At 46.8% G+C, this 71,783-nt stretch overlaps 1 protein-coding gene and 1 non-coding gene across 2 annotated transcripts; one reads left to right on the top strand and one right to left on the bottom strand.

Moving 5' to 3' along the window:
• Nucleotides 1–36,456: 36,456 nt before the first annotated feature.
• On the bottom strand, nt 36,457–38,828 carry RHOB (ras homolog family member B). Its single transcript, XM_068161328.1, has one exon. The coding sequence runs from the start codon at nt 38,523–38,525 to the stop codon at nt 37,935–37,937; it is 591 nt and encodes a 196-aa protein (XP_068017429.1). The 5' UTR covers nt 38,526–38,828; the 3' UTR covers nt 36,457–37,934.
• Nucleotides 38,829–43,436: 4,608 nt separating this feature from the next.
• Nucleotides 43,437–43,510, top strand: TRNAK-CUU (transfer RNA lysine (anticodon CUU)). The gene has a single exon. It is a non-coding gene; the product is annotated as a tRNA-Lys (tRNA).
• Nucleotides 43,511–71,783: the final 28,273 nt, after the last annotated feature.

The following is a 71,783-nucleotide window of genomic DNA, read 5'->3' as shown; positions in this document are numbered from 1 at the left end:
GGGAGGTGGTGGAGTCACCATCCCTGGAGGTGTTCAAGAGGAGTTTGGACATGGCACTTGGTGCCATGGTCTAGTCATGAGGTCTGTGGTGACAGGTTGGACTCGATGATCTTTGAGGTCTCTTCCAACCTTAGTGATACTATAATACCGTGATACCTGAGAGGCTCCTTAAGAAGCACATCTACTCAGAGTCTCCTGAAAGCTCAACTGGGGTGCTGGTGACACAATTTGGCAACAGCCTAATCTCCAAACCAAGCACACACTATGTGACTGGCCATCACTGCACCAAGCAGCCTCCATCCTCACATCAAGCACTTGTCAAAGCGCTCATCATGTGTTACCTGTGCTTACAGACAGGGCTCAAGTAAGCACAAATAAATCAGAGTAAATTCAGCAGTTCACAGAGCTGCGGAAGGCATCTGTTGGCCCACTTGAGTGGCATGACTGTAAACAATAGCAGAAAAGTGTTCTGGCTGGGAGAAGATTGCTTCAACAGTTGGCAGAGTATCCATGGACTAGGACAGCCAGGAGTCCTCTAAAGCCTGGAGGAACCCCTGTGTAATGGTGACCTGAGTCCACCATGGCAGCATGCAAAATCATCCATTACAGGTGTACCTACAACCAGTATTGAACTCAGTGGCTGTGAATCTCCCCAAAGATGGAGATTCAGGGCTGAATGCATGAATGTAGATGTTGCCTTGAAAATGAAGCCATTCCCCCTTATTAGGAGAGATGTGAGCGTTGTTATAGGTGACAGCACTGTCTTGTCATGGGGGTACCTGCTTCTCATTTTTAGGGCTAAGAGACTCAACTCTGTCCTATTCCCTCAAATGAGTGTTCCTTGAAGGCTCATGGAGAGGTGAGCCCAGAGGCATGGATGGTTTCACCTACAGCCGAGAAATGCCAAGACTAATAGTGAGACTGACAGATCAGCAGGTAATAGAAGCATTGAAAATCAGCTCTGTGGGTTTTCAGGAGGAGGCATGAAGAAAAGGACATGTTTTAGGATTGCTGTCAGAGGGGGAAAGGCTGCTTTCATGCCACCTTAATGTCGGAGGAGCCTGACCAGGTTTCATCATTGCTTTCAACACAGCACAAAGTCTGCTGCCTTGGTGAGAGATGGTTATTCAGTCACTGAACTACAAATGCTAGAGCATTAGTTGGAGCTCCAACTGGGGAGGGATGATAAGCTAGTTGAGAGTGTATGGGTCAAAATTAAAGGCAGGACAGGGGAAGAAGATATTACTGTGGGGGTCTCCTACAGGCCACCTGACCAGCAGATCCAAGCAGATGAGGCCCTCCATAGGCAAATAGAAGCAGCTTCCAGGTCACGAGCCCAGGTCCTCATGGGTGATTTCAACCACCCGGATATCTGCTGGAGGGACAACACAGCAAGGCACCAGCAATCCAGGATGTTGCTGGACTGCATAGAAGACAACTTCCTCCTCCAAATGGTGGAGGAACCAACAAGAAATGGTGCTATGCTGGACCTTGTTCTCACCAACAGGGAAGGGCTGGTAAGCAATGTGAGGCTCATAGACGACCTTGGCTGCAGTGACCATGAAGCAGTTGAATTTAACATCCTCAGGGCAATCAGGAGGAAGTATTCCAAGCTCACGACCCTAGACTTTAGGCGTGCAGATTTTGATCGCTTCAGGGATCTGCTAGCCAAAGTGTCGTGGGACAAAGCCCTGGAGGGAAGAGGGACCCAGGACAGCTGGTCAGTATTCAAGGACCACCTGCTCTGTGTCCAGGAGCTCTGTGTACCAACAAAGAGAAAAGCAGGTAAGAATGCTAGGAGGCCTGCCTGGATGGGCAAGGAGCTACTGGACACACTATTACTTAAAAGGAAACTCTACAGGAAGTGGAGGGAAGGACAGGTAGAACAGGGGGAATACAAGGAAGCTGCCCGAGCAGCAAGAGTCCTGGTTAGGAAAGCCAAAGCAGAGTTTGAGTTGAATCTAGCCAGGGAGATTAAAGGGAATACTAAGAACTTTTACAGGTATATTAATGGGAAGAAGAAGACTAGGGAAGGTGTGGGCCCCCTCAGAAAGGAAAATGGTGACATGGTCACATGTGATGAGGAAAAGGCTGAGGTACTTAATAACTTCTTTACCTCAGTCTTCACTGCAAGGGCCTCTAGCCACACTCCTGATGTTATGGAAGTCAAAGCCAGGGACGGGGAGGAAGAACTGCCCATTGTAAGTGCAGATCAGGTTCGTGATCATCTGAAGAACCTGAAAGTGTTCAAGTCCATGGGACCCGACGGGTTACACCCACGGGTGCTGAGAGAACTGGCAGAGGAGGTTGCTAAACCCCTCTCTATTATATTTCAAAAGTCCTGGCAGTCTGGTGAAGTCCCCACAGACTGGAAAAGGGGAAACATTGCCCCCATCTTCAAAAAGGGCAAGAAGGAGGAACCAGGGAACTACAGGCCAGTCAGTCTCACCTCTGTGCCTGGAAAGATCATGGAACAGATCCTCCTGGAGTCACTACTCGCTCAAAAGAATAGTGAAGAGGTGGTTGGGAGCAGTCAGCATGGCTTTGCCAAGGGCAAATCCTGCCTGACCAACCTGGTGGCCTTCTATGAGCAGGTGACAAAATTAATAGATGAGGGGCGAGCAACTGATGTCGTTTACCTGGACCTGAGCAAAGCCTTCGACACTGTCCCGCACCACATCCTGGTCTCCAAACTGGTGACACATGGGTTTGATGGGTGGACCACTAGATGGATAAGGAACTGGCTTGATGGCCGCACCCAAAGAGTGGCTGTCAATGGCTCCATGTCCCAGTGGAGGCCAGTGACAAGTGGAGTCCCTCAGGGATCAGTCCTGGGACCTGTCTTATTCAACATCTTTGTGGGGGACATGGACAGTGGCATTGAGTGCACCCTCAGCAAGTTTGCTGATGACACCAAGCTGTGTGGTGCAGCAGACACGCTGGAGGGAAGGGAGGCCATCCAGAGGGACCTTGACAGGCTGGAGAGGTGGGCACAGGCCAACCTCATGAAGTTCAATAAGAGCAAGTGCAGGGTCCTGCATCTGGGTCGAGGCAATCCCAGGCACAAATACAGGCTGGGCAGTGACTGGCTGGAGGGTAGCCCTGAGGAGAGAGACTTGGGGGTGCTGGTGGACAAAAAGCTCAACATGAGCTCTCAGTGTGCACTTGCAGCCCGCAAAGCCAATCAGATCCTGGGCTGCATCAGGAGAAGTGTGGCTAGCTGGTCGAGGGAGGTGATCCTCCCCCTCTACTCAGCCCTGGTGAGACCCCACCTGGAGTATTGTGTCCAGTTCTGGAGCCCCTATTACAAGAGGGATGTGGAGGTGCTGGAGCGTGTCCAGAGAAGGGCCACGAGGATGATCAGAGGGCTGGAGCACCTCTCCTATGAGGACAGACTGAAGGAGTTGGGGCTGTTCAGTCTGCAGAAGAGAAGGCTCCGAGGTGACCTAATTGTGGCCTTCCAGTATCTGAAGGGGGCCTACAGGAAGGCTGGGGAAGGACTTCTCAGGATCTCAGGTAGTGATAGGACTAGGGGGAATGGAATGAAGCTGGAGGTGGGGAGATTCAGGCTGGATGTGAGGAGGAGGTTCTTCACCATGAGAGTGGTGAAACCCTGGAATGGGTTGTCCAGGGAGGTGGTCGAGACCCCGTCCCTGGGAGTGTTTAAGAGCAGGCTGGATGAGGCTCTGTCCAGCCTGATCTAGTGTGGGGTGTCCCTGCCCATGGCAGGGGGGTTGGAACTAGATGATCCTTGTGGTCCCTTCCAACCCTGAATGAAACTATGAAACTATGAAACTATGAAGGTCATTTAGCACTTGAGCACAGGCACATAAATCATCAGTCATGTCAAAGAGTCTGAAGAGTTTTAAAAGCCACCTTGCCTCCTCACACAGCCTCTCTTGTGCACTGGCACAGGCACCACCAGCCTTTGATAAGGGAAGCAAAGGAAGCAATGACTGGCCCAATCCAAATGCTAGTTTTTGGCTACCAGCTTCAGCTGCACCTCGCAACACAGCTTCCTCCTTCACCCTGTGCAAATGGACAAAAGATAAAAACAACACGTTATCCCAATTTTAATGATTAATTGCTTCAAGCCATACTTTGGGGGAATCAACAAGTCTGAAGGTAAAGTGCATGGAAAATGCAAAGTATACCTCTGGGACAAGGTCTCCAGCACATGTGTCTTTGTGAGTGTCCATTGTTGGCTCATTTGACACTTAGGTGTTAAGGCTACTCATGCCTGGTCTTCTGCATAACAAAAAATGAGGATGGTCTGGCAAAATGAAGGTCACTCCTGAGTAGCAGATATCCCTGTCACTTAAAGGCTTTATAGATGGGAGTGAGAATGGAGATACAATTTTACATTTTCCCTTATGCAACACAGAACTTATCAATTTTGCCTGCTGGGAAAAGAAGCTCTGCTAAGAAGGATCATTTTTGCAAGGGTGAGCTGCACTGGCTAGGACTGTCCCTGTGTTGGACAGCCTTGAAACAAAGAACCAAGCCAGCACCAAGAGAGGATTGTTCTATACCTACACAATCACCAAGGCACACTGCTGAAAGTTGGGAATTTCCAAAAAGTTTTCTGTTTGAAATAAGGTTTGAAATAAGGGATTTGTGAGATGGAGGAAAGGGGATGTTACATGAGCAAAAGGTAAAGTATAAATCACTGTTCATTGTACAACTGTCTCCTGGGCATGCCCTCTCTGACCAGAAAAATCAGCCCTTATGGGGCTTTGATTGGCCAGTAGTTGAGAGGAAAATAACATAGAAGCATAGTAGGATGGTGCTGCCTTACAGCAGCCCAAGGCTATTGCAGGAGATGAGGCGGTTGTGGATCAAATCAAATCATGTTCCTTCTTACTGAAGGTAACAAACCCTATGCCAAACAATGGAGAGGAAAACACCCAGATGACCAACTCGGGCTTCCTGAGGAAATCTTGCCTCTCTTTTCCCCCCACAATTAAACTTATCTACTTTTTAGTTTAGATATCATTGCCTGTAAATATTTCAGAGGACTGAAGAGGAGAGGAGATTAAAATAAAATTAATCCCTTAGGCTGAGAAGGCAGCCTTAAATTCACTCACAACCATGGCTGTGTGACCACAACTTTCTTGGCACAGCCACTTCAGTCTTGAGGAAGATCCTCTAGAGAGTAGGAAAAGAAGTACTCTAATCAGTGTACAGCTTTGGTCTCTCCAGCCACACCCTGGTGAGAGCTGAAGAGGCTGAGCTGTGTTGCATAGACACAAAGCAGAGATGCCACTGCTGCACAAGCCCCTGAAGAACAAGGAGGCTCTATCTTCTGTGCTCAGGCTGCAGTCACAGCTGGTCTGGGCTAGCCATCAGGCTCTGTGACCATAGTGTTGAATGCTCACCACAATATTTGCAGCCAGGCACCACAGTCTTGTTTCCATGACTTTCCTGTTTAATATCTAAATATCTCAGCTGAAGAGAGGTTTTTCTCCCTGTCTGGCTGCTATGTACATTAGCAAAGGAAAGCTTAACTAGGCCTTTACAGATCTTCATTTTTCTGTTACGCTTGCCATATCACAAGTTTCATCATTAAAGTGAAAACCAAGGCATGTCTTGTGGGGTCAAAGCTGCAAATTGGAATGTCAAGTAAAATGAAGACTTATAGGGTTGTAATTCCCCAGGAGAAAAGAGGGGCTGTTTCCATAAAACACTTCTGTCAGCCCCTTGGAAATCTTTCCAGCAGGTTCAGCCTCTGAAAGAGGAATTTACAAGCCAGCAATTATTAAAATCCAGGATTGTGAAAACAAGTAGCTGCCCTTGCCTTAAGGACTACTTTGTTCCAAGTTGGTAATAGCACAGCTGATGGAAGGCAGTACGTATTCAATACCTAATTTCGTCCATTGTCACAAATGCAGATAGGACTCCACGACAATTCTGGATATTCACTCTGATTGCAAGTTATAGATCTGTCACTTTGCATTACCACCTAAAACCTCTCAGATTCCATTCCAACAAACATTTGAGGTTGTGGCAGTTTAGGCTGGGTGCCTCCTGCTGCTGCCGTCACATAAGATACATCTTCCAGTCATCCCAGATGACTGGAAACTGGCCAACGTGGTCCCCATCCACAAGAAGGGTCGGATGGAGGAACCTGGAAACTACAGGCCGGTCAGCCTGACCTCAGTGCCAGGGAAAGTGATGGAGCAGATTATCCTGGCGGCAATAGCTGCACACCTGAAGGATGGCCAAGGGCTCAGGTCCAGCCAACATGGATTCAGGAAGGGCAGATCCTGCCTCTCCAACCTGATCTCTTTCTATGATCAGGTGACCCATCTGGTGGATGTGGGGAGGCCTGTGGATGTGGTCTACCTAGACTTCAGCAAGGCCTTTGACACCGTCCCCCACAGCAAACTGCTGACTAAGCTGTCAGCCCATGGATTGGACCATTACACTCTGTGCTGGGTTAGGAACTGGCTGGAGGGCCGGGCCCAGAGAGTGGTCGTGAACGGTGCCACATCCAGCTGGCGTCCAGTCACCAGTGGTGTCCCCCAGGGATCAGTGCTGGGCCCTGTCCTCTTCAACATATTCATCGATGATCTGGATGAAGGGGTAGAGTCAGTCATCAGCAAGTTTGCAGATGACACAAAGTTAGGGGCAGATGTTAGTCAGTTAGAGGGTAGAAAGGCTCTGCAGAGGGACCTCGACCGACTGGACAGATGGGCAGAGTCCAATGGGATGGCTTTCAACAAGTCCAAGTGCCGAGTGCTGCACTTTGGCTACGGCAATCCCATGCAGAGCTATAGGCTGGGGTCGGAGTGGCTGGAGAGCTCCCAAACAGAGAGGGACCTGGGTGTGCTGATCGACAGCCACCTGAATATGAGCCAGCAGTGTGCCCAGGTGGCCAGGAGGGCCAATAGCATCCTGGCCTGCATTAGGAATAGTGTGGCCAGCAGGAGCAGGGAGGTCATAGTGCCCCTGTACTCTGCTCTGGTTAGGCCGCACCTTGAGTACTGTGTCCAGTTCTGGGCTCCTCAGTTTAAGAAGGACATTGAAACACTTGAGCGTGTCCAGAGAAGGGCAACAAGGCTGGTGAGAGGCCTTGAACACATGCCCTATGAGGAGAGGCTGAGGGAGCTGGGATTGTTTAGTCTGGAGAAGAGGAGGCTCAGGGGTGACCTCATTGCCCTCTACAACTACCTGAAAGGTGGTTGTAGCCAGGAGGGGGTTGGCCTCTTCTCCCAGGCAACCAGCACCAGAACAAGGGGACACAGTCTCAAGCTGCGCCAGGGGAGGTTCAGACTCGAGGTGAGGAGGAAATTCTTCACCGAGCGAGTCATTCGGCATTGGAACCGGTTGCCCAGGGAGGTGGTTGAGTCATCGACCCTGGAGGCGTTCAAGGGGAGATTGGACGTGGCACTTGGTGCCATGGTCTAGTCATGGGGTCTGTGTTGATAGGTTGGACTCGATGATCCTCGAGGTCCTTTCCAACCTAAGCGATACTGTGATACTGTGATACTGTGATCTTCAATGCCCCGAGGGTCCAGCCCAGTGGGTGGACACGGGAAGCTGCGTATTTCATTCCTATAATGTCCTTCTCCCTATAAATCTATCAGCAAGGTCTCACACTTCCTCTTTCTTCTCTCACTACTCCTGTGGGAGATGCTCCCTATCTGGTAATGGAAGGGGAGTTATCTCAAGGCCTTTTGGGCCTGGCTAGGCATAATGCTAGGATGAGAAGGGGGAAGTGCAATCTCAGATCTGGCCAGCTGAGATTAGCCTAACAGTGGAGGGAGAGGAAGAAAGAGCCCTGGGGGTTTTGGGTGTACCCTCAGGTGGAGAGAAGGGGAGTGCTGGGAGGCTTCTGGGTATGCTTTGAGATCTCTTTTGTCACTGTGCTTATAGCTCTCTGTAAAACATTCACTGCTTTTCCATTTAAACTTTCCATCACTTCTGCAATCCATTTGTCTGAGTCTCATTTTTTCTGTCCCGGTGAGAGGCAAGAGAGGATCTGCCTCAACCTGGGACAGAGGTCTAGCACAGATCTAGTTAAATGCACAAAAATTGAGTGAAATCCAAAAGAAATGACCAGATTTTGCCTTCCTTGCACTCAGGTCAGGTTTCAGCACTAAATAGAGGGGGCAGAATCTGGTTCTGAGGTCCCAAGGATATTCTGAGTTGAGGCAGAAGAGGCTGCTCCTGCTCTGCCCACTGCCAGTTTCCTTCTCATGCGACTCCAGTCATGCAGTATTCCCTGAATAGAAGTTCATACCTTTTCACCTTCAGAGCTGGCCTATTTCTGCTCTCTGGTACTCAGAAATAAGTCTCCCTCCCAGGAAGGAGTCATGCTATAAATATCTCCATGCAAGTTTCCTGAGTTCTAATGTTTCTTATAGAATTGTGTGGCTCCTTGTCCAGGAGTGACAAGCCTGGCTGGGTTTTGCAGTGCCCTTAATGTCTTTGTGCTGGTACAGCTGCAGAGAAGAAAGAGAGACACATGCAGTAGCATTGCTGTAGTCGTGGTGGTCTAGACACCAGCAAGACAACATTAGGAAAATCTCTTCTGGCATTAATATATTAGTTCATTATAGAATTGTTTTGGATGGAAAAGACTTTTAAGATCAAGTCCAACCATTCAGGGGCAGGGTTTGACTGTGAAAAGTGCATAAACTCTGGAGTGTTTTCAATGGTGTTTTACATTGGGCACTCCCCAAAATAAAACATCCATTTTCTTAGGTACTGGTTGAATTGAGGAAAACAGTCAAGAATTGTGCAAGGGAACAGTAGGACTGAAAGGATGAAGCCCAAGGCAATCAGCAGCAAGCCCAGGAGCAGAGCAGAGGGTTCTGGACACCATGTAGCAACACATCAGCAGTCCAAGCTTTTCATGATGGAAAGAAACTTATTTTAAAAGTTAAGCAATTGTAAATGGCAGAGGATTAGATGCTTTATGATACCTACCACACAAGTTTAGTTGTTGTTTCAACACAACTTCAGCCTGGCAGTTTGCAGTGGAGCATCTCTGCAAACCCTGGCACAGCTGAATTTTGCCTGTCTGTCCCTGCCACGTAAAGGAGGGGAGCCCTACAGCATCAGGGGGCAGGGAAGTGAGGAAGAGCCTGGGATGTTGTTCTGATGGCAGAGTTCTGACCATTTTCTGCTCCCCAGCTAAATCCTTTTGACTATCTTGGGCTGGAGCTCAGGGGAGGGAGGCAGCTCACTGCGGTGGCTTTTTCTCTGCCCCAGCAGCTGCTGCTCCAGATGCCTGTGCCTGAAGGCTGCCATTGCTAGCAATCTCTGATCCCCATCAAGAGCCAGGAGCTGAACAACAGCTGTCACTGCACCCATTAAACTCTCAGGACACAAAACCAAGGGGTGCAGAAGGAATTGAAAGTGGAGGAGGAAATGCTTTCTGCATCAGTCCTTGGTATCATTACAGGCTGAGGAGTGACATAATTGAGAGCAGTCCTGTAGAAAAGGACTTGGGGGTACTGATGGATGAGAAGCTGGACATGAGCCAACAATGTGCACTTGCAGCCCAGAAGGCAAACTGTATTCTGGGCTGCACCAAAAGAAGCCTGGTCAGCAGATTGAGAGAATTGATTCTGCCACTCTGTTCTGCTCTGGTGAGACCTCATCTGGAGTACTGTGTCCGGCTGTGGGACCCCCAACACAAGAGACAGAGGAAGAGGGCAACAAAGATGATCAGTGGGCTGGAGCACTGACAGCCCAGAGCAACCTACTATGGCAGAGCCCATGACTCAGTGATGGCCCCAGAGAGCCCAAAACCAGCTGCTAGATTAAATGGACTGTGTAGTAACACATTCCCAAGAAATATAAGCTCTATGACTAAAAAAATATTCTGTCAGACTGTTAAATATTAAACTTCCATATGGGACTACTACAGAGAGAGATGGTTCTGTATGTGTTGTGTGCAGTAAGAAATACCAAGGGCAAGATTTAAAGAGCCTGAAAGGAGGAAAAGAAGCCAAGACAACAGTGCATGTAAGTATAGGATGGACAACACCTATTCACCTGATGTATGTGGTGGTATCCCCTTTGTCTCACATTTTCAGGGTCCTATAAACAGTAGGCACTTGTTTATCAAAATCAGAAGAAGAAACACTGAGAGTGGAAAAAAATTTCTTTTGTGAGTCAGCTATAAATGAACATGAGGAGACGGAAGAGAGTCAGATGTCTCCGGGACCTCCTTAGCCTCATTTACAATGGAGAAAACATGAAGAGGGAGAGATGAGAGTTTCCCCAGCTGTCCAAACATGACATAAGTGGAAGGCAAGAACAATGCAGTTAATGTCTGTGCAAAAGATGCAGATAAAGTTGACATCCCTTATTCAGTTATTAGGCAGTTTGGGAATTTGTCAGGTGTGCCACATGTTTGATGTGAAAGAAGGGGATTCCCCAAAACCTCTCTGCAGTGCCTGGCTGATAATCTTCTCCAACCTGGGAGGAATACTCTCTGGGAGGTCATGGGCATTTTTCTTTGCTTAAAAAAAAAAAAAACAAACCACAAACACCAACAAAAAGAAACAAGCAAACAACAATTAAACATCATAGTTATAATGATAAATTCATACAAACTGCTTCTAGAGACAGTTGAACTGTTGAGCAAGCTTGAAAAGCAAGGAGAGTCCTGCACACACTTAATCCATGAACTCACCTAGAAAGCACCCCTTCATTAGGTTAGTGACTACAACCTGAGTGGGGAAAGAACATGCACCTCAGGCTTGACAGTGCAGTTTTGTAAGAGGAACTTGTTGATCTCACAATGTGAAGCTGAGCCACTCAGGGTGTAGGAGGAATAAATGTTCTGCAGGCACAGTCTAGTTCCATGAGCCCTAATCAGTAATAGGTGGTTGCAGGCTTGCACCACAGTTTTTCCTTCCTCATTTAAAACAGAAAAACAAAGCTGTGTTCCATTACTGAGACAGCTATGGAAAATAAGTTGGTTTGGCCACAAAATCAGGCCAAGCATGAGAATTGGCAGTGACTCAGCTCCCTCTCACTTTCCCCTCTTCTGCTTTGGCCTTGCTGATGGTAAGAAGTATTCACTTAGGAGGTGGCAAAGAAGGAGGCTCAGGAGCTTGGTAACAACCTCAGGTACAAATGATGCCACTCAGAGGAGCCCCTGGAACTGCACTCACTGCTGCTGCATCCTCATCTGCACATGTCCCTGTATATGGTAGAAGGACAATCTGCAGCTCCCTGTGCTTCAGCTGCCTCAATTGTCCCTCAAAACCATGTCTAAGTTTAGTTACCTTCACTGGTAGCAGAGGAGTGTGCTATATTTGTGTCTGTACTGTGCACGCATGACAAAGGCTTCATCAAATGATGGTAAGATTGTTCCACCTGAAGAAAAAAAGAAAGGCTGGAGGTGATACAATTAATGGTCCTTGCCTGCGTATCTTACACTGGGAAATGTTGCTCACATGCTGCTGCATCAGAGGGATGAGGAATCTCTCCTAGAGATGCTCAAGAGGAAAAACAAGGAGAAAGTCAAGCTGAATATTTTCCACCTGTGAAAGTGGAAGCATACATCAGGCTCCAGTTCTTCCAAAAGCATTTAGGAAAGCACCAAAACTCAGGTGCTTTCCAAACAAAGAATATTTACCTTCTTTCTAAAAGCATCAGATTCCTAACTTCTTTCTAAAAGCATCAGATTTCTATACAAAGAGTGACATAAGGGACAATAGTCAGAGAGGAAAGACTGAGAAGTGCACAAGACAGATATGAATCACTGTGACAAGCACAGACTTATTGAGCACAGACTTAAATGCTTCCCACTTAAAAACTGTTTTGACCCAACAGCTCCTCCCTGTATAGACAGAAAATACATATATTTGGCAATTTAGTAATATGGTCTTCTTATGCCTGGAAAAAGATGAATTAATCTTGGCTATTAGTAACAAATAGGCTGGCAATCAGATTCAAGTGCAAGGAGATGATGCTCAGAACAGCTTTCTGATGGCAGAAATAGGGGTCAGGGGAGGAAGAAAAAAAAATTAAATCTTACTGACTTCCAAAGAGATTTTGATATTATGGGAAAATCACAGGGGATTAGCATTCCTGGAGTGGAAAGAGCATAGATACCTCAGTTGGGATCTAGCCAGGGTCTGCAAACAGGAATAAAGCTTTCAGGTGCAGCACTGGCTGTGAGTGCCCATGCAAAGGGGCAGTGCCTGGGACACCAGGGTCATCTGTAGCTAGATGGGAATGGGCTCCCGAGCTGGCATGTGTCCACTGGTATGGTGGGTGGGCTGGACTGTCTGCTGAATGGCTGATATCTTGTGTGGTTCTGTCCTGCTGAGGGGCAGCACAAGAGCAGGAGACACAGCTCAAACATGTGGATACATGTCCAGATACAGATGACAGCTGGGATACTGTCAGCCCTGAATGCTGCATGGGAGAATGTGAGGAAAACAGCACTACATGAGATTTCACTGGGAGCTCAGCTGCCATCCAGAAGACAAAATCATCGTGCAGCACATCTCAGTTTGGCAGCAACCTAAGCTGTATTTATGCATTGGCAACAAATAGTCACTCAGGCTCTGCTTACACCAGAAATCAGCATGCTGCTTGTGGCTGAGAGGGGCCTGAGCAGCTCAGTGGGTTCCGGACTGCTGGCAGGGCACTGTCAGCTGCCTGGGCTGTGGAAGAGGCTCTGGCCACAGGTATGGACCTTCCTGCTTGACCTCTCCTGCAAACACCTGGAAACTTCTCCTGGAAGTCATGTCTGCCTAATGTGATAGTTTTCTACAAGGGCATGACTGGATGGATAGATGAGGGGAGGGCAGTGGACATTGTCTAGCTTGTCTTCACTGAGGCTTTCAAAAACATCTCCTGCAGGAAGTAACAGGTGAAAGTTGAGGTTGACTCTCTTCTAACTTTGTGAGTGACAACTAACACTTGATGTACAGAACTAGCATAGTTTAGGTTGGAAGGTACCTCAGGAGGTCACCTGGTCCAAGGATGGGCTAACATTGACATTAATTCAGGTGAAGCACTGGCATAAATTACTTCTAAATTCACAGACAGCTTCTGGTTGATTAGGCCTCTCCTTGGTGGAAAACAACACACCCAGCAAATGCAAAGAAAAAAAAAACAACAGCCCTGGCCTTCACCATGGTCTGAACATTGCCATTCAGTGTTCTGCTCCCCAGAGACACAATCTCAATGAAAGAGTTTCAGAGCTTCAAAGGAAATATCATTAGAAAAGGCAGGACTGATACTTTCTAGGATCTACAGCACTTAACCAGGGGACTCTACTTGCTAGAATCAGTCCCAGAGCACTGTGGTAGTCCAGACAGTGCAGCTGAGTGCTAGCATGACACCTTTCACACTGGGAGATTTTTGCTGAAAACATCTAACAGCTTCTTGAGAGCTTCTGGTTTTTGTCAGTTGGTTTGTGGTGGTTTTTGTGTTTTTTTTGCTTTGTAGGGCTATTATTTTCATAACACCATTTTCAAGCACAACAGAGTTGTCTAATCAAGCTTGTTTAAAACAAAACAAACAAAAAAGGCTGAAGAATTTTATGAGAGGTATCAGGAAATGTTGCAGAACAGTTCTGAGAGTCACAAATCATGGAAAATTTAAATCCTGTCGATATTATGGATGAGACCCCATTAAATTCTTCACTGTGAGGATGTTGAGACACTAGAACAGGTTGCCCAGAAAAGCTGTGGATGCCCAATCCCTGGAAATGTTCAAGGCCATGTTAGGTCGGGCTATGAGTAAACTCTTCTACTGGAAGGTGTCCCTGTCCACAGCAGTGGGGGGTGGAAGTAGATTATTTTTAAGGTTCCTTCCAACCCCAAATATTCTATGATTCAATATAAACAGATATTTCAGCAGGGCTTTGTAGACCTACCTGTTGTCCAAAACAATACCCAGTTGTGATGCTACAAAAATAACCACCTGGGAATTCCTAATAAACAATTTCTTTTGATTTTAAACATCTGTATCTTCAATAATAAAAGCAGCTGATGTGGCCCTCCATCAGTCCTGGGCTTTAGTTAAAGAACTGGCTGCAGCCTGAAACCTATCTTGTCTTGCCCTGCTTCTTTGCATACCAGTAATTCAAGCCCTCTGTGGCTTGTCCTGGCTGATTTTCCCCTGAAACTTGATGCTTTTTCAAGGGATCAAAGGAGCAAAAGGAGAAACAAGAAACTTTTGCAGTGAAATTTCAGCCACAGTGGTTTAAGCCGTGTCTCCAATCTTATGTGTCACTACCAGCCAGCTGACTGCTGCTGCCTGCAGAGGAGCATGCTGGTATTTCTATTCTCATGTCCTCAGCCTGTTGGCACAGTTTGCCACACTGACACTTGTTATCCCTTGATCAGAGATTAGGTTTGTGCCCAGTGCACAGGAACCAATGAGCACATAGAGCTGAGATCCACCTTCTAACCTTTAATGCAGTTCTATGCACAAAGACATGCCAGACTGTAGTTTGCAAAGCTAGCACATCTCTTCAGAGGAGTCATAGGGCTTTATGCAGTTTACAACAAAGAAAAGTTGCCCAATACTTGTTCCATGGCCACCATTTGCTTATAAAAATAATGCTCTTCTGCACATGCTCCGATTAGTTTATTATGCAGAGGTGGTCTCACATATACATGGAGGTTCTCCTTCCAGGGGTGGGATTTTCACCATGCTAATTAGTTTTAGTTTACTTTAGGCTACAGTCAGGAGATCTCACTCCTCCCTTTCCTATCCCCCTGGTCAGGAGGTGATTCATCTAATTGGTATTAGCCCATCCCTGTGTTATCATGAAGCATTACTTTGAACACCACAATTTCCATAGTAATTCCTATTTGAAGGAGGCTAACCTGCAAAAAGGCAGCTTTGCTCCTAATTGCATGAGGAGTTTTACCAGTGCAAAAACATAGAATCACAGAATCATGTAAGTTGGAAAAGACATTTTAAGATCATCAAGTCCAACCATTAACCTAGCACTTTCAAGTCCATCACTAAAGCATGTCCCTAAATGCCACATCTACACATCTTTTAAACACCTTCTGGGATGGTGACTCAACCACTTCTGTGGGCAGCCTGTTTCAGTGCTTGACAAGCCTTTTTGGTGAAGAAATTTTTTCCAATCTAAACCTTCCCTGGGTGCACAATTATGCTGATAATGGGAATATTATGCTGCTAAACTGACTTTCTGAGATAAACCAATAATAACCCCAGAGTTTAACCAAGAGTTCGTGAGTTTAGTATCATCAGCAGAGTGAATCAATACATTATTTATACTTCATCTGCTCTGCCTCCCTACAAGGTGCTTGTGCACCAGCCCCCTGAGCCCTGCATGACTGTGCCCTCCAAGAAGGGACAGGGGCTGGCACCAAATGCACCCACCACCAGCTGCCCAGAGGCAAAAGCATGTCAGCTACCCCAGCCTCCCTTAGCACTTGCACAGCCTCCAGTACAGTGCAGGTAGAAGTCAGTTAGGGGACAAGCAAGGGAAGAAACCTTCAATGGGTATTTCTTCAGGGATATGAAAAGAAATGGGGGTACTAACGTTGGAAGAGGTTGTTTTCAGATAACTTTGGAAGGCTATAGGGAAGATTTGCCGCTGCCCCTCATACCCTAAAGCTCAAGGAACTCCTTTAAATAACTGCAGACACCAGTTTCTCATGATCAGATGGCAGAAATATATCCAGCTACTTCTTTTTTCCTATTATGTGGCATGTAAAATATCAGAAGTTTACATTTCAAGCACATGCTTATGCTAAGTGGCTGAAACTGATGTCATAATCCATAGTAGTCCTTCTATAGATATGTTGGTTTACACATGCAAGTGAAGCATCCTGTCCTCCTTAGCTTCATCCCTGGCACAAAGAATTGAGAGTATTCTTAGATAAAGAATGTGCAGAGGAAGAATGTCTTTTTATTAAACCCAGGTGTACAACTGCGTGATGGGTTAACGTGCTCAAACCACCGCAAACTGGAAAGACACAGAAGCCTTCAGGCACCAAAGCCCTTCTTCCAGACTGAAATATTCCCAGATAAGTAAAGGCTGAGAACAGTTGCTCTGAATTTCACACAACAGTGATAAATCAGTGAGCCCACCCACAAGGAGAGGCCACCAGGGTGTGGGAGCAGAGGTGGGCTGTTAGCGAAGAGTCCAGGCATTAGACACACCTTTGCTAAATTCCTATCTGCAAGGTAATCATGACAATTTGCTTCTGTTTTTAGCATTTTATTAGTATATGTGTGTGACCGTTTGAGGCTGTCCCCTTAAGAAAAGGAATATGGTGGTCGGATGTTTGTAAACGAAAGACGGATCTAAACTAATTTCATTGGTAGAGTGGGAGGAAGCACCTTCTGAACTGGGAGTGCAGCAGAGTATCCTGGGCATTCCTGCAGTTTTCTGGTCAGTCTGTCTTCCCCCGCCTTCGGTGGCAGCAGCTCGCTGCTTCTGGGCTTTCGGCCAGACTCAACCTTGGGAAGAGATAAGAACTTTCTAACACGTAACGGCCTAACTGCTTCTAATTAATCACTGCTCTTTTTTCTCTTTTCTCTCTTTCTAACCCTCTCTGGGGAAAGGGGGAGAGAAGGGGGAGCAGCGGTGGGGAACCCCCTCAGCAGAGGGGGGGAACTCTCATTTCTGTGCTTCTTTATTGTATATTTTTGAATATATTGTAAATATTGTAAATTCTGTATATATTTCCCTGCGTTTCCCTGCTTTGTAAATATACAGCACCCACTGCTTTGCTAATTCAGCTGTGAGTTTTTTTTTCCTTTCACTTTTTCCGGGGGGAGGAGAAGGCACAGCCTTTCCCTTCCAACCCTACGACATTCTTTTTTTTTCTTGGCGCCCAACGTGGGGCAGATAATTAGCTTAATTTATTAATTGATTGATTTAGTGTTTTCTAGCTGAATTAGCAAACATGAAGGTTTTGTGGTTTGTAGAGTGATTATTCTTTTCAATTTTGGGGGCTCTGGTTTACAGATATTGTTTGGGTTTGATTTTGGATTACCTGGGTAAATATTTGGTGCGGACAATATATCTGTGGGTTATGTATAGAGTTAGATTATGGTATGGAAAATGCGTGGATTTCTTATGGCCAGTGAGATACATAAATGCTACCTCCACCACCCTCCCAATTGAGATAAAGGGTTTTAAGATTCCGCCGGAGGAGAGAGTAACTTTAAATGATGGCTGGGATCCACAGGTGATTTATTTCATGTGTATAATTCTGCTGCTGGTGATAACTAATGTGTATTCAATGTATTCTCTGTGGAGAGAGAGGAAGCTATCCAGGCCATGTTTTGTTATTAAAACTAGAGCAAAGAGAAAACGCCGTGGTTCTGGATCAGGCCCAGAGACATCTAGTGATGAAGAATGTGGAGAATCTGTGTCAGTAAAAAAGAAAGCTAAGAAGTTAATTGGAAAGGCTGCTCTAAATGACTTTGCTGCTGATTCTGGCAAGCTGCTAAGGGCGGCGGCTGGTGTCAACATGGCGCCTACTCCTTCTCCTCCTTCTTCTTCTCCGTCGGCCATGAACGGAGCAACGTCATTTCCGCCCACTCTCTCGATGGGACCGGAAGTCACTGCCCCAGCAGCTGATTTATCTCAGGACCTGTCAGCTTCTATTAAGGTGACTGTAAATTCAAACACAGCTCCGGTTAAGGTGGCTGTTTTAAAGACTAGAGGTGGAAAGATCAAATCTGATGGGGAAGAAGAGCAGGAGACTGATCCTGGTGAGGGGCCCTCTACTCTAAGAAATCCTGCTGAGGAGGAAGAGAAGATTTGTTTTAAAGATCTAGCTAACCTAGTGAGAGTAAAGCAGGATAGAGATGAAGGTAGGAAAGGAGCTGGCAAAGGTGGTTCTCAGGTTAAAGAGATCCTTGAGAGAATGGCAGGAGGATTATTAGGGAAACCAGTTGAGGGGGAGGAGCTACAAGATGACATAACTGACTGTTCTGCTCCGAGGGAGGAGCTAAGAAATGTCCGTAAAGACTACACCAGGGCAGATAAGGAGCCAGTTCTAGCTTGGCTTAGTAGGTGTTATGATCCAGGTGCTCCAGCTCTAACAGTTGGAGACAAGTCAGCAGCTCAGTTAGGAACTCTCTCGAGGGATAATGGAATAGATAGACATCTAGGCAGGGTTCTCGGTAAGGTTCATCTGTGGATACGCCTTTTAATGGCGGTTGCCCTGAGATACCCTTCCCAAGATGATCGTCCATGGAATCCTAAACCCTGGACTACCATAGATGAGGGAATTAAGCTCCTGAGAGAATTTGCTGTTAGAGAGCTACTCTATGGTGAACATGAAACTCTGAATCCTGATGACATTCCTGTGGGTATTGGTCTTGCTAAAAAGATCATCAAGCTTGCTCCTTCGAATTATGCAAACATTCTGGCAAGCAGAATTGTGTCAAGAAATTATGGTGGAGCTTCTCCTACGGTTGGCCAATTCAGTGCTCAAATGAGGCAATTGGAGGATAGCATGACACGTGTCTCCTTGGTTTCAGCCATTGAAACTCTATCTGGAAAAATTGAGAATTGCATGAGAGAGCTCAAAGATTCCATATCCCAATTGGCACAAAGGGATAATTCCAATTCTTCCTCCAGGTGGATACAAGTTTCATCTGTGAGGAATACATGTCCTCCAAGGAGGTCATTCCAAAATAGATCAAATCAAAACAGACCACCAAGGCAATCACGTAGAACTATTTGGATAACTCTGCGTGATCAGTTTGGTGAGAACATGAACTGCTGGGATGGCCAACCAAGTTCTCATCTTTTCAGGAGACTGAGGGAACTGCAAAGTGGCAGAACCCGAGGTAGCAATACCAGAGGGGTAGCTGTTACTTCCGCAGTTCCCCAGAGCAACTCTTGTGGCTCCAACAGTGGCTCCAGTTGTAACATGCAAAGTTATAACACTGCACACTGTGCGCAATGCACATGTGGGCATGTTCCCCATAACTAGGGGTGCCCTGCCTCCTGACAGGGGGAGGAGAGGGATAACAGAGATAATAGAATCTATTGGGACGTGTACATCCAGTGGCCTGGTGTGATGAATATACTGGTGATTTGTGTTAAAATTATAAGACTTAGAGTGCACTGGGATTAAGGGTCAGGATCGTGTGAGGCCTGTTTAGAGGGTAAAGGGAAAGAAATATATCTTGCAGACTTGCAAGGATACTGTCTGGTTAATTGGAGACATCACGGCTGAGAAGGAGCTGTCTTAAGATAAACATTCAGAACTAGGAATTTGTTTTGTTCAGATAAGAAGCCTGCACAATTGGGCATGCGTGAAAGTGGATGCTTTGACCCTTACCACACTGAATGTATGGAGAAGGGATTTGACCACCTATTCTAAGACTAATTATCATATGCCTGCCTTCTATTTAGCATAAGTTTGCTTATGTAGATGATGTAACTATATAAGATGAAGAAAACTATTGCGAGGTTGCTTTTTGGGTGAAGTTTTGTACCCTCACATGCGCAACCGGTTGCTTTGCTTGCTTTTATTGCTTTTATTGCCTTTTTACGATCTTTTAGTGCCAATAAATCTGTTACCAAAAACTTTAACCTTGAGTCATCTATAACACCTGGCACTTCACAATTTCGGAAGTACAGGGCCTTGGTTGACACAGGAGCTCAGTGCACCATAATGCCATCGAATTATCAGGGATCAGAGTCTATAACCATTCTGGGAGTCACTGGTGGCACTCAAGAGTTAAGTAAGGTAGAGGTTAATATAAGTTTAACTGGTAAACAGTGGAGGAAGCATACAGTTGTGACCGGACCTGACGCACCTTGTATTTTGGGAATTGATTTTCTGAGAGAAGGGCGTTTCAAAGACCCTAGAGGTTACAAATGGGCTTTTGGAGTAGCTTCGATAGAAATTGATGGACAAAAATTAAAGCTGTCTCCCAGACCTGAGCTTTCTGACGAATCTGCAATTGTGGGACAACATAAGATACAGGACATTCAATTGCCGGTTGCTTCTCAGACTGTGCATCACAGACAATACAGAACCAACCGTGACTCTTTGTTGCCCATTCAGAATCTGATTCGTCAGTTGGAGAGTCAGAAAGTCATCAGCAAAATTCATTCACCTTTCAACAGTCCAGTGTGGCCTGTGCGGAAGCAGAATGGAGACTGACGGTTGACTACCGAGCCCTGAATGAAGGGACACCACCTATGAGTGCAGCAGTACCAGACATGATGGAGCTACAGTATGAGCTGGAATCCAAAGAGGCCAAATGGTATGCTACCATAGACATTGCTAATGCATTTTTCTCTATTCCCATAGCAGAGGAATGCAGGCCTCAGTTTGCTTTCACCTGGAGAGGAATCCAGTACACTTTCAACAGACTGCCAATGGGCTGGATCCACAGCTCAAGCATCTGTCATGCAGTAATCCACGATGCTCTGGAGAAAGTGGGTGCTCCAGAACACATCCAGTTCATCGATGATATCATCGTCTGGGGTAAAACTGCTGAGGAAGTCTTCAAGAAAGGTAACAAAATCATTGACATTCTTCTGAATGCAGGTTTTGCCATCAAGCGAGACAAGGTGAAAGGACCTACCACAGAGATTCAGTTTCTGGGAGTGCGGTGGCAGGATGGACGCCGACACATTCCAGTGGATGTGGTAAATAGAGTCTCCACCATGGCAATTCCCACAAACAAGCAAGAGACCCTATTTTTCTTGGGGATTGTGGGATTTTGGAGACTGCACATTCCTGGATACAGTCAGATTGTGAAACCTCTGTATGATGTGACTCGAAAGAGAAACCATTTCCACTGGGGACCTGAACAACAAGCAGCCTTTGACCAGATAAAGCAAGAGGTAGTTCAAGCAATGAGTCTGGGACCTGTCCGAGATGGTCCAGACATTAAGAACATTTTGTACATGGCTGCAAGTGACAATGGTCCAACCTGGTGCTTGTGGCAAAAAGCTCCAGGTGAGACACGTGGACGACCTCTTGGTTTCTGGAGTCGGGGTTACAGAGGTTCAGAGGCTAATTATACTCCAACAGAGAAAGAAATTTTAGCTGCCTATGAAGGAGTAAAAGCATCTTCTGAAGTAATTGGAACTGAATCACAACTTCTCTTAGCTCCCAGATTACCAGTTTTGAATTGGATGTTCAAAGGCAAAGGCTCCACACCACACCATGCCACAGACTCAACATGGTCTAAGTGGATGGCTCTGATAGCACAGAGAGCTCGAATGGGAAATCTTGAAAGGCCTGGTCTAGTGGAGGTGATCTCAAGTTGGCCTGAAGGTACCAACTGTGCTAAACCCCAGAGGAGAAAGTAACTCGTGCTGAGCAAGCTACTCATTACAATGACCTTTCTGATGATGAAAAGAAACATGCTTTGTTCACAGACGGTTCCTGTCATCTTGTTGGAAAGAAGCGAAGGTGGAAGTCTGCAGTGTGGAGTCCAACACGCCGAGTTGCAGAGGCGAAGGATGGAGAAGGAGAATCCAGTCAGTTTGCAGAGATAAAAGCTGTCCAGCTAGCTCTCGACGTAGCTGAACCTGAGAGATGGCCAAAGCTTTAACTCTACACCGACTCATGGATGGTAGCCAATGCTCTATGGGGTTGGCTAAAGAACTGGAAGAAGAGTGGTTGGCAGAGGAAAGGAAAAACCATTTGGGCAGCAGACCTGTGGCAGGACATTGCTGATCGAATCAAGAGAATTCCAGTGAAAGTGAGACACGTTGATGCTCACATTCCTAAGAGCAAAGCTACTGAAGACCAGCAACACAACCATCAGGCAGACCTAGCTGCAAGGGTTTCTCAAGTCGACATGGACTCTAATCTTGATCTCGACTGGAAACACCGAGGGGAGATATTCTTAGCTCGGTGGGCTCATGATTCGTCAGGTCATCAAGGCAGAGATGCAACATACCAATGGGATCATGACAGATCCATAGACATTTCCATGGATGCTATCACACAAGTCATCCATGACTGTGACATTTGTGCTGCTATTAAGCAGGCAAAACGACTTAAGCCCTTGTGGTATGGTGACAGATGGTCCAAGTACAAGTATGATGAAGCTTGGCAGATTGACTACATCACTCTACCACGTTCTCGTTCTGGTAAGCAATACGTGCTTACTATGGTAGAGGCAAACACTGGATGGTTGGAAACTTATCCAGTTCCACATGCAACTGCACGCAACACCATTCTCGGTCTGGAGAGACTAATCCTGTGGAGACACGGAACTCCAGAGAGGATTGAGTCAGACAACGGAACTCATTTCAAGAACAACCTTGTCAAGAACTGGGCAAAAGAGCACGGTATTGAGTGGATATTCCATATTCCCTACTATGCACCAGCTGCAGGGAAGATTGAATGCTACAACGGTTTGTTGAAGACCACTCTTAAAGCCATGGGGGGTGGATCTTTGAAAAACTGGGAAAGACATTTAGCACAAGCAACCTGGCTGGTAAATAGTAGAGGTTCAGTGAACCGAGCTGGACCTGCACATTCAGATTTGCTACAGAAAGTAGCAGGTGATAGAGTTCCTGTTGTTAGAGAAAAGAATCTGTTAGGTAAAACTGTTTGGGTATTTTCACCCTCAGGAGAGGCTAAACCTGTCCGAGGGGTGGTTTCAGCTGAAGGTCCGGGTCACACTTATTGGGTAATGCAAGAGAATGGTGAATTTCAGTGTATACCTCAAAGAAATTTAACTTTAGCTGAAAGAGTTTGATTTCAAACTGTTGTACAGCTACATCATGTCCAAAGGAAGAATCAACAAGGAATATACGGTGCACGAACCCTGAGATCCCTAAGAGCCCTGAGTCAGCTAAGAGATCCTGAGAATCCCTGATTCCCTTTTCTTCGCTTCGTCGGCGAAGAAATGAACTGTTTTCCATTTTTCTCATTTTCTAATTTTCTTGGAGTTTTGAATCATCTACATCTGAGCATAGCTGGAATGGACTATGAACTTTACTCACGAACTGTAAATATCGTTTTGTATTGGATGGACAGTATGAACAGCCAATGAAATTGTTTAGAAGGGGTGGACTGTGACCATTTGAGGCTGTCCCCTTAAGAAAAGGAGTATGGTGGTCGGATGTTTGTAAACGAAAGACGGATCTAAACTAATTTCATTGGTAGAGTGGGAGGAAGCACCTTCTGAAATGGGAGTTCAGCAGAGTATCCTGGGCATTCCTGCAGTTTTCTGGTCAGTCTGTCTTCCCCCACCTTCGGTGGCAGCAGCTCGCTGCTTCTGGGCTTTCGGCCAGACTCAGGCTTGGGAAGAGATAAGAACTTTCTAACACGTAACGGCCTAACTGCTTCTAATTAATCACTGCTCTTTTTTCTCTTTTCTCTCTTTCTAACCCTCTCTGGGGAAAGGGGGAGAGAAGGGGGAGCAGCGGTGGGGAACCCCCTCAGCAGAGGGGGGGAACTCTCATTTCTGTGCTTCTTTATTGTATATTTTTGTATATATTGTAAATATTGTAAATTCTGTATATATTTCCCTGCGTTTCCCTGCTTTGTAAATATACAGCACCCACTGCTTTGCTAATTCAGCTGTGAGTTTTTTTTTCCTTTCACTTTTTCCGGGGGGAGGAGAAGGCACGGCCTTTCCCTTCCAACCCTACGACAATGTGTGTCTTTGTCATTCCAGTGCCTCATTCTGTTTAATGCTTAGGCATGTTTTGAGTGAAACACAGCAATTGCCATCACTGCCAAGTGTTCTATTACCATCATGAGGGGCTGAGCTCATTTCTGTCCCCAGCTGAAGGACACCTTCTTTTGGAACATTTTTACAGAGAGCAAACATGGGAGCAGTGACATGCATTTTCATACCCATCCCCCCACCATGGGAAGGCAGGTTGATACAACACTATTTTGACACAAGTTCTCTCCCATTTGGTTTCCTTGGTCCTCTATATAGATGCTGGTGGCTCCCACCTGTCTGCCTGAGAAAATGAAAATTAATTATAAGTACTTTAGAGTAGCCTGAAATTTGGAGTTTCATAGTGCTTATGAAGACATGGTTGGTTTAAGCATGTAACACAGATTAATTTCTCCTCAGAAAAAAAAAAAAAGAGTAGACAAAATCCCCATCTTTTCATCCCTGATGTTGAGTTGCTCTTGCACACTATGCCGTGATGTTCCTCAGGCCCAGCCAGCATGGGTTTATGAAGGGCAGGTCCTGCCTGATCAACCTGATGTCCTTCTATAGCAAGATGACCTGACTATTGGATGAGGGAAAGGCTGTGGATATTGTCTGTCTAGACTTTTGAAAAGCGTTTGACACTGTTTCACACAGAATTCTCATGGACAAACTGCCTGCTTGTGGCTTGGATGAGCACCACTCTGCTGGATGAAGCACTGGTTGGGCCCAACGAGTCGTGTCAGTGGAGTTAAATCCGGCTGGTCACCGGTCACAAGCAGTGTTCCTCAGGGCTCAGTGTTGGGCCCACTTCAGTTTAACATCTTTATTGATGACCTTGATGAAGACATAGATGTGTCATCAGTAAGTTTGCAGATGACACCAAGTTAGGTAGAGTGTTGATCTGCACAAGGGAGGGACTTGGATAGATTGGATCAATGGGCCAACGTTAACAGGATGAGCTTCAACAAGGCTGTGACCGTTTGAGGCAGTGCCTTTAACAAAGGGATACTATGGCCGAATGTTTGTAAACGAAAGACGGATCTAAACTAATTTCATTGGTGGAGAGGCAGAAGCACTGCCTTAAGTTTGATTCCCAGTGGGACTAGTCTCAGTCTATCTTCCCCTCCTTTGGTGGCTTGCAGCTCACAGCTTTCTGGGCTTTCGGCCGGACTTGCCCTTGAAGCCGATAAGAGCGTGAGGCCTCTTCTAACATTCTAACACATAACTGCTTTTTAATTAACAGTTTCTCTTTTTCTCCCTTTCAACCCTCTTTTGGGGAAAGGGGGAGAGAAGGGGGAGCAGGGGTGGGGACCCCCCCCTCAGTAGAGGAGGGAACTCTCATTCCCGTGTTACTTTGTTGTATATTTCTGTATATATTGTAAATAATGTAAATTCTGTATATATTTCCCTGCGTTCCCGAAACTGCTTTGTAAATATACAGCACCCACTCCTTTGCTAATCCGGCTGTGCATTTTTTTTTCCCTTCAATTTTCTTCCCTCTATTCACAGCGGGGGGAAAGGGCCCGGCCTTTCCCCCAACCCTACGACATTCTTTCTTGCCTTACCCAATGTGCGGCAGATAATTAGCTTAATTTATTACTTTATTGCTTTAGTGTTTTATAGCCGGATTAGCAAACATGAAGGTCCTGTGGTTCTTAGAACAATTATTCTTTTCAATTTTTGGGGCTCTGGTTTACAGACATTGTTTGGGTTTGATTTTGGATTATCTGGGTAAATATTTGGTGCGGACAATTTATCTGTGGTTTATGTATAGAGTTAGATTATGGTATGGAAAATGTATTGATTTCTTATGGTCGGCGAGATACAGAAATGTTACCTCTACCACTCTCCCAATTGAGATAAAAGGCTTTAAGATTCTGCCGGAGGAGAAAGTAACTTTAGGTGATGGCTGGGATCCAAAGGTAATTTATTTGGTGTCTGTAATTCTGCTGCTGGTGATAATTATCGTGTATCTGCTGATTTCTCTGCGGCGAGAGAGGAAGGTGTCCAGACCGTGTTTTGTTATTAAAACTAGCCCTGAATGAAGTAACACCACCTATGAGTGCAGCAGTACCAGACATGATGGAGCTGCAGTATGAGCTGGAATCCAAAGAGGCCAAATGGTATGCTACCATAGACATTGCTAATGCATTTTTCTCTATTCCCATAGCAGAGGAATGCAGGCCTCAGTTTGCTTTCACCTGGAGAGGAATCCAGTACACTTTCAACAGACTGCCAATGGGCTGGATCCACAGCTCAAGCATCTGTCATGCAGTGATCCACGATGCTCTGGAGAAAGGTGGTGCTCCAGAACACATCCAGTTCATCGATGATATCATCGTCTGGGGTAAAACTGCTGAGGAAGTCTTCGAGAAAGGTAACAAAATCATTGACATTCTTCTGAATGCAGGTTTTGCCATCAAACGAGACAAGGTGAAAGGACCTACCACAGAGATTCAGTTTCTGGGAGTGCGGTGGCAGGATGGACGCCGACACATTCCAGTGGATGTGGTAAATAGAGTCTCCACCATAGCAAATCCCACAAACAAGCAAGAGACCTTACGTTTCTTGAGGATAGTGGGATTTTGGAGACTGCACATTCCTGGATACAGTCAGATTGTGAAACCTCTGCATGATGTGACTCGAAAGAGAAACAATTTGGAGGTGTTCCCGAGGAGACTTGACAGGGTGCTTGGTTACATGGGTTAGTTGATTAGGTGGTGTTGGGTGATAAGTTGGACGCAATGATCTTAAAGGTCTCTTCCAACCTGGTTTATTCTATTCTATTCTATTCTATTCTATTCTATTCTATTCTATTCTATTCTATTCTATTCTATTCTATTCTATTCTATTCTATTCTATTCTAATTTCCACTGGGGACCTGAACAACAAGCAGCCTTTGACCAGATAAAGCAAGAAGTGATTCAAGCCATGGGTCTGGGACCTGTCCGAGATGGTCCAGACATTAAGAACATTTTGTACACGGCTGCAAGTGACAATGGTCCAACCTGGTGCTTGTGGCAAAAAGCTCCAGGTGAGACACGTGGACGACCTCTTGGTTTCTGGAGTCGAGGTTACAGAGGTTCAGAGGCTAATTATACTCCAACAGAGAAAGAAATTTTAGCGGTGTGGTGAAGGATGCTTATGGTCAGGATTGTGCCCCAAACATTTGGGTAGGATATATTTCTCTGTGTGTTAACCCTCCTTTGTTCCCCCTCCGTTCTGAAGGCAGCAGGGGGGATCCTGGTGCCACTGAGTCCAGGTAAACAGCCTACCTGGGCGTGGTCTCAGCCCTTGTAGTGAAGGATGCTTATGATCAGAATATATTTCTGTATGTGTTAACCCTCCTTTGTCCCCCCCCCTCCTTTCTGTAGGCAGCAGGGGGGATCCTGGTGCCACTGAGTCCAGGTAAACAGCCTACCTGGGCGTGGTCTCACCCCTGCAGTACTAGAGGCAGGCTATATGTTTGTTTCCCCGAGTATAGCATATACTCAGGCCACATTTGGTAGCTGGTAGTTCATTGGTTAATGTTTGCGTTGGCAACAGATGCTTATTGGGCCAGTATTCACTGGGGCAAATGGTAAATAGGGGTCGTTTGGCAAATGAGCCCTCCACCTCGGTGTTGGAGCCTGTGTGTGCGTGCGTGCCAGCCAGTGCTTCGGGAAGCCTCGTGGTCCTTTTGCCACCGTCCCAGCTGTGTGCGGTGCCGTGGACAGCACTCCGTGGGATCAACCGCTGCGTGATCCATTGTAGGAGAAAACCTGGTAGACTGTGTGAACCAGCGTTGCTGACCTGCCACTACCCCCCCTCTGAGCGAGGAATTTTGTATCCTGGGAGAGAACAGCAGAGCCACGCGGTGCGGCCACGCGGCCAGCACCATTTCCTGCCTCCTTATTACGGCATATCCGTGCCACGTTGTCTGGATTATAAACATTACTGAGGAAAGACTCCATGAAGTTCTCAGCTTGTGAGTAAGCCAAGCCCTTTGTAGAGCTTCGTTTAGGATAGCGTTTATATTGCTCCGGGTGGAGGGTTGCCGGTCACTGACCAACCCCTCCCCCGCCACTCTCTGACTCAGTTTAGGTTCTAAGTTCTGTGAATCATTTTGGTTTAAATGCCCATACATAACATTCTGTAAAGATAGTTCCACTAACCGAATATTGATACCTGTGAAGGGCGATTGTAAATACCCCGTTACAGAGTTTGTATATATATAAATAAACTTATTATTTTTCGTTGATGGATCTGCCGTGCATTTCTGAGGGCATATCCACGACAGCCCTGTAGTACAAGAGGCAGACTATATGTTTGTTTCCCTGGGTATAGCATATAATTAGGCCATATTTGGTAGGTGTCAGTTTATTAGTTAATGTTTGCATATTCACTTGGGCAAATGGTAAATAAAATGGTGGGACAAAGCCCTGGAGGGAAGAGGGACCCAGGACAGCTCTGTGTCCAGGAGCTCTGTATACCAACAAAGAGAAAAGCAGGTAAGAATGCTAGGAGGCCTGCCTGGATGGGCAAGGAGCTACTGGACACATTATTACTTAAAAGGAAACTCTACAGGAAGTGGAGAGAAGGACAGGTAGAACAGGGGGTATATAAGGAAGCTGCCCGAGCAGCAAGAGTCCTGGTTAGGAAAGCCAAAGCAGAGTTTGAATTGAATCTAGCCAGGGAGATTAAAGGGAATACTAAGAACTTCTACAGGTATATTAATGGGAAGAAGAAGACTAGGGAAGGTGTGGGCCCCCTCAGAAAGGAAAACGGTGAAATGGTCACAAGTGATGAGGAAAAGGCTGAGGTACTTAATAACTTCTTTACCTCAGTCTTCACTGCAAGGGCCTCTAGCCACACTCCTGATGTTATGGAAGACAATGCCAGGGACGGGGAGGAAGAACTGCCCATTGTAAGTGCAGATCAGGTTCGTGATCATCTGAAGAACCTGAAAGTGTTCAAGTCCATGGGACACGATGGGATACACCCACGGGTGCTGAGAGAACTGGCAGATGAGGTTGCTAAACCCCTCTCTATTATATTTCAAAAGTCCTGGCAGTCTGGTGAAGTCCCCACAGACTGGAAAAGGGGAAACATTGCCCCCATCTTCAAAAAGGGTAAGAAGGAGGAACCAGGGAACTACAGGCCAGTCAGTCTCACCTCTGTGCCTGGAAAGATCATGGAGCAGATCCTCCTGGAGTCACTACTCACTCAAAAGAATAGTGAAGAGGTGATTGGGAACAGTCAGCATGGCTTTGCCAAGGGCAAATCCTGCCTGACCAACCTGGTTGCCTTCTATGAGCAGGTGACAAAATTAATAGATGAGGGGCGAGCAACTGATGTCGTTTACCTGGACCTGAGCAAAGCCTTCGACACTGTCCCGCACCACATCCTGGTGCTGTTGGACAAAAAGCTCAACATGAGCTCTCAATGTGCACTTGCAGCCCGCAAAGCCAATCAGATCCTGGGCTGTGTCAGGAGAAGTGTGGCTAGCAGGTCGAGGGAGGTGATCCTCCCCCTCTACTCAGCCCTGGTGAGACCCCACCTGGAGTACTGTGTCCAGTTCTGGAGCCCCTATTACAAGAGGGATGTGGAGGTGCTGGAACGTGTCCAGAGAAGGGCCACGAGGATGATCAGAGGGCTGGAGCACCTCTCCTATGAGGACAGACTGAAGGAGTTGGGGCTGTTCAGTCTGCAGAAGAGAAGGCTCCGAGGTGACCTAATTGTGGCCTTCCAGTATCTGAAGGGGGCCTACAGGAAGGCTGGGGAAGGACTTCTCAGGATCTCAGGTAGTGATAGGACTAGGGGGAATGGAATGAAGCTGGAGGTGGGGAGATTCAGGCTGGATGTGAGGAGGAGGTTCTTCACCCTGAGAGTGGTGAAACCCTGGAATGGGTTGTCCAGGGAGGTGGTCGAGACCCCGTCCCTGGGAGTGTTTAAGAGCAGGCTGGATGAGGCTCTGGCCAGCCTGATCTAGTGTAGGTCACAGCTTTCTGGGCTTTCGGCAGGACTTGACCTTGAGGCCGGGAAGAGCGTGAGGCCTCTTCTGACATTCTAACACATAACTGCTTTTTAATTATCAGTTTCTCTTTTTCTCCCTTTTTAACCCTCTTTTGGGGAACGGGGGAGAGAAGGGGGAGCTGGGGTGGGGAACCCCCCCTCAGTAGAGGAGGGAACTCTCATTCCTGTGTTACTTTATTGTATATTTCTGTATATATTGTAAATAATGTAAATTCTGTATATATTTCCCTGCGTTCCCTAAACTGCTTTGTAAATATACAGCACCCACTCCTTTGCTAATCCGGCTGTGTGGTTTTTTTTTCCCTTCAATTTTCTTCCCTCTACTCACAGGGGGGGGAAGGGCCCGGCCTTTCCCCCAACTCTACGAGAAAGGCCAAATGCCAGGTCCTGAACTTGGGTCACAACAACCCAAAGCAATGCTACAGGCTTGGGGAAGTGTGGCTGGAAAGCTGTCTGGCAGAAAGGGACCTGGGGGTTCTAATTGACAAGCAGCTGAATATGAGCAAGCAGTGTGCCCAGGTGGCCAAGAAAGCCAATGGCATCTTGGCTTCTATCAGAAATGCTGTATCCAGCAGGAGTAGGGAGGTGATTGTCCCTTGTACTTCAATCTGGTGAGGCCACACCTTGAGTATTGTGTTCAGTTTTGGGCACCTCAATATAGGAGAGATGTGGAGGTGCTGGAGCGAGTACAGAGGAGGGCAACAAAGCTGTGAAGGGCCTGGAGAATCTTGTGAAGATTGACCGAAGGAGCTGGGGCTGTTTAGTTTGAAAAAGAGGAGGCTGAGGGGAGACCTCTTTGCTGTCTACAACTGCCTGAAAGGACATTGTATAGAGGCTGGTGCAGGTCTTTTCTCCAAGGTTATTAGTGATAGCACAAGAGAGAATGGCCTCAAGCAGTGACTGGGTAGGTTTAGACTGTACATTAGGAAAAAAAATTTCACAGGAAGAGTGGTCAGGCATTGGAATGGGCTGCCCAGGGAGGTGGTTGAATCACCAACCCTGGATGTGTTTAAAGGTCATTTGGACATGGTGCCTGGGGATATGGTTTAGGGTGAACCTTGTAGAGCAGGGTTATCGGTTGGACTTGGTGATCCTGAGGGTCTTTTTCAACCTGAATGTTTCTGTGATTCTGTGATTCAATATCTTCTGGGCTGAAAATGCAAGATGTCTATTTACTTCTATAAGAATCTTGAATGCAGAAGTTTGATTTTTGCACAGACAGTGGTGACTGCATCTAGCTATGCACAAACCTTATAAACAGCCCTGGTCTGAAACTCACTCAGCTGGCTCCAGAAAAGGTCAGACTGCCAGTCATCAAACCCCAGATAGCCCTGCAAAGCAGGACCCAATTCTGCAGTCCTGGCTTGTTCATCTGTAGTCAGAGGAAGGAGCCCCATAGAGCAATGACTATAGGGTCAAACCTCATTGTATAAAAAACCCCAATGAACAAAAGCTTAGGAGCAGGAGAAAAGGCTCTTCCAGGGCTATCCCCTGCCAGTGCCTCCTTCCCCATCTCCTGGGAGTCCAAAGCTGACACAACCCTCCCTTTCTGTGGAGTCAGGAAGGGACATTATCATGCAAATGAGCCCACCAGGAAATCCAGTTTGTTTCCAAATTCCTATATCCTGTCCTGCCACATAAAGCTTTGAATGCAGAAGAGGATGAATGGCCTAAAAGCAACAGAATTATACATTTAGTGCAAAATCCCACTCACTGGTCCCTTTTACTTGGAAGCAAGATTTAGTACACACACAAAACCCACACAGACTAGCAGGCTAGGGGGAAAATGTAGACATGCTGTAGACACTAATTTAATATTCCTCCTGCTATGCATCTCCAGTTCAGTGTATGTACAGCATCAGTGCCTCCAGTTTTAAACTCCACTCTTACAGCCCCACCTTTTAGTGTGAATTTGATATTTCAACCATGTAAGAGAAGCAGATATGCCCTTAGTTATTATTATACCAAATGGTACATCCTGCTGACTTATGGATGGATAATACACTGTTGACACATATAGACATCTCTTACCAGTAACCACAAAACCTCTCACTTCATGAACCCCCTTGATGAATCAGAGAGAGGTGTGTCCTTCAGCACAGAGCATGCAGTTTGGGTGCCAGGCCACCAAACTTCATCTCTCTGGCTGCTGCTTACCACTCTCACTGGAAGCAAACTCCTGACTCTCAACATGAACTTGGAAAAAATCGGGGGGGGGAGGAGAAAAGGAGGAAGAGTAACTCATTCCCTTCCTCTAGTGGTACTGAAAAAATGGTTACTCATTGCACCAGGCTACCAAAATCAATTTGGTGCAGAGAAAAACGAGTTATGGCTTTGATTCCATCATGTGACCCTGATGGGTGGACTCCCACATAGTGATCTCACATTGCAGGCTTACTCAGAGCTTCACAAGCAGCAGAAAAAGGTCACACTGAGTTAAAACTGAAATGTATGTTCTTGCAGTTTTCCCCCCTAGGGCCAGATGCTCTAGCCCTGACTTGGGCAAAGATCCAATTGGAAATAAAGAATGTAATTACCTTGTAAGCACCTTAGTGGAAAATATTAGTATAGTTAATTATGCAGGGATGCAATGCTAACCCATTTCCCACTGTTTAACATACAGATATTAATGCTTTCTCCTTCGGGGTTTGGAGAAGATCACCTATTGCTGTAGAATTTATGCTTTTTGCAGCTATTGCAATCAGTTCAAACACTCCATAATTTTCCAGCAGTCCTGGCTCACTGGCGAGGTCCCAGAGGACTGGAAGCTGGCCAACGTTGTGCCCATCCATAAGAAGGGCCGGTTGGATGAGCCAGGGAATTACAGGCCTATCAGCCTGACCTCAGTGCCAGGCAAGATCATGGAACAGGTCATCCTGAGTTCAATAACACAACACTTAGAGGATGGCCAAGGGATCAGGCCTAGCCAGCATGGATTTAGGAAGGGCAGGTCCTGCCTGACCAACTTGATCTCCTTCTATGATCAGGTGACCCGCCTGGTGGATGTGGGGAGGCCTGTGGATGTAGTCTACCTGGACCTCAGCAAGGCCTTTGACACCGTCCCCCATAGCAAACTGCTGGCCAAGCTGTCAGCCCATGGCTTGGACGGGAGCACACTGCGATGGGTTAGGAACTGGCTGGGGGGCCGAGCCCAGAGAGTGGTGGTGAATGGTGCCACATCCAGCTGGCAGCCAGTCACTAGTGGTGTGCCCCAAGGATCAGTGCTGGGCCCTGTGCTCTTTAACATCTTTATTGATGATCTGGATGAGGGCATTGAGTCCATCATCAGTAAATTTGCTGACGACACCAAGCTGGGGGCAAGAGTTGATCTGCTGGAGGGTAGAGAGGCTCTGCAGAGGGACCTCGACAGGCTGGACAGATGGGCAGAATCCAACAGCATGAGATTTAACACATCCAAGTGCCGGGTTCTGCACATTGGCCACAACAACCCCATGCAGTGCTACAGGCTGGGGTCAGAGTGGCTAGAGAGCAGCCAGGCAGAGAGGGACCTGGGGGTGCTGGTTGATGGTAGGCTTAACATGAGCCTGCAGTGTGCCCAGGCAGCCAAGAGGGCCAATGGCATCCTGGCCTGCATCAAGAACAGTGTGGCCAGCAGGAGCAGGGAGGACATTCTGCCCCTGTACACTGCACTGGTTAGGCCACACCTCGAGTACTGTGTCCAGTTCTGGGCCCCTCAGTTTAGGAAGGATGTTGACTTGCTGGAACAAGTCCAGAGAAGAGCAACAAAGTTGGTGAGGGGTTTGGAACACAAGCCCTATGAGGAGAGGCTGAGGGAGCTGGGGCTGCTTAGCCTGGAGAAGAGGAGGCTCAGGGGTGACCTTATCACTCTCTACAACTACCTGAAGGGAGGTTGTAGACAGGCTGATGATGGTCTCTTCTCCCAGGCACCCAGTACCAGAACAAGAGGACACAGTCTCAGGCTGCGCCAGGGGAGGTTCAGGTTGGATGTTAGGAAGAAGTTCTATACAGAAAGAGTGATTGCGCTATGGAATGGGTTGCCCGGGGAGGTGGTGGAGTCGCCGTCATTGAGGGTGTTCAGAAGGAGACTTGATGGGGTGCTTGGTGCCATGGGTTAGCTGTTTGGGTGGGTTGGATTGGTTGATGGGTTGGACACGATGATCTTGAAGGTCTCTTCCAACCTGGTTTGGTTTATTCTAATAAAGGTTTATTCTAATAAGGGTTGCAATGATGATTTTACCATCTCTGGCTGATACTGCAACAACAGGGGTTTTGAGAGCCTTTGTAAGATTGAGATCTTACAATGTCCATGTCTTACAATGTCCATGTCCCTTTAAACATCCAAACACGGTCTTTATTTTTGTTCAGGATGTTTTAGGACCAAAAAGTGATTTCAGGGTTCTCAAGCTGAAGATAACTCACCACTGGAGTATCAGGAGAATTTAAATCCTTGGAGTTGCATACCCAAAACCTGGGACTTTTAAGAACTCATGGGTAAATTATCTAAGTGAAAATGCCATTACGTTTAATTAAGGATCAGGTGAAACAGCACAGTAAACACATGGACTGAGCCTGTACTTTAGCCTTTGAATTTTCAAAATGCAAAGCCAGGTGCTTCCACACTATTTCTGATTGGCTTTCCAGTTTTCAAATAAGGAGCCTGCTTGCTCTGTGTTAGTCTTTCAAATAATCCCCACTGCTTTCACTCCTCAGCTGGCAAAGCCCTCTGAACAAATGAGCAAAAGCCACTCAATATTTTTTGCCTGCCCTGGTATTTGCTAACATCTCTGAACAATCCAGTGCACCCTGGCAGATTTTCATAGTCTAGAAAAACAAAAGGGTCAAATTCTTTCTCACATCTATAAAAAAGGTGTTGAGAGGGTTTACAAAAATATAAAACTGTCCTGAGATTTCTCTTATAGGCACCTAAGGGAGGGTTTTTTTTTGGGGGGGGGGAATAAAAAAGGTGAGGAAAACATCAGCACTTTGGGAATATGCCTTCTTGTTCAGTGAAAATCATGTAATGCATATTCACATAATCATGTTTTGGGTTGGAAGGGACCTTTAAAGATGATCTAGTCCAACACTGTGACCGTTTGAGGCTGTGCCTTTAAGAAAGGGAATATGGTGGATGGAAGTTGGTGAATGAAAAGAACAATCTAAACTAATTTCATTGGTAAAGTGGGAGGAAGCACCTTCTCAACTGGGAGTGCAGGAGGGTATACTGGGCATTCCAGCACTTTATCTTCAGTCTTGCTTCTGCTCCTCCACAGGGCAGCAGCTCTCTGTCCTGGGCTTTCGGCCAAGGCTTTGGCCTTGAAACCGATAAGCTACCAAGGCCTGTATTAACTCCTTTCCAATTAACACAAACTGCTTCTAATTTTTTTTTTTCTTTCTCTCTCTTTCTAACCCACTCTGGGGAAAAGGGGGAGAGAGGGGGAGAGCGGAGGTGGGGAGCCCCCTCAGCAGGGGGGGGGGGGGAACTCTTGTTTCTGTGCTACTTTATTGTATATCTTTGTATATATTGTAAATATTGTAAATTTGTATATATTCCCCTGCATATCCTACATTGCTTTGTAAATATACAGCTCCACTGCTTTGCTAATTCAGCTGTGAGTTTTTTTTCCCTTTCCCTTCAATTTTCTTTCCCTTTACTTTACAGGGGGGAGGGAGGAGGCTTTTGGGCCTTACCCTTCCAACCCTACGACAAACACCCCTGCAACGAACATCTTTAATAAGGTCAAGTTGCTCAGAGCCCCACCCAACCTGACCTTGAATGCTTCCTGGGATGCGGCTTCTACTACATCTCTGGGGAGCCTGTGCCAGTGTTTCACACCCCTCACTGTACAAAATTTCTTCCTTATATCTCATCTTAAACTCCCCCTTTTTATTAGTTTAAAACTATCACCCCTTGACCTGTCACAGCAGGCCCTATTAAAAAGTTTGTCCTCCTCTTTCTTGTAGGCTCCCTTTATGTACTGAAAGGTCACTATAAGGTCTTGCTGGGGCCTTCTCACCTCCAGGCTGAAAAACCTCAATCCCCTCAGCCTTTCTTCATAGGAGAGATGTTCCACACATTTTTCACCATACCACCTCTTCTGCCAGGAGCTGTGGCTGCAGGCAGCACCACCCAGGCTTCCTGCTGCTGCCTGCACTTGCCCCAGCAGTGGAGTGGCAGCAGGGATCACACCTCAAAGCTCAGACAGTGAGGGCTGCAGCAGGCATGACACCCTCCTGTGGATCCCTGACACAGAAAGACCTAGACTTTGTACATTGCTTTGGGAATTAATGAGGCCAGCAATTAGAAAATCCAGCTGGGCAGCTTAGGAGACTGATGTAGCACAAGCATACCATCCTGCTTTTGATTCAAGCCTGTTCACATGCTCTGCTGTAGCAAGCAAAGGGGAGGTCAGTAATAAAAACTGCTTTTATTGAAATATGTTCTTTGAAAAATAACCCTATCACCCCTGCTGCTTTTTTCTGCCTGTTTTCTTGCTATACAAGTCCAAATCTCACCCCAGCCACCAATAGGCAGCAGGAGCATAAGGTGAAGGAGCACCAGGAACCTGAGCCCAAGCTCACCCTGCACAAGGCACAGAGCCTTCTTGTGCTCTGCAGGAACAAGGATGGATTACTCAACCACCTTGAATTTTGAGTACACTTCCCTATGCCACCTATAGAGAAGACTTAAGGAAGGAGATCCCTAGCAAAGGAAAATTGTCTGAAAGCTGCCAGACAGGTATTTTGGCCAGTGGGGAAAATACAAACAGAAGCATTTGCAGGCAGGGGGCAAACTCTGGTCTACTTCAACAGCATCCAGGTTTATTTTTGCAAACCAAGGACAGTACCCATAAACCAAACACTGCTCTCAAGTGTCAGCATAGACTCTTTTAATACTTTACATAGAAAACCTGCATACACGGTCCATAATCTTATGTAAACATCATATACATCTCAGGTTTTGCCATGTCAGTTTATTAAAAACAAAACCAGTCTCAGTACCACTGTTGAGGGAAGAGGGAGAAAAGTAAACATAATGGATACATTTGTTCTCTGAACCAGAGAAACATAAGATTCTTTTCACCTGGGTTGGCCACCCTGTGAAAGTAAGTTTTAAATAAACCTAGTTTCTTTAAACTGCCCTTTAGTACTGAAGTCTGATGTAATCACTGCATAAGGAACAATGCTTTCACTCATTTTTTCCATGGCAAAACGATACAGTGGGTTTATTTTGTCTTGTGTTGAAATCAGTTTAGAACAAGACCCAGATGAGGTTGAATAAAAATGTTTCCAATGCTACAGTGTTGTACGCAGATGGCAAGTGCATTGAGTATTTAAAAACAAACCCCAAAAAAATCCACCAAGTTGTGCAAAGTAATTTCTTCTGAAAATAAACTTTTAAATAAAGCCAAATCAACATACTTGCAGAAAACAACACTAAAGGAAGAAGCAGGCACCAAGATCATAATATAGCATATCATCCCCTTCCCCCTTGCTCATCCTGCCTCATCCATCAGCAAGAAGGACAGAGCAGTTCAGCTTTACTTTCCAGCCTGGTGGCTTCTGCAGCTGGAGGCAGTTCAAGGCTCGCATTATCAGCAGGCATGTCACTCAGGTCAAGTTCCTTTGCACAACAAGTCTCAGATGGGTGCCCACTCCCCATGTCACTTGAAATAAGCACTCCCTGTACCACCCCAGTTTGCACAAGATAAAAAAAGTAAGATATATACAAGTTTCACTTGGGATGACCCTCTTCTCCCAGTCTCAGTCTTCAGGACACTGACTTCCACAGCAAGTCAGGCTCAGGCCGAAACATCTGCAGGAGAGGCAAGGATGCTGCAGGCAGCCCAGGAGATGCAGCTCCTTCCCCAGCCTGCCTGAAGGGGAGGCACATGCAGGCAGGGGGCAGAAGTCCCTTTGAGCATCTCAGCTCCACAACTCTCCTCTTGCAAAAGAGAGGAAGATGTCTGGAAGCTGGATGCAGCAGGTGGTAGGCAGGTAGGAAGGGCTGGGTGCAATGTTTGGTCAGTCCAGTCTCAGCAGCTTTTTGTCACTGACAATCTACAATTAACTCACAGGGGTCAGTGGTAGGAGAAGGCTTCTCCCCACTTTATTCCTAAGACTCAGGGCATGCAATCCCCCCCCTCCCTCTGTCCCCACGGCTGAGCCAGCACAACCCTTTTCAGCCAAGGCTAAGGGAGCGTGCACCCTCCCTTAGCCCCCACCCCGATTCATCACCAGCCTCCAGCTGAGGGGACAGGCTGATGCCATGTGCGTTCATAACCCAGCTCCTCTCCACCTGCCAACAGGTGACCCAGGCGCTGTGCCCAGCACCACACTCCAGCCACATCCTATAGGACCTTGCAGCAGTTGATGCAGCCATTCTGGGTGCCGTAGCGCTTCTGCAAGGCTGCCCGGGTGGCAGTCTCAAAGACTTCCCGGACACCCTCCTTGGTCTTGGCTGAGCACTCCAGGTAGTCGTAGGCCTGGATGCGAATGGCCATGGCGCGGCCATCCTCAGTGCGCACTGGCTCCTGTTTCATGCGGGCCAGCTCGTTGCGCACATGCTCATCATTACGCAGGTCTTTCTTGTTGGCCACCAGGATGATGGGGACGTTGGGGCAGAAGTGCTTGACTTCAGGCACCCATTTCTCTGGGATGTTCTCCAGTGAGTCCGGGCTGTCTACAGAGAAGCACATGAGAATCACGTCGGTGTCTGGGTAGGAAAGGGGGCGTAGGCGGTCATAGTCCTCCTGGCCAGCCGTGTCCCACAGGGCCAGCTCTACCTGCTTGCCATCCACCTCGATGTCAGCCACGTAGTTCTCGAAGACAGTAGGCACGTAGACTTCGGGGAACTCATCCTTACTGAAGACGATAAGGAGGCAAGTCTTGCCACAGGCACCGTCCCCCACCACCACCAACTTCTTGCGGATGGCTGCCATGGCCAGGCTCGCCAAGCTGGCCTTGCCGTGCAGCAGGACGATGGCAGCGCCCTCCTCCCCGCGGCTACTGCCTCCCCCTTCTTCTCGCTTCTCACAGGGCACCGCGGCGAGCCGGGCCCGCGCAGAGAGGCGGGCGGGCGCGCGCTCCTCTCTCTTCGCACCGGCACCACGCCCTCGACCCCTGCCTCAGGGGAACACCACGGCTTCAGGGCAGCGCCGCCGGTGACACCGAGCTCGGTTCTTCGAGGGCAAACGCTGCTGCTGCCACTGCTCGCCACTCCGCACCAGACTGCCGCCACTCCGCGTTGCCACTGCCGCAAGCTGCTGGCCGGCGCCGCTATTTAAAGGCGCTCGCGACTTTCTTAATATAGCCGGCCAATGGCAAGGCAAGGAGTGAGGTCATCCCTGGCGGAGAGCGTCGTGATTGGAGGGAGGCAGCGAACGGGAGGCGGGACGAGAGGAGGATGGGGGACGAGCGGGGCGCGAGCGGTGCTCGGCTTGCGGCGGGGCTGTGCTGTGTTGTGCTGGGGCGGGTGGGGATGACCGGGCGTGACTGCGCTGGGCTGGGCTGGGCTGGAGCAGGGGGGCTGGTGGTTATGGGGAGGCTGGGAGCAGCAGGGCGGGTGGTTGTCGGGCGGAAGGGGAGAGCGAGGCGAACGAGACCGGGCTGTAAGGCGAGCACCGCAGAGGTCTCACGGCGCACGGCCGGCAGCGGTGCTGCACCTCCGGAGAAGCCCGAAGCCGGTCCCCCGCCTGCGCTGTGCTGTTGGTGCGCCACCTCCTGGCCCCGGGGTGGGGGTTTTGCGGCAGGGCAGCCCTGCCGCCCAGGATGGCCGGTCTTCAGAGGCTGGGCGAGCACGGGAAAAACAGGGGAAAGCGCTGCGTCTCAGATGCGGTCTTTAAAGCCCAAACAAAGTGGAGCTAAGATTATTACAGGCAGTTAAAACAAAACCTTCACATATTGGTGGATAAACGCAGGACACGACCACTTCCCTTCCTTAAAGGAAAAAATTAATCATGTTTGAGTCTCTCTCTTGCAAGCTCTTGGCCAAAAAGCAATGGAACTAGAAGTAGCAGACTTGAACTGAAATGTCCTTTTGGTCTCAATCTGCACAGCCATCAGGAGCCACAGTAATGAAAAAATTAACGTGGAAAATAAATGAGGGCAAGACTGGAGTTTCAGATTGCTTGGGGGATAGGGTGTAAGTACCTTAATATAAACAGATGGCTCACGCTGGGTGCATTAATAAAGCCATACATTGTGAAGGCTCACACTGTGAAACTGCTGGTAGCAATTCACTGTGTCACTATCACTCTTCAGCTAGGTGTTGTCTCAAGCTTTTTTGTTGCAAGCACTTTGACCTAAACAGTGTCCTGTGGGTTGGATAGGGCTGGATCTAAAGTATCCTCTTTTGCTAACCAGCACTCGCACTAGTGAATAGAACAAAAACGAGTGACTTGGAACAAGATGGTTGTTATTTAAAATTGTACTGAAAAATATCCACTTGAAGACCAAATGCATCACTGAGTCTGTTGATCTGTCTGACAAGATACTTGCAGCAGAGTGCTACAGAAGTGTGAGTCAATAGGGCAAATCGTTCACTTATGGTTCACTTAATCCTAAACATTGAAATATAATTAATCTTCTGTGAGACTTCTGTAATTCCCATTTCTCCCTGTCAAAAGACTGTGTCCCTGGATGGTGATGACTGGATTTGTACCTTGGTCTTACATGGTTTATACAGTATATATTTACAGGATGTTAGCACAATACATTCAAACTGATGTTGGGGGGTGGGGGGGAATGTAGTCATAGGCATCAATATTCTACAGTCCCCGTGGCCTTTTGTCAGGCTAAGTTTCTAATTTGCCTTGTCTCCTTATAGTTGTTGTCACTACTCAGTTTTAAATTCTTCATTAAATGAAAAAAAGTTGTCCATGTGCAAGTGTTCCCCATGCTGGCATGTCCTTCAGGCAACGGAGCATTGGCAGCTTGTAGCTATTTTCTCTATAAATGTAATCACAAGCATGCAGAGCCGTTCTGATAGGCAGATAGAGCTAATTTGCTGCATAATGTAAGTCGTCTAAATGCATTCGCTGTTGTAAACCTCGCGAAGCTCCTCAGCGGAATTAAACCAATGGTGTATTTTTCACTGGGGCTCAGTGCCACCTTGTGGCGGCCTGGCCGACGTGGGTGCCCGCCTTCCTTACGGCTCCCACGCTGGAAAACTGCACCTCAGGAATGGCAGCAGGAAGAGCCGCGAGTGCTTGACAGATCGTGAGAAGTGCTGCTTAAGCATGCTTTTGAATCCCTTTTCATTTGGCTTTTGGGTAGCACAAAGAATCGTGCTTGGAGCTAGGTGTAAAAAGGGATAAAGCAGAGCTCCTGTGAATCAAAGGTAGATTGTGTCAGATTAAACCAGTATCTTCAGAGGACACAGTCTCAAACTGTGCCGGGGAAGTTTAGGCTGGAGGTGAGAGGAAAGTTCTTCACAGAGAGAGTTGTTAGCCATTGGAATGTGCTGCCCAGGGAGGTGGTGGAGTCCCCATCCCTGGAGGTGTTTGGGAGGGGATTGGATGTGGCACTTGGTGCCATGGTTTAGTAGTCATGAGGTGTTGGGTGACAGGTTGGACTTGATGATCTTTGAGGTCTTTTCCAACCTTATTGATTCTATGCTTCTGGATGTTTCATTTTGTCCTTTCATGCACAAAACAAACAGAAAAAAGAATCACCCGAATGAGAAGCTATGCTGATCATCTCATCTGTGCTGTGCCATGAAAGGTAGGGAAATATGCAGATTGCTCATTTCAAAGCACACAATTCAGAGTTCTGCTAGTAGTTGTCTGTGGTTCTCGGTGTAGAGAAAGCAAACCAAGCATTCAGCATCCAAACTAACACTTTCAGACTTCAAAGCAGGGTGGTCCCATCCAAGCAGTCTACGGGTCCCTACTTCTAAACTATGCTAAGGAAATATTCTAAAAGATTTGGTTAACCCAAGTCAAACCCACAGCAGACACTCTTCATGTAACTAGAACATCACAGACATAGTTTGAACACCCAGTTAGGTTCTAAGCCATAGCTCCCTAATTTTCTGGTGAAGTCTTACATTTGTGGTCTTCCACAAAATTACACTGAAGGCAGAGGCCCTGATGTTTCATATCTCATCTTGGAAGAAAAACTGCAGCAAAATGTGTGTAATTCCTTGGACTGGGCTTTCAAATCCTTTTTTTTTTTTCCAGAGGCTTTGTATCAGGGGACCCAGCCTTGTGACTCACTCAGGCTGAAACTACACTCATTTCACTGTCCTAGGGTACACTCTGGCAATGGTCTCTATAGGGGACATTTATTCTTATATGTGTAAAACTTGGGACTTGATCATGGTCTGAGTGTCATACTTAGTGTAAAATTGCCACACACCACCTTCCTTCTGCAGTGGATTTAGCCCATAAATATCAGTGCACTGTGGGGTACCTGCCCTGAGCTGTGTGAGTGCAAGTGAGGAGGCCCTTAGTTTATATTGTCTTTTTCAGTTATATATTATTACTTCTCTGGAGCATTCTTTCTTCAGCCCATACATGAAAGCAAGAACTGAGCCAGTTTCAGGAACAGTGGAAATCCAGAGTAGAGTTGTGCATAGGAATCCTTTTCTTCCTGCTTGGATCAATGCATCAGGAATGGTGGGAATCTGAGCACCATGGCAGTGCTGCCAGTGCAGCAGAAACAGACATGGCCATGGCACTGTAAATGAGCACAGTGAAAGTGCTTCCTTCTTGGGGTGGTGTCTGAGAGCAGAGGCAGAAAACTTGAAAACAAAACAATGAAGAGTCTTAGCAATGAGTCGGCTTTTCCCTCTCCTTAGGGAATTTTGTACAGGAACAGTTCTATATTGAAGCATGGCCATGGTCTGGATGACACTGGGGAGTGTAGCCAGCTCACACGCTTTAGGGCTGAAGCTGAAATTTCTGTTCTAACTTTTATGTTTTCTGGTCAAATCTGCATGGTAAGCCAAACTATACTTCTTTAAGTAAACTGAAACTTCACTCTCAGTAATCCCTAAATGTGTGTGCTCTAAGAGTATTTGTTCTGCTGTACCACATACAGATGTATGATCAATGAAAAAAGTATGAAGTAGAAAAGAAGGCACCGCTTCTTTGCTTTCATTGCTTGTGCTGGTGGTTTTGAGATTAAAACCTGGCCTTTTGTTTTTCACTTGATTTAATCTAATTTGCATTTTTTGTTGCTGAGAAGACAGTTCTGGTCAATTACTAGAGATTGTTTCCAGATTATATTCCCCCCTCCCTGGCCCTGTTCTTTTTGCTAAACAGATTTTCTAAAGGGCATGTCTGTAACTCAGATAATTTATGCTCAAGCATAAATCTGTACCAAAAGCATGAAGGCTCAGTAGGGAAGGTAATCTTTCTTCTTTTTGTCACTAAGTAGGCAAGTAAGTACATCGCCTGCTGTGGCATAATGTGCTGAGGGAGCCATATGTGCCAGTAACAGCATACTGAGTCCTGCATGCTAACTTGTACTATAACACTAGCAACAAGCATTCTGCAGCCCTCATGCAGGCAAAGATTCTCAGTGAAGTAAGGAAAGCAAGAGCTAGCTAAATATGAGCAGCTTAGAGGCTAGTGTGAAAAATCTCTGAGTAGATGTGGGAGGACAGACAGAAATGGTAAGTATCTGTCTCTCTAATATGCTAATATTCTCTGGCATATATAGGAACCAGACCACTTGCTCTGTGTCACAGCAAGTCTGTTGCCTTCCAGTGTCCCTGAAGAAAATTGGAATTTAACTCTCAGATCCCCTTGTGATCATGGTCTCAGCACAGAAGCCAGACTAAGCTACCTAGAAACCAGAATGGCAAGGCACAAAAAGACAAGGTGAAAAAGACCTCTATATTGGTAGTCCACTGTGGCTCAGTCGGTAGAGCATGAGACTCTTAATCTCAAGGCTGTGGGTTCGTGCCCCACGTTGGGCGCCATAAAGAAATGTGGTGGGTTGGACAGAAAAGGCTTAGCCTCCTCTCCCCCACAAAGAGGAAGAAAAAAACCACAGCTAGCCAGCCAGAAAAGCAAAGGGAAAATGCTATATTACAAGCAATTTTCCCCATGCAATGCTACAGGCTGGGGTCAGAGTGGCTGGAAAGCAGCCAGGCAGAGAGGGACCTGGGGGTGCTGGTTGATGGTAGGATGAACATGAGCCTGCAGTGTGCCCAGGCAGCCAAGAGGGCCAATGGCATCCTGGCCTGCATTAAGAACAGTGTGGCCAGCAGGAGCAGGGAGGTCATTCTGCCCCTGTACACAGCACTGGTTAGGCCACACCTCGAGTACTGTGTCCAGTTCTGGGCCCCTCAGTTTAGGAAGGATGTTGACTTGCTGGAACGAGTCCAGAGAAGGGCAACGAAGTTGGTGAGGGGCTTGGAACACAAGCCCTATGAGGAGAGGCTGAGGGAGCTGGGGCTGCTCAGCCTGGAGAAGAGGAGACTCGGGGGTGACCTTATCACTCTCTACAACTACCTGAAGGGGGGTTGTAAACAGGCAGAGGTTGGTCTCTTCTCCCAGGCAGCCAGCACCAGAACAAGAGGACACAGTCTCAGGCTGCGCCAGGGGAAGTTCAGGCTGGAGGTCAGGAGGAAGTTTTACACAGAGAGAGTGATTGCCCATTGGAATGGGCTGCCTGGGGAGGTGGTGGAGTCGCCGTCACTGGAGGTGTTCAGGAGGAGACTTGACAGGGTGCTTGGTTACATGGGTTAGTTGATTAGGTGGTGTTGGGTGATAGGTTGGATGTGATGATCTTGAAGGTCTCTTCCAACCTGGTCTATTCTATTCTATTCTATTCTATTCTATTCTATTCTATTCTATTCTATTTTCATATAGAGGTTTAGGCTAAGTACAGCACAAGTGAAAGTACGTTGTGCCAAACAAGAAATGCCTTCATGACCCTAAAGAGAAGTTGTACTGGGTTGAGAGAGAAGGCCTAGCTTTCTCTCCCCGACAAAGAGGAAAAAAACCACAGCTAACTCAGCCGGAGAAGCAAAGAGATGTAGCTATATTTACAAGCAATGGGAAAATGCAAGATATGTACACAATATATACAGTATTTACAATATATATACAGAAATATACAGCAAAGAAAGATACAGGAACAAGACCCCCACCTCCGGACAGAGGAGGGTTCCCTCCGTACCCCTTCTCTCCCCCTACCTCCCTTTTTTCCCAAAGAGGGTTAGAGAGAGAAAAAGGCAGTTATTAAGGAAAGATGAATTTTAGTAGGCCTCACACAAATTAATTGCAGGATTAGTGCTTATCTGGTATCCAAGGTCAAACTCCGACTGCTCAGAAGCAGACAGGCTGGAAAAGCAGGAGAGAGAGAAACTGAGAAAAAATCCAACTGAACTCAAAACTTAGAGTTGCATTCTACCAATCTACCAATGAAATTAGTTTGGAATATCTGATTGTTTTTGTTATTATTCCAAAACATTCATCCAGAGTGTCCCAGCACTGTCCCTTTCTTAAAGGCACAGCCTCAAACGGTCACAGTCCACCCCTTCTAAACAATTTCATTGGTTGTTCATACTGTCCATCCAATCCAAAACAACATTTACAATTCGTAAGTAAAGTCCATAGTCCGTTCCAGCTATGCTCAGATGTAGATGATTCAAAACTCCAAGAAAATCAGAAAATGAGAAAAATGGAAAACAGTTCATTTCTTCGCCGACGAAGCGAAGAAAAGGGAAACAGGGATTCTCAGGGTCTCTTAGTTGACTCAGGGCTCTCAGGGATCTCAGGGTTCGTGCACCGTAGATTCCTCGTTGATTCTTCCTCTGGACGCGATGTAGCTGTACAACAGTTTGAAATTAACCTATTTCAGCTAAAGTTAAATTTCTTTGTGGTATACACTGAAATTCACCATTCTCTTGCATTACCCAATAAGTGTGACCCGGACCTTCAGCTGATACCACCCCTTGGATAGGTTTAGCCTCTCCTGAGAGTGAAAATACCCAAACAGTTTTACCTAACAGATTCTTTTCTCTAACAACAGGAACTCTATCACCTTCTACTTTCTGTAGCAAATCTGAATGTGCAGGTCCAGCTCGGTTCACCGAACCTCTACTATTTACCAGCCAGGTTGCTTGTGCTAAATGTCTTTCCCAGTTTTTCAAAGATCCACCTCCCATGGCTTTAAGAGTGGTCTTCAACAAACCGTTGTAGTGTTCAATCTTCCCTGAAGCTGGTGCATAGTAGGGAATATGGAAAATCCACTCAATACCGTGCTCTTTGGCCCAGTTCTTTACAAGGTTGTTTTTGAAATGAGTTCCTTTGTCTGACTGACTCAATCCTCTCTGGAGTTCCGTGTCTCCACAGGATATGTCTCTCCAGACCGAGAATGGTGTTGCGTGCAGTTGCATGTGGAACTGGATAAGTTTCCAACCATCCAGTGTTTGCCTCTACCATAGTAAGCACGTATTGCTTACCAGAAAGAGAACGTGGTAGAGTGATGTAGTTAATCTGCCAAGCTTCACCATACTTGTACTTGGACCATCTGTCACCATACCACAAGGGCTTAAGTCGTTTTGCCTGCTTAATAGCAGCACAAATGTCACAGTCATGGATGACTTGTGTGATAGCATCCATGGAAATGTCTATGGATCTGTCACGAGCCCACTGGTATTTTGCGTCTCTGCCTTGATGTCCTTATGAATCATAAGCCCAGTGAGCTAAGAATATCTCACCTCGGTGTTTCCAGTCGAGATCAAGATTAGAGTCCATGTCTACCTGAGAAACTCTTGCAGCTAGATCTGCCTGATGGTTGTGTTCCTGTTCCTCAGTAGCTTTACTCTTAGGAATTTGAGCATCAATGTGTCTCACCTTCACTGAAATTCTCTTGACTCGATCAGCAATGTACTGCCACAGTTCAGCTGCCCAAATGGGTTTTCCTTTCCTCTGCCAACCATTATCACAGTATCATAGTATCAGTCAGGGTTGGAAGGGACCACAAGGATAATCTAGTTCCAATCCCCCTGCCATGGGCAAGGACACCCCACACTAGATCAGGCTGGCCAGTGCCTCATCCAGCCTGGTCTTAAACACCTCCAGGGTCGGGGCCTCAACCACGTCCCTGGACAACCCATTCCAGTGCTTCACAAAGTCCTTCTATAAATATATTAATAGCAAGAGGAAGGGCAAGGACAACCTCCACTCCTTGGTTGACATGGAGGGGAATGTTATATCAAAGGATGAGGAAAAGGCAGAGGTACTTAACACCTTCCTTGCTGTCATTGGAGGTTATCAGTAGGAGACTTGATGGGGTGCTTGGTGCCATGGGTTAGTTGTTTAGGTGGGTTGGATTGGTTGATGGGTTGGACGTGATGATCTTGAAGGTCTCTTCCAACTTGGTTTATTCTATGTATTAATTCTATGTAATTCACCACTCTCGTGGTGAAGAACCTCCTCCTCACATCCAGCCTGAATCTCCCTACCTCCAGCTTCATTCCATTCCCCCTAGTCCTATCACTACCTGAGATCCTGAGAAGTCCCTCCATAGCCTTCCTGTAGGCCCCCTTCAGATACTGGAAGGCCACAATTAGGTCACCTCAGAGCCTTCTCTTCTCCAGACTGAACAGCCCCAACTCCTTCAGTCTGTCCTCGTAGGAGAGATGCTCCAGCCCTCTGATCATCCTCGTGGCCCTTCGCTGGACACGTTCCAGTACCTCCATATACCTCTTGTAATAGGGGCTCCAGAACTGGACACAGTACTCCAGGTGGGGTCTCACCAGAGCTGAGAAGAGGGGGAGAATCACCTCCCTCGACCTGCTGGCCACACTTCTCCTGATGCAGCCCAGGATCTGATTGGCTTTCTGGGCTGCAAGTGCACACTGAGAGCTCATGTTGAGCTTCTTGTCCACCAGCACCCCCAAGTCTCTCTCCTCAGGGCTACTTTCCAGCCAGTCACTGCCCAGCCTGTATTTGTGCCTGGGATTGCCTTGACCCAGATGCAGGACCCTGCACTTGCTCTTATTGAACTTCATGAGGTTGGCTTGTGCCCACCTCTCCAGCCTGTCAAGGACCCTCTGGATGGCCTCCCTTCCCTCCAGCGTGTCTGCTGCACCACACAGCTTGGTGTCATCAGCAAACTTGCTGAGGGTGCACTCAATGCCACTGTCCATGTCCCCCACAAAGATGTTGAACAAGACAGGTCCCAGGACTGATCCCTGAGGGACTCCGCTTGTCACTGGCCTCCACTGGGACATGGACCCATTGACAGCCACTCTTTGGGTGCGGCCATCAAGCCAGTTCCTTAATCATCTAGTGGTCCACCCATCAAACCCCTGTGTCACCAGTTTGGAGACCAGGATGTGGTGCGGGACAGTGTCGAAGGCTTTGCTCAGGTCCAGGTAAATGACATCAGTTGCTCGCCCCTCATCTATTAATTTTGTCACCTGCTCATAGAAGGCCACCAGGTTGGTCAGGCAGGATTTGCCCTTGGCAAAGCCATGCTGACTGTTCCCAATCACCTCTTCACTATTCTTTTGAGCCAGTAGTGACTCCAGGAGGATCTGCTCCATGATCTTTCCAGGCACAGAAGTGAGACTGACTGGTCTGCAGTTCCCTGGTTCCACTTTCTTACCCTTTTTGAAGATGGGGGCAATGTTTCCCCTTTTCCAGTCCATGGGGACTTCACCAGATTGCCATGACTTTTGAAATATAATAGAGAGGGGTTCAGCAACCTCATCTGCCAGTTCTCTCAGCACCCGTGGGTGTATCCTGTCGGGTCCTATGGACTTGAACACTTTCAGGTTCTTCAGATGATCACGAACCTGATCTGCACTTACAATGGGCAGTTCTTCCTCCCCGTCCCTGGCATTGTCTTCCATAACATCAGGAGTGTGGCTAGAGGCCCTTGCAGTGAAGACTGAGGTAAAGAAGTTATTAAGTACCTCAGCCTTTTCCTCATCACTTGTGACCATTTCACCGTTTTCCTTTCTGAGGGGGCCCACACCTTCCCTAGTCTTCTTCTTCCCATTAATATACCTGTAGAAGTTCTTAGTATTCCCTTTAATCTCCCTGGCTAGATTCAATTCGAACTCTGCTTTGGCTTTCCTAACCAGGACTCTTGCTGCTCAGGCAGCTTCCTTATATACCCCCTGTTCTAGCTGTCCTTCTCTCCACTTCCTGTAGAGTTTCCTTTTAAGTAATAGTGTGTCCAGTAGCTCCTTGCCCATCCAGGCAGGCCTCCTAGCATTCTTACCTGCTTTTCTCTTTGTTGGTACACAGAGCTCCTGGACACAGAGCAGGTGGTCCTTGAATACTGACCAGCTGTCCTGGGTCCCTCTTCCCTCCAGGGCTTTGTCCCACGACACTTTGGCTATCAGATCCCTGAAGTGATCAAAATCTGCATGCCTAAAGTCTAGGGTCGTAAGCTTGGAATACTTTCTTCTGATTTCCCTGAGGATTTTAAATTCAACTGCTTCATGGTCACTGCAGCCAAGGCCATCTCTGAGCCTCACATTGCTTACCAGCCCTTCCCTGTTGGTGAGAACAAGGTCCAGCATCGCACCATTTCTTGTTGGTTCCTCTACCATTTGGAGGAGGAAGTTGTCTTCTATGCAGTCCAGGAACATCCTGGATTGCTGGTGCCTTGCTGTGTTGTCCCTCCAGCATGCTCAGTGCTGCAGAGGAAGGCAAAAAACCCTTGGGGACCAGTGCCAATTTGCCCCAGGGGAAAAAATTCCTTCCTGACCCCAGTGCTGGTGATCAGCTACTCCCTGAGCATGTGAGCAAGACCTGCTTCCTCCTCCCACAAGCTTGTCATGCTTCCCAGGAGATGCCCAAGCCCTGTTATCCCTCAGCCTGGAGCTATTATCTCAGTGGCTTCACAGAGTAGCTAAATGCCCCTGGCCTGATAGACCTTGAGAACAAGAATCCTTCCTGTGCCTGGGGTGCTCCAAAGCACTGGAACCCCTGGCAACATCTCTGCTTCCCATTTCTTGCAGCTGCTGCAGCTGCTGCCATTGCCTCTGCAGGAGATGAAGATGGTGAACTCTGCAGGGTTCCCAAAAAACATGTTCCCTTGATCTTTCTATTGCTATCCAGGTGACTAAGCCTCGGGTACCTCCTGGAATTGGTGATCGTTCTCATCTTCATCAGCTTGGTCTAGCCTCTGGTTTTCCTCTCTCAGCCCTCACCAAATAATTCCATTGGCTCCTCAAGGACCTACTCTGGGATGTCTTCACACTGCCCCTAAGCCAGGCACAGGAGGATGCTCCCTTTTATACTGTGGAGGGGTATGTGACCTCTGTTGCTAGGTGGTGGCCTTCCATGTGCAGCCCTGCCCACTGCCCCTCCGCCCAGCATCCTTCACAGAGAGGCTTTTGGGTTTTGATGAACTGTAATTAACATCACTTGAAATGCAGCTCTTGACTGATGGTATTATAAACCTTTATGTTCCAACTTTCCCTCTGAGCTCCAACACACCTTAGGAAGAATGTAATGTCAAAGAGGAGAAATTAATGTTTTGTAACTGTTGGGAAGACTAAGCCACTGTAAAGCACTCTACCAGGACTTTGAAGAGATTCAGTTGCTGTTATTCTACCCCAGATTTAAAAATACAAATATTAGAAGTTTATCAAACTGGTGGTAATCTTTCTACCTGCATATCCATATCCTAGGCTGCATCAAGAGGACTGTGGTCAGCAGGGCAAGAGAGGTTAGCCTCCTGCTTTACTCTGCTTTCAAACACTCTCCAGTTCTGATGTCCCCATCATAAAAAGGACATTGAAATGTGGGATTGAGCCCAGGAGAGGGCCACAAAGATGATCCAAGGGCTGGAGCACCTCTGCTGTGAGGACAGGCTGAGGGAACTGGGATTGTTCAGCCTGGAGAAGAGTCTGGGGCAACCTTATAGCTCACCTTCCAATGCCTGAAAGGAGCCTACAGAAAGGCTGGAAAGGGACTTTCCATATGAGTATCTAGAAACAGGACAAGGGGGAATGGTTTTAACCTGAGGGAGAGTAGTTTTAGACTAGATATTAGGAAGAAGTTCTTCAATACAAGGGTGGTGAGACTCTGGAATAGGTTGCCCAGAGTAATAGTGGATGCCCGCTCCCTGGAGGTGTTCAAGGCCAGGCCTTGAGCAATGAAGTCTAGTTGAGAGGTGTCTCTGCCCATGGCAGGGAGATAGGACTAGATGACCTTTAAAGGTCCTTTCCAACCTAAAACATTCTATGATTCTGTGTTCCTTGGGAGTCCCCTGCACACAGGCTGCCTGTGGTAAAGCCAACAGGGCACTGAAGTCTTACTTTATTGACCTGAAATAATGCTTCAGAGCACACAGGGAGTGGAGAGTAGAGCCTGGGATTCTTACAGCATCTTGCCCTGTGCCAGAAATGATGATGAAATGTTTATTGATTGCAGTGAAGTATTGTTGCACTGAGAGAGCTGAGGCAGGAGTCCATGTAGCTCAGCATTTCAAATATTTTGCCCCAATATTTTTCCAACTACCAAAATGTATTTTTTTACCTGAGATTCTGTGATTCTCCCAGGCAGACATTCAGCAGCAGAGTTAAATGAACCCCAAGGGCTGTTATAACTTAGACCCATCTTTGGGAGCCCAGTGATGCACAAGAAAGAGCTCCAACTTCACAAACTCCTGAAAGCACATATGACTACTGCATCCCGCTTTCCCACTGAGACTTCCAGACATCATCTAGCAGAATCGCTGGGTGGATTGTGGGCAACCTAATATCAGCACTGTGTCATCTTGTCTGTTTGGTGAATTTATATTTTCATACATTAGTGAGTAAAGAAATTAATCAGATAATCCACTTGGGGAAACAAAAAATATACATAGGATTCTGAGGTTAAGGAATTTAAATGAAACTCTCTTTCAATAAATGCAACCCGTAAAGAGCCTCTTGATTCTTTATTTGAATATTTGAATTTAAAATGCTGCTTAGAGTAAATAAAACATGTTTCAGTTCTGCAAATTAAATTTGTTTTCAGTTAAAGTCCAATGAGAGATACCTCCAGGACAAATTCATCCTACATCTCATTTCTGCCCTGAGGTGTTTTCATAGCAGGCTGAATCATCCAAAGCTCCCAAGCTGAATTAATTTCTGAATATCATAGTTGGCATCCCACAGATGAAGCCAAGTCTATGATTCAGAAAAGCACTGATTAATTCCAAGCGGGAGGAAGCCAGGCACCACTGTTTGCTGCTGCCCTTTCCCCCTTAGCTCTTTGGAGTCAGCCTGGCTTTCTGCAGGTCCTGCATGATGATGGCAAGTGCTGGGGGAAGGCACAGACCCAGCAGATTAGAATAAGGAAGCAACATTTTACTATGAATGTCCTTTCCCCATCTCAGCAGCTGGCAGCAGGGGCTCTAAAACACATCTCCAGAGGCCACAGCCAGGACTTCTTCTGCAGCTATAGCCCCCTTAAGACTGGCCTGTTGTCGTGGGGTTGGAAGGGTAAGGCCCAAAAGCCTCCTCCCTCCCCCCTGTAAAGTAAAAGGAAAGAAAATTGAAGGGAAGGGAAAAAAAAAACCCAACTCACAGCTGAATTAGCAAAGCAGTGGAGCTGTATATTTACAAAGCAATGTAGGATATGCAGGGGAATATATACAAATTTACAATATTTACAATATATACAAAGATATACAATAGAGTAGCCCAGAAATGAGAGTTCCCCCCTCTACTGAGGGGGGTTTCCCACCTCCGCTCTCCCCTCTTTCCCCCTTTCCCCAGAGTGGGATAGAAAGAGAAAGAAAAGAGAGAAAAAAAGTTAGAAGCAGTTTGTGTTAATTGGAAGGGAGTTAATACAGGCCTTTATCAGTTTCAAGGCCAAAGCCTTGGCAGAAAGCCCAGGAGCTGCAAGCTGCTGCCCGAAGGAGAAGCGGAAGCAAGACTGATAGAAGAGTGCTGGAATGCCCAGTATACCTTCCTGCACTCCCAGTTCAGAAGGTGCTTCCTCCCACTTTACCAATGAAATTAGTTTAGATTATTCTTTTCATTTACCAACTTCCATCCACCATATTCCCTTTCTTAAGGGGACAGCCCCAACCGGTGACAGTCCACCCCTTCTAAACAATTTCATTGGCCGTTCATACTGTCCATCCAATCCAAGACAATATTTACAGTTCGTGAGTAAAGTTCATAATCCATTCCGGCTATGCTCAGATGTAGATGATTCAAAAGTCCAAGAAAATCAGAAAATGAGAAAAATGGAAAACAGTTCATTTCTTCGCCGATGAAGCAAAGAAAAGGGAAACAGGCATTCTCAGGGTGGCTTAGTTGACTCAGGGCTCTTAGGGATCTCAGGGTACGTGCACCGCAGATTCCTCGTTGATTCTTCCTCTGGACGCGATGTAGCTGTACAGCAGTTCGAAATTAACCTCTTTCAGCTAAAGTTAAATTTCTTTGTGGAATACACTGAATTTCACCATTCTCTTGCATTACCCAATTAGTGTGACCCGGACCTTCAGCTGAAACCACCCCTCGGACAGGTTTAGCCTCTCCTGAGGGTGAAAATGCCCAAACAGTTTTACTTTTATTTTTTGTGAAGGACAACAAAAAGTCCTTCTATAAATACATTAATAGCAAGGGGAAGGGCAGAGACAACCTCCACTCCTTGGTGGACACGGAGGGGAACGTTGTGATAAAGGATGAGGAAAAGGCAGAGATACTTAACACCTTCTTTGCCTCAATTTTTACTAGCAGGACAGAATGTCTTCCAGACAGCTGGCCTGCGGAGCTGGCAGAAGGAGCCAGGGAGCAGCATAGTTTTCCACTGTTCCAAAATGTGGTAGTTGGTGATCTGCTCAGCCGCCTGCATCCCCACAAGTCCATGGGACCAGATGGGATCCATCCTAGGGTGCTGAGGGAGCTGTCAGAGGAGCTGGCCAAGCCGCTCTCCATCATTTTTCAGCAGCCCTGGCTCACTGCAGAGGTCCCAGAGGACTGGAAGCTGGCCAACGTGGTGCCCATCCATAAGAAGGGCCGGTTGGATGAGCCAGGGAATTATAGGCCTGTCAGCCTGACCTCAGTGCCAGGCAAGATCATGGAACAGGTCATCCTGAGTGCATTAAAACAGCACTTAGAGGATGGCCAAGGGATCAGGCTCAGCCAACATGGATTTAGGAAGGGCAGGTCCTGCCTGACCAACCTGATCTCCTTCTATGATCAGGTGACCCGCCTGGTGGATGTGGGGAGGCCTGTGGATGTAGTCTACCTGGACCTCAGCAAGGCCTTTGACACCGCCCCCCATAGCAAACTCCTGGCCAAGCTGTCAGCCCATGGCTTGGACAGCAGCACTCTGAGCTGGGTTAGGAACTGGCTGGAGGGCCGAACCCAGAGAGTGGTGGTGAATGGTGTCACATCCAGCTGGCGGCCAGTGAGTAGTGGAGTCCCCCAGGGATCAGTGCTGGGCCCCATGCTCTTTAACATCTTTATTGATGATCTGGATGAGGGCATTGAGTCTATCATCAGTAAATTTGCTGATGACACCAAGCTGGGGACAGGAGTTGATCTGCTAGAGGGTTGAGAGGCTTTGCAGAGAGACCTCGACAGGCTGGACAGATGGGCAGAGTCCAACGGCATGAGATTTAACGCATCCAAGTGCCGGGTTCTGCACATTGGCCACAACAACCCCATGCAGTGCTACAGGCTGGGGTCAGAGTGGCTGGAGAGCAGCCAGGCCAAGACGGACCTGGGGGTGCTGGTTGATGGTAGGCTGAACATGAGCCTGCAGTGTGCCCAGGCAGCCAAGAGGGCCAATGGCATCCTGGCCTGCATTAAGAACAGTGTGGCCAGCAGGAGCAGGGAGGTCATTCTGCCCCTGTACACAGCACTGGTTAGGCCACACCTCGAGTACTGTGTCCAGTTCTGGGCCCCTCAGTTTAGGAAGGATGTTGACTTGCTCGAACGAGTCCAGAGAAGGGCAACGAAGTTAGTGAGGGGCTTGGAACACAAGCCCTATGAGGAGAGGCTGAGGGAGCTGGGGCTGCTTAGCCTGGAGAGGAGGAGACTCAGGGGTGACCTTATTGCTCTCTACAACTACCTGAAGGGGGGTTGTAAACAGGCAGAGGTTGGTCTCTTCTCCCAGGCAGCCAGCACCAGAACAAGAGGACACAGTCTCAGGCTGTGCCAGGGGAAGTTCAGGCTGGAGGTCAGGAGGCAGTTTTACACAGAGAGAGTGATTGCCCATTGGAATGGGCTGCCTGGGGAGGTGGTGGAGTCACCGTCACTGGAGGTGTTCAGGAGGAGACTTGACAGGGTGCTTGGTTACATGGGTTAGTTGATTGGGTGGTGTTGGGTGATAGGTTGGACGTGATGATCTTGAAGGTCTCTTCCAACCTGGTCTATTCTATTCTATTCTATTCTATTCTATTCTACATTCTATTCTATTCTATTCTATTCTATTCTAAATGGATAAGGAACTGGCTTGATGGCCGCACCCAAAGAGTGGCTGTCAATGGGTCCATGTCCCAGTGGAGGCCAGTGACAAGTGGAGTCCCTCAGGGATCAGTCCTGGGACCTGTCTTATTCAACATCTTTGTGGGGGACATGGACAGTGGCATTGAGTGCACCCTCAGCAAGTTTGCTGATGACACCAAGCTGTGTGGTGCAGCAGACACGCTGGAGGGAAGGGAGGCCATCCAGAGGGACCTTGACAGGCTGGAGAGGTGGGCACAGGCCAACCTCATGAAGTTCAATAAGAGCAAGTGCAGGGTCCTGCATCTGGGTCGAGGCAATCCCAGGCACAAATACAGGCTGGACAGTGACTGGCTGGAAAGTAGCCCTGAAGAGAGAGACTTGGGGGTGCTGGTGGACAAAAAGCTCAACATGAGCTCTCAGTGTGCACTTGCAGCCCGCAAAGCCAATCAGATCCTGGGCTGCATCAGGAGAAGTGTGGCTAGCTGGTCGAGGGAGGTGATCCTCCCCCTCTACTCAGCCCTGGTGAGACCCCACCTGGAGTACTGTGTCCAGTTCTGGAGCCCCTATTACAAGAGGGATGTGGAGGTGCTGGAACGTGTCCAGAGAAGGGCCACGAGGATGATCAGAGGGCTGGAGCACCTCTCCTATGAGGATAGACTGAAGGAGTTGGGGCTGTACAGTCTGCAGAAGAGAAGGCTCCGAGGAGACCTAATTGTGGCCTTCCAGTATCTGAAGGGGGCCTACAGGAAGGCTGGGGAAGGACTTCTCAGGATCTCAGGTAGTGATAGGACTAGGGGGAATGGAATGAAGCTGGAGGTGGGGAGATTCAGGCTGGATGTGAGGAGGAGGTTCTTCACCATGAGAGTGGTGAAACCCTGGAATGGGTTGTCCAGGGAGGTGGTCGAGGCCCCGTCCCTGGGGGTGTTTAAGAGCAGGCTGGATGAGGCTCTGTCCAGCATGATCTAGTGTGGGGTGTCCCTGACCATGGCAGGGGGGTTGGAACTAGATGATCCTTGTGGTCCCTTCCAACCCTGAATGAAACTATGAAACTATGAAACTACCTAACAGATTCTTTTCTCTAACAACGGGAACTCTGTCACCTTCTACTTTCTGTAGCAAATCTGAATGTGCAGGTCCAGCTCGGTTCACTGAACCTCTACTATTTACCAGCCAGGTTGCTTGTGCTAAATGTTTTTCCCATTTTTTCAAAGATCCACCCCCCATGGCTTTAAGAGTGGTCTTCAACAAACCGTTGTAGCGTTCAATCCTCCCTGAAGCTGGTGCATAGTAGGGAATGTGGAATATCCACCCAACACCGTGCTCTTTTGCCCAGCTCTTTACAAGGTTATTCTTGAAATGAGTTCCGTTGTCTGACTCAATCCTCTCTGGAGTTCCGTGTCTCCACAGGATATGTCTCTCCAGACCGAGAATGGTGTTGCGTGCAGTTGCATGTGGAACTGGATAAGTTTCCAACCATCCAGTGTTTGCCTCTACCATAGTAAGCACGTATTGCTTACCAGAACGAGAACGTAGTAGAGTGATGTAGTCAATCTGCCAAGCTTCACCATACTTGTACTTGGACCATCTGTCACCATACCACAAGGGCTTATGTCGTTTTCCCTTCTTAATAGCAGCACAAATGTCACAGTCATGGATGACTTGTGTGATAGCATCCATGGAAATGTCTATGGATCTGTCACAAGCCCATTGGTATGTTGCATCTCTGCCTTGATGTCCTGACGAATCATGAGCCCACCGAGCTAAGAATATCTCGCCTCGGTGTTTCCAGTCGAGATCAAGATTAGAGTCCATGTCTACTTGAGAAACTCTTGCAGCTAGATCTGCCTGATGGTTGTGTTGCTGTTCCTCAGTAGCTTTGCTCTTAGGAATGTGAGCATCGATGTGTCTCACTTTCACTGGAATTCTCTCGATTCGATCAGCAATGTCCTGCCATAGGTTGGCTGCCCAAATGGGTTTTCCTTTCCTCTGCCAACCACTCTTCTTCCAGTTCTTTAGCCAACCCCGTAGAGCATTGGCTAGCATCCATGAGTCGGTGTAGAGATAAAGATTTGGCCATCTCTCACGTTCAGCTACGTCGAGAGCTAGCTGGACGGCTTTTATCTCTGCGAACTGACTGGATTCTCCTTCTCCATCCTTCGCCTCTGCAACTCGGCGTGTTGGACTCCACACTGCAGACTTCCACCTTTGCTTGTTTCCAACAAGACGACAGGAACCGTCTGTGAACAAAGCATATTTCTTTTCATCATCAGACAGGTCATTGTAAGGAGGAGCTTCCTCAGCACGAGTTACTTTCTCCTCTGGAGGTTTAGCACAGTTAATACCTTCAGGCCAACTTGAGATCACCTCCACTAGACTAGGTCTTTCAAGATTTCCCATTCGAGCTCTCTGTGTTATCAGAGCCATCCACTTAGACCATGTTGAGTCTGTGGCATGATGTGGTGTGGAGCCTTTGCCTTTGAACATCCAATTCAAAACTGGCAATCTGGGAGCTAAGAGAAGTTGTGATTCAGTTCCAATTACTTCAGAAGACGCGTTTACTCCTTCATAGGCAGCTAAAATTTCTTTCTCTGTTGGAGTATAATTAGCCTCTGAACCTCTGTAACCTCGACTCCAGAAACCAAGAGGTCGTCCACGTGTCTCACCTGGAGCTTTTTGCCACAAGCACCAGGTTGGACCATTGTCACTTGCAGCCGTGTACAAAATCTTCCTAATGTCTGGACCATCTTGTAGAGGTCCCAGACCCACAGCTTGAACTGCCTCTTGCTTTATCTGGTCAAAAGCTGCTTGTTGTGCAGGTCCCCAGTGGAAACTGTTTCTCTTTCGAGTCACATCATACAGAGGTTTCACAATTTGACTGTATCCAGGAATGTGCAGTCTCCAAAATCCCACAATCGACAAGAAACGTAGGGTTTTGTGCTTCTTCATGGGTTTTGCCATGGAAGAAACTCTATTTACCACATCCACTGGAATGTGTCAGCGTCCATCTTGCCACCGCACTCCCAGAAACTGAATCTCTGTGGTAGGTCCTTTCACCTTGTCTCGCTTGATGGCAAAACCTGCATTCAGAAGAATGTCAATGATTTTGTTACCTTTCTCAAAAACTTCCTCAGCAGTTTTACCCGAGACGATGATATCATCGATGAACTGGATGTGTTCTGGAGCACCGCCTTTCTCCAGAGCATCGTGGATCACTGCATGACAAATGCTTGAGCTGTGGATCCAGCCCATTGGCAATCTGTTGAAAATGTACAGGATTCCTCTCCAGGTGAAAGCAAACTGAGGCCTGCATTCCTCTGCTATGGGAATAGAGAAAAATGCATTAGCAATGTCTATGGTAGCATACCATTTGGCCTCTTTGGATTCCAGCTCATACTGTAGCTCCATCATGTCTGGTACTGCTGCACTCATAGGTGGTGTTACTTCATTTAGGGCTCGGTAGTCGACCGTCAGACGCCAGTCTCCATTCTGCTTTTGCACAGGCCGCACTGGACTGTTGAAAGGTGAATGAGTTTTGCTGACGACTTTCTGACTCTCCAACTGACGAATCAGATTCTGAATGGGCAACAAAGAGTCACGGTTGGTTCTGTATTGTCTGTGATGCACAGTCTGAGAAGCAACCGGCAATTTAATGTCCTGTATCTTATGTTGTCCCACAACTGCAGATTCATCAGAAAGCTCAGGTCTAGCAGACAGCAGATAGCTTCAATTTTTGTCCATCAATTTCTAAAGAAGCTACTCCAAAAGCCCATTTGTAACCTCTAGGGTCTTTGAAACGCCCTTCTCTCAGAAAATCAATTCCCAAAATACAAGGTGCGTCAGGTCCGGTCACAACTGTATGCTTCCTCCACTGTTTGCCAGTTAAACTTATATTAACCTCTACCTTACTTAACTCTTGAGATCCACCAGTGACTCCCAGAATAGTTATAGACTCTGATCCCTGATAATTCGATGGCATTATGGTGCACTGAGCTGCTGTGTCAACCAAGGCCCTGTACTTCCGAAATTGTGAAGTGCCAGGCCACTGGATGTACACATCCCAATAGATTCTATTATCTCTGTTATCCCTATCCTCCCCCTGGTGGGAGGCAGGGCACCCCTAGTTATGGGGAACATGCCCACATGTGCTTTGCACATAGTTTGCAGGGTTATAACTTTGCATGTTATAACTGGAGCCACTGTTGGAGCCACAAGGGTCATTCTGGGGAACTGTGGTAGTAACAGCTACCCTTCTGGTATTGCTACCTCGGGTTCTGCCACTTTGCAGTTCTCTCAGTCTCCTGAAAAGATTAGAAGTTGGTTGGCCATCCCAGCAGTTCATGTTCTCATCAAACTGATCACGCAGAGTTATCCAAATAGTCCTATGTGATTGCCTTGGTGGTCTGTTTTGGAATGACTTGTTTTGGAATGACCTCCTTGGAGGATGTGTGTTCCTCACAGATGAAACTTGTATCCACCTGGAGGGAGAATTGAAATTATCCTTCTGTGCCAATTGGTATATGGAATCTGTCAGATCCTTCATGCAACTCTCAATTTTTCCAGACAGAGTTTCAATGGCTGAAACCAAAGAAACACGTGTCATGCTATCCTCCAATTGTCTCATTTGATCACTGAATTGGCCAACCGTAGGAGAAGCTCCACCATAATTTCTTGGCACAATTCTGCTTGCCAGAATGTTTGCATAATTAGAAGGAGCAATCTTGATGAGCTTTTTAGCAAGACCAGTTCCCACAGGAATGTCATCAGGATTCAGAGTTTCATGTTCACCATAGAGTAGCTCTCTAACAGCAAATTCTCTCAAGCGCTTAATTCCCTCATCTATGGTAGTCCAGGGTTTAGGATTCCATGGAAGATCATCTCGGGAAGGGTATCTCAGGGCAACCGCCATTAAAAGGCGTATCCACAGATTAACCTTACCGAGAGCTCTGCCTAGATTTCTATCTATTCCATTGTCCCTTGAGAGAGTTCCTAACTGAGCTGCTGACTTGTATCCAACTGTTAGAGCTGGGGCACCTGTATCATAACATCTACTAAGCCAAGCTAGAACTGGCTCCTTATCTGCCCTGGTGAAATCTTTACGGACATTTCGCAATTCCTCGCGGGGTGACGAACACTCTGAAATATCATCTTCCTCCTCGTCTCCCTGAACTTTTTGTCCATATAATCCTGCTGTCATTCTCCCAAGGATCTCTTTAAGCTGAGAACCACCTTTGCCAGCTGCTTTCCTAACTTCATCTCCATCCTGCTTTGATCTCACTAGGTTATCTAGATCTTTAAAACAAACCTTCTCTTCCTCCTCAGCAGGATTTCTTAGAGGAGAGGGCCCCTCACCAGGATCAGTCTCCAGCTCTTCTTCTCCATCATCTTTGGTCTTTGTACTTCTAGTCTTTCAAACAGCCACCTTAACTGGAGCTGTGTTTGAATTTACAGCCCCCTTAATAGAAGCTGATAGGTCCTGAGATAAATCAGCTGCTGGGGCAGTGACTTCCGGTCCCACCGAGGGAGTGGGCGGAAATGATGTTGCTCCATTAATGGCCGACGGAGAAGAAGAAGGAGGAGAAGGAGTAGGCGCCATGTTGATACTGGCTGACGCCCTTGGCAGCTTGCCAGAATCAGCAAAGTCATTTAGAGCTCCTTTGCCAATTAACTTTTTAGCCCTCTTTTTAACTGACAGAGAGTCTCCACCTTCCTCATCACTAGATGATTCTGGGACTGATCCAGAGCCACGGCATTTTCTTTTTGATCTAGTTTTAATAACAAAACACACCCTGGACAACTTCTTCTCCCGACGCCAGGAATACAGAGAATACACATTAGTTATCACCAGCAGCAGAATTATACACATGAAATAAATCACCTTTGGATCCCAGGCATCACCTAAAGTTACTCTCTCCTCAGGCGGAATCTTAAAACCCTTTATCTCAATTGGGAGAGCGGTGGAGGTAACATTTCTGTATCTCACTGGCCATAAGAAATCCGCGCATTTTCCATACCATAATCTAACTCTATACATAACCCACATATAAATTGTCCGCACCAAATATTTACCCAGGTAATCCAAAATCAAACCCAGACAATATCTGTAAACCAGAGCCCCAAAAATTGAAAAGAATAATCGCTCCACAAACCACAACACCTTCATGTTTGCTAATTCAGCTAGAAAACACTAAATCAATCAAGTAATAAATTAAACTAATTATCTGCCCCACGTTGGGTAAGCCAAGAAAAAAAAAATGTCGTGGGGTTGGAAGGGTAAGGCCCAAAAGCCTCCTCCCTCCCCCCTGTAAAGTAAAGGGGAAGAAAATTGAAAGGAACGGAAAAAAAAAACAAACTCACGGCTGAATTAGCAAAGCAGTGGATCTGTATATTTACAAAGCAATGTAGGATATGCAGGGGAATATATACAAATTTACAATATTTACAATATATGCAAAGATATACAATAGAGTAGCCCAGAAATGAGAGTTCCCCCCTCTACTGAGGGGGGTTTCCCACCTCCGCTCTCCCCTCTTTCCCCTTTTCCCCAGAGTGTGATAGAAAGAGAAAGAAAAGAGAGAAAAAAAGTTAGAAGCAGTTTGTGTTAATTGGAAGGGAGTTAATACAGGCATTTATCAGTTTCAAGGCCGAAGCCTTGGCAGAAAGCCCAGGAGCTGCAAGCTGCTGCCCGAAGGAGAAGCGGAAGCAAGACTGATGGAAGTGTGCTGGAAAGCTTAGTATACCTTCCTGCACTCCCAGTTCAGAAGGTGCTTCCTCCCACTTTACCAATGAAATTAGTTTAGATTGTTCTTTTCATTTACCAACTTCCATCCACCATATTCCCTTTCTTAAGGGGACAGCCCCAACCGGTGACACCTGTTTGTTTGCTCATGCTACATCATGTCAACAGCTTCATCCACCTCTGGGGTTCAGCTGCATCCTCTCCAGCCCTTTCTGGACCTGCAGGAAAGATCCTTCTGCAGGGTTTTTTTGCCTTTGTCTTCTGGAGAAGCACTGAACTTCTTTAGGAGGGAGAAGACCTTGCCCCAATGGACACACCTCATGCCAGAGCCTCATATGGTGACAAGCCATGATCCACAGCTAGTGAGCTCTGCAGCAGGATTTTTCACGTCTTCCACATACTGGTGAGGTGTTGAGAAGCTGCATGCAGCTGCAGCAATGCCTCAGGCAGATGGATTTTTTTTTTTTGGTATTTTTAACTCTGCTGCATTTCCTGAGTATTCATCCACTTTTTGGTCACCACATAGAGGCACTGCCCTGTTCATGGAGCAGAAGTCCTGGTGGGGGCATGGCAGAGTACTCTACAAGTTCTGAACTCCCCACATCTTCCTGCAACTTCAGCTGGGCTTGGAAGTGTTTCAGCTGCAGCAAGAGGTGCAAGCCACTTTGCAGCCACTGAGTAGGTCCCTGTGCAGCTGCCTATGGCAGAGCCTTCTGATAAGCAGTAAGGTGTTTCTCCTGCTGTGCTTTGTACATAGGCAGATGGTGCCATCAAGATGATTAACAGCACCAAACTCAGTTTGCCAAGCATCCATTGATTTTCCAGAAGGGTAACAAATTTTCTCCTTGTGTACCAGCACCAAGCCTGAAGTAATCTGCTATATAGCAGGAGGGAAATCAGCCTTCAGTGTGATTTAAGGAAGGCCATGTTACATCCAGACATACACCAATATGATCTTTCTTGAGTGCTGTTAGATACTGCCTTAATAATTAATTAGAAATAAATAACATTTATGTTTAACACTAATTTAGAGCAGCAGACTAAGTGCCAAGATGAGATCCTGTGCTGGGTAAGCAGCTTCCCAATGAGTCACAGTGAGTAAGGACTGATCCTAGGCTCTTCCTCTCCTCAGGGGTCTTTGAGATTGAATGGATGATCATGTAGAGAAGTGACTGGGGTGCTGGCACTGTATTAGCCTTTTTATTTCACAGATTGAGAATCTGGAAAGATCTCTGATAATCAGTTAACCAGACACAATGGTTTGCTCTTGTCTTAAAGCATTTGTGTTGTGGCTTAATAGCAGCAAGGGACCTCATGAGCCCCCACCTCTGATGGATGCTCCTCCTTCTCTTCTGGTGTGGTTTAGGCACTGTACAAATACATAACAAAAAGATGATTCTGAGTTTGCAATCTCATCTTTTGATCCATATGGCTATTGTCATAGAAATGTGTCAGAAAAGCTTGATAGATGTTGCCATGAGAGTCTTCCATATCCATCTAATCATAAATCCAAGGTTGTCTTGTAATGGGAATCCATCTGTCTGGGTAGTAGCAGAGGCAAATAATGATTTTGGTTTTGAGATGTTGGGTGTTGCTCATTCCCAAGCCCTCAGCTTTCCCTCTGTGGCTTCTGCTGCCTCTGCTCAAGGCTGAAGCAGTGAAAGGCACCATGACAATGTTCTGACAACCGGAGGATGGGCTGACCATGTCCAGTGGCCCTTGAGCCCCAATTGTTGGGGAAGAAGCCAGTGTGCCCTTCCCTACAAAACTGGGATGAAGAGAAGCAAATTCTGAGCTGCCTCCATCATATTTCTGAAGACTGTCATGTTGGTAATTTACTCCTAATGCAGCATATACTGTGTTTACAGCAGGTCACTGGAAATGTACCTAGACCCACTCATTTTTCTTAGCTGCAAAGCAGTACTTCAGTGCAACATGAATTTAAATTTACCTTCCTGCACAAAACTGGTGGAGAGGGAGCCTTCCAAAACATGCATTTTTATTAGCTCTCTCTTCTGCATTTGGCTGCTGATAAACATTTATTTAGATTTGCTCTGCCAAAGGCTTTAAACACAGCCACATTTCATCTCCTTACAGGCATAATTGGTGGCAAACAATGGCTAGTGGTGGGCAGATACTGTGGGCCAGCATCAGCAGGCAAACCCCACAGTGTTTTCCCATGGTGGCTCGGGAGTGTGGCTGTGCAGGGTGGGAGAGCAAACTCAAATAACCCATTGGGGAACATGAGCCTCTGATGCAGATTCTCCCAGGGCTGTCCCAGGGGAGCCTCAGTCCAGGGTCCACGGGGGCACCTTGAATTAAAGAGAAATTCTCTTATGAGTTGAGGGGACTAAGCTACTACCTCAGGAGTATGGGACACATGGGATACAGAGGAGGAGCACAGGATTTACTTTGAGAAGCCATGCCCTGCACTTGGTCAGCAAAGCCTGTCTTCTCATTGATCTCCAGATGTTTTGCTGTGTGAGGGACTGTCTACTTGGAGTGCATGTGTGTGTTTGGGGGTCTAGGTGAATCACTGGTGAATACCAAGCTGGACTAGTTGGTGAGTACAATAAAGGGCTTTGGGAACCAGGTATTAAAGCAACTGGAATCCTGGGCTGGATGACAGAGGCACCAGAAATCTGTGCAAAGACTATTAGAGGGATTAGGAAGTCCTGTCCAGCTACTGGGGAGATTGTAGGGTCTGTGTTTGTGCTCACATGTGTACTGGGAATACATGCTTAGCCCCACTGCCATCTGGGCACAGAAACAGGGAGCTGAGGCAGCCTTGAGTCTACTGGGCCACTGGATTTAGCAGCCTGTCCCAATGACCTATTCATTTGGGCTAGAAGTTGTGTTTGAGCTAAGGATAGCCTCTGCAAAGACTATCCTACTGCCTGAGCAAAAGGATTGAAAGGGAGAAGATTGCTCATTTGAATGCCTTCAAGTCTGCAAACTCTCTCGACCAAAGGTGGATGATGACAGGCAGCTAAATACCAGCACCTAGGCATATCCACCTCATGACACTGCTTGATTTAGACACACTTAAGCTGACAAAGTTGCTCCCAATGGCATCAAACTGCTCAGAAACCAGTCATTGATTTGATTCATAAATTAGACATTCCTCTACCAGTGCATATCCTCAACAGGCACAGTCCAAGGGGTGTGCTGAGACAAGTCCCCTCCAGAAGCTGTCTCACTCTGACACAGGAAGTAGCTGACATAAAGAATGTGTTTGAGAACTGAGCAGATTAAAATGTGAACCATGTGCAAGTGCTTTCAATGATGGACAAGTCCAGTAGCACAGATGAAGCTGGACAAAGAGGCCTTCAAGGCCTTAGAGACACATAAAGTTTAGTTTGGCAAATAAATTTGCAGTCCTCCTGCTTTTCATACTCTTCTCTGGGCTCCTGTGGAGGAATACCATGATTTGGCCCCATATTTCCATCAGAACATGATAACAAATTGCAGTCTCTTATATCAGTTTGTCATTCTCCAAGTGATTGCAGAGAAACACTCTATGCTGGTGAATTATGTCAAACAGATGTAGTACATTTCATAAAATGAATTTGATTAGGTGGCAAGATATTAAGAAGAAAACGGAGACAAAGGCCTAAGAGAATCTATTTTCATAAAACATAACATGCTTCCTGCCTGATGATAATTTTGAGCAAATAGAACAATTAGTAAGTAGACTGATAAACTGTCCACCAGAAAGACACATTTACACAGGCAACTAATGCAAAATAGAGAATGGCCTTGCTAAGCAAGATATATTACCCTCTCTCTGTTACACCTGTGAAACAGGCAATGAAAAGGAAATAACACATGGGGCTGGTTTTTTGATTCAAACTTCTCTTCTTTCTAAGTCCTGTGCTGTGTGCTGGGAGAGCATGTTTCTGCTAAAACATACTGATACATGCTTTTGGTAAAAAACATACTGATAGTCACTTTGTAGATGTTACTGAAACTTACAGGTTCTGCCTAAATCTCTGTACAAAACACACCCTAAATAGCCACAGCTATGGTGACTTATAACAGTACATAGAGCTTTATAGGGAGAAGTCAGGTCCTTTGTCAGATGAGATCTGGAAAAGGTGTTTGAAGACATGTGTGTTTTTTTCTCAACAGCCAGCAAACCTTGTCTACAAACCTCGTCTTCACAATATTCTTAGGCATGCAGGCTACTGTAACACTACTGCATGAAATACAGAAACTCTTTGCATTGAAAATGGAAAATGGCTCTCACATATTGGCTTATTATTAGGTACTGATGTTTTCTTGATTTCTTTCTTTTTTCTTTATTTCTACTAAAAGACATAAATATAATTTATTTGCATATTTGATTCACTGAAATCCTGAAGAAGGTCTTATTTACTTGCAATGCATATCACCATATTCACCTACTATAGTATAAATTCTCCTGCTGTCTCAATTGGACATCTGCCTTAAACTGTTGTGGTGGGGAGTAAGCAGCATATTTCATCTTTGAAATGGTCCTGATGAATGACATGTGGATGTTAGTTATTCTCTTCCTCTTCTTCTTCACCTCTTCCTTCCCCTCTTCTCCTCTCCTCTCCAACACTGGAAGAAATACTTACATTAGAGAATAGCAGTTCTGGCTCAAGACTATCCTGGATATTGACTGCTGGCAGTTTTCTCCTGTATAGATTCATCACTATTGATTTTTTGTTGCAGGTTTAAGATATGGGCATGTATCACTGTCCCAATATCAATCTTATTACAGACTTTCTAGCTTTCCCATGGCTAATACCTGAGCTCTTCACATGCATGAGTATAACCACTATCCAAGCAGGCCTCAGGGTAGGAAACCTAACATCAGCTAAAGGGTATATATGTGCTGCAGGCTGCAGAAGCTCCTGAAGACACAACCTTAAATGGGAAGGATGGACTAGTACTAGATGAGCTCCATAACGCTATGGGGGGACTTCTTTGTTCTAGCTGCTTTGCAGTCCAAACATGCACCCTCTTCTATATGGCCGCACAGACAATAGCTTGTGGTGGAATACAGAAGAAATCCCAGATACATAAGTCTCAGGCTAATATCCTGATGACTGGTCTATATCCCCTTCTTTATGAATCATAGGCCAATGCTAAAATAACAAAAAAGGAACTATCCAGTCTGCATATTTCTCATGGAAGCCAGATGACCTAAAGTATGAACAACTCTTCAATAGATTTCTTGAACAACCACATAGTAAACTGCTGAAAAAGTGCTCTGAGAGAAAGAAAACCATTTGGGGTTTTTGACAGAAGTGGTGCGAGGGGGAAGTATACAGTTTTAGCAAAAGAATGATGAAAAATGTCCCATGGATTTCTTTTTTCTATTTGCAGAGGAGCATATGGTGGAAACAGATCATCAACTTTTTATTTCACACAAGAACAATTAAAAGGTTAATGTTAAGAAACAGAAACTAAGATCAGTGCAATAACAGTTTAATTTAGATATACATACAGTGAGTACTGGGATCAAAACCTTTATCTTGAATGAAGCACCCTTCTGGAGAAAAATACTTGTTTATTTATCTTGAATACAGGGTACAGCCAATATGCTGACCAGTGACTAAACAACAGGCAGTGTAAGATCAGATTTGCCAAAGTGATCTGAATGTTCAAAATGGTGGGAGCAGCAAGTGCTTAACATCTTTGCAAAATTGTCTCGCTCTGATCCCCATATCAGAGGCACCTGAGACACCTGTGTTCTTTAATTTATCTGCAGTCTAATCCAACTCTCCCCCCATCTCCCCCCATCCCCCCCCATATAAAATGAAAATAACAATTTAAACCTATCTACAGAAATATAGCTCAGTGCAGAAAGGCACTAATAAAGGTTATTACCTGAATGAGGAGAGCACTTGGGCACAGCACACACTGATGTCCAAGCTTCACGGGGAGAAGAATTTCAAAGTTTGGGTACAATATCAGGTTGCAGTGAGGGGACTATTCTAGACAGAGGAGAGGAAATTGAGTTTAAGAATGATTCAGAAGGCAAAAGAAGAAAGGGCATGGAAAATAAGTCAAGAAAAAGAAAGCTGCAAGAAGTAGATGGTTCATGGTTACTTTAGGCAACAGTTTAGATTTCTCCATTTTGAAAAAGGAAATAACACCTACTTATCACCAAGATGTGGTCTGGTAATTCATGCTGAAAAGTTCTCAGAGATTCCTGGAAGAAAGGTGCTTTGGGGAATGTAATGTTTGCTAAGCGCACAACTCAAGGCAGCATAATCAGTTTAGAAATTTGTGTTTATTCTCTTATTTCTCCCTGGGAAACTGTAACCAAGTTGCCACAGTGATGAAATCAGCACTGAGGAAGTCAGCAAAAGAAAATAATAGATTTGCATGTTCTAGTTAATGAGATTTATACTCAGTTAGCTCTGTACCTTTACTTTAGGATCAGAGGGATTTACCTTAAAATGTTTCTCTCTGCATTTACTGTATTACAGAATGTGCCTTTGAATCTTGCAGTCACAAAACATTTACCCACTTCTACACTTGTGTATTTAATGTTAGTCCATAACTCAGTTCCCTGGGCTGCCAGCAACCAGTGCTTTACAGAAGGAAGGAATGCACCCAAAGTCTTTCCATTTTGGTCCATCCCTGTGATTCTCTGAGATCTTTTGCTTAGGTTGACAGCATGTCTCCTTCCAGATTGTTAATGACTTGCAAAACTGAGAGTGTGGTTGTTGGTATTCCATTTATTTCACGTCTTCTTCCTGCAAGTGCTAAGGAAAGACAGAAAGATTTAAGATATATTCAGGCCATAAGGACAGAGGTTTAGAAACTGAAGTCTGGTCTTTCAAATTCTCTACTTTCAAGGTAATAATGATACCAAGAACTGGATTATCCTACCCCAGAGCCAGGTTGTTTTACCCCAGTTTATTTACCTGTGCTTGAAGAAGAGGTGGAGATAGCACTACCTTTGTTGTACACTACACTACACATTGTATTCCTGATGGATTTATAGAACCAAGCCCAGGCCAACTCTACAAACGAGTCCTGAAGAAAGTCAGACCTGTTCTGCTACTCAAAAACCCACGGCTATTAGAATAGAATATACCTTTATTTAGAATAGAATAAACCAAACCAGGTTGGAAGAGACCTTCAAGATCATCGCGTCCAACCCATCAACCAATCCAACCCACCCAAAAAACTAACCCATAACACCAAGTACCCCATCAAGTCTCCTCGTAGTGTCTTCCCTACTCTAGTCATGAGGTCTGTGGTGACAGGTTGGACTTGATGATCTTTGAGGTCTCTTCCAACCTTAGGAATACTGAATACTGAATTACCTCCAATGATGGCGACTCCACCACCTCCTTGGGCAGCCCAATGGGCAATCACTCTCTCTGTGTAGAACTTCTTCCTAATATCCAACCTGAACCTCCCCTGGTGCAGCCTGAGACTGTGTCCTCTTGTTCTGGTACTGGGTGCCTGGGAGAAGAGACCATCATCCACCTGTCTACAACCTCCCTTCAGGTAGTTGTAGAGAGTGATAAGGTCACCCCTGAGTCTCCTCTTCTCCAGGCTGAGCAACCCCAGCTCCCTCAGTCTCTCCTCATAGGGCTTGTGTTCCAAACCCCTCACCAACTTTGTTGCTCTTCTCTGGACTCGTTCCAGCAAGTCAACATCCTTCCTAAACTGAGGGGCCCAGAACTGGACACAGTACTCGAGGTGCGGCCTAACCAGTGCAGTGTACAGGGGCAGAATGACCTCCCTGCTCCTGCTGGCCACACTGTTCTTAATGCAGGCCAGGATGCCATTGGCCCTCCTGGCCGCCTGGGCACACTGCAGGCTCATGTTCAGCCTGCCATCGACCAGTACCCCCAGGTCCCTCTCTGCCTGGCTGCTCTCCAGCCACTCTGACCCCAGCCTGTAGCACTGCATGGGGTTGTTGTGGCCAATGTGCAGAACCCAGCACTTGGATGTGTTAAATCTCATGCCGTTGGATTCTGCCCATCTGTCCAGCCTGTCGAGGTCCCTCTGCAGAGCCTCTCTCCCCTCCAGCAGATCAACTCCTGCCCCCAGCTCGGTGTCGTCAGCAAATTTACTGATGATGGACTCAATGCCCTCATCCAGATCATCAATAAAGATGTTAAAGAGGATGGGGCCCAGCACTGATCCCTGGGGGACACCACTAGTGACTGGCCGCCAGCTGGATGTGACACCATTCACCACCACTCTCTGGGCTCGGCCATCCACCCAGTTCCTAACCCATCGCAGTGTGCTCCCGTCCAAGCCATGGGCTGACAGCTTGGCCAGCAGTTTGCTATGGTGGACGGTGTCAAAGGCCTTGCTGAGGTCCAGGTAGACTACATCAACAGGCCTCCCCACATCCACCAGGCGGGTCACCTGATCATAGAAGGAGATCAAGTTGGTCAGGCAGGACCTGCCCTTCCTAAATCCATGCTGGCTAGGCCTGATCCCTTGGCCATCCTCTAAGTGCTGTGTGATTGCACTCAGGATGACCTGTTCCATGATCTTGCCTGGCATTGAGGTCAGGCTGACAGGCCTGTAATTCCCTGGCTCATCCAACCGGCCCTTCTTATGGATGGGCACAACGTTGGCCAGCTTCCAGTCCTCTGGGACCTCTGCAGTGAGCCAGGACTGCTGAAAAATGATGGATAGTGGCTTGGCCAGCTCATCTGCCAGCTCTCTCAGCACCCTAGGATGAATCCCATCTGGTCCCATGGACTTGTGGGGATCCAAGCTTCTAAGGAGAATTCCAACCACCTCCTCATTGAACACAGGGAAACTGTGTACCTCCCTGGCTCCTTCTGCCAGCTCTGGAGGCCAGCTGTCAGGAAGACGTTCTGTTCTTCTAGTAAAAATTGAGGCAAAGAAGGTGTTAAGTATCTCTGCCTTTTCCTCATCCCTTGATACAACATTTCCCTCCATGTCAACCAAGGAGTGGAGGTTGTCCTTTCTCTTCCTCTTGCTATTAATGTATTTATAGAAGGACTTTTTGTTGTCCTTCACAGTAGAGGCCAGTTTAAGCTTCAAATGTGCTTTTGCCTCCCTAATTTTCTTCCTACAACACCTAGCAACATCCTTAAACATTCCGTGGGTTGCCTCACCTTTCTTCCAAAGGTGATACACCCTCTTTTTTCCCCTTAGTTCTATTAAAAGTTCATTAACCATTCAGGCTGGCCGTCTGCCCCGGTGGCTCATCTTCCGGCACATTGGCACAGCCTGTTCCTGCGCCTTCAACAGTTCTTCCTTGAAGTAGGTCCAGCTCTCCTGGACCCCTTTATTTTTAAGGGCTTTATCCCAAGGAACCCTCTGAATTAGTTCCTTGAGTAGCCTGAAGTCTGCCCTCCGGAAATCCAGAGTGGAGGTCTTCTTGCTGCCCCTCTTAGCTTGACCAAATAATGAGAATTCAATTATCTCGTGGTCACTGGACCCCAAACACCCTCCAACCACCACATCACCCACCAGTCCTTCCCTGTTGGTGAAGAGGAGGTCAAGCATAGCCTTGCCCCTGGTAGGCTCTCGCAGCACCTGGGATAAGAAGCTGTCCTCCATGCTCTCTAAGAACCTCCTAGACTGTCTCCTCTCTGCTGTGTTGAGATCCCAGCAGATGTCAGGCACATGTCAGCACAGCAGACTATTGGATACATGTATGGAGACACCCTTCCCTAAGGACATCCTTCAAGGAAGTGTATGGAAGGGAATGTATACTAAGAAACATTGTTAGCACAGCTGCTTGCCACTAAGCCTTGCTAGCAAGAAGCTGTGATTAGATTCACCGAACAACATATTTTTGTGTTTGTCCCAGTGGTGCTGGTTTAGGTTCCTGTCCTAGTTTGTCTGTACCTCCCTGGACCATAAAGACGCTGTGAAAAACTGTAGCTTGGTCACTTCCCTTTCTCAAGACCAGCACCTGGCTCAAACCTGGAACTGTGCTCATACTGTTTGCAGGTGGACAAGGAAACAAATCCAACTTTTTGTGTCACTTTGCAGATTAAAGGGATTTTTCTTCCTACATAAATGTAGCCCTCATAACACTCACACAAGAGCAACAAAGACATATACTTGCCTTTCCATGTGATGAAACCCAACAAC

Source organism: Melanerpes formicivorus, unplaced genomic scaffold (assembly GCF_026170545.1).
Source record: "Melanerpes formicivorus ecotype bairdi unplaced genomic scaffold, bMelFor1.0.p_v2 SCAF_57, whole genome shotgun sequence".
Taxonomy (NCBI): Eukaryota; Metazoa; Chordata; class Aves; order Piciformes; family Picidae; genus Melanerpes; species Melanerpes formicivorus.
Note: the sequence above shows the minus strand (reverse complement) of the source record. Positions and strands in the feature narration are given on the sequence as shown.

Coding starts and splice junctions, on each gene's coding strand:
- RHOB (XM_068161328.1), bottom strand. CDS start 38,525: ATGGCAGCCATCCGCAAGAAGTTGGTGGTGGTGGGGGACGGTGCCTGT.